This window comes from Cajanus cajan, chromosome 4, assembly GCF_000230855.2.
Source record: "Cajanus cajan strain Asha chromosome 4, NIPB_CcT2T_4, whole genome shotgun sequence".
Lineage (NCBI taxonomy): Eukaryota > Viridiplantae > Streptophyta > Magnoliopsida > Fabales > Fabaceae > Cajanus > Cajanus cajan.
The window spans coordinates 44,029,602-44,101,690 of NC_138520.1; the positions used below are offsets into that span (position 1 = coordinate 44,029,602).

The following is a 72,089-nucleotide window of genomic DNA, read 5'->3' on the forward strand; positions in this document are numbered from 1 at the left end:
AATTTTCATCTTTATTGACGAGGTTGATGAGTCAGAGAAGAAAGATGTAGTTTGGAGTGATTTGATAACGAATTGGAGGTGTAAGGGAGCTTATCATCAATTTTTTTTAAACTCCCTAGGTTCATGATTTCTCGTTCATCAGCGGAGCTTTCTTTAACTTCCCAAACTATGTTCTTTTGAAGCAAATTCTTTTTCTCTCTTTTTTTTTGTTTTTTTTTGCTCTAATTTCCTTTTTTGCGTGCCTTCTTTTTGAAATTTCAAATAATCTACTATTTGAGTTGAGGAATGACATCTTTCTAAATTGGAAGAAGTCTGAGAAGATGTAGACTTTGCCTTCTATTGAAAGGATGACGAGAGTCTAAAGTCTAGCAGGCCTCCTTAGTATAAGGGTACACGATTCTTGTACTTTAGAATGTTCTCCTTTCTCAAAAATATTTACATACTATGTGCCTTCCATTTTCTAATGAATGTATATGCTAAACTAAAAGATGCATGATATTTGTTTTCTGTCTAAATTTTATCATTCTTTTACTAAGGTTATGATGCATGATTTTTGCTATATATTTATTTATTTTTGTTGTTTTTTTTTTTTAAAAAAACCATCTTATATGATGCTTTGAGGTTTAGGTATATAGAACGGAGTTAAATTTTTTTATCATATTTTTTTATTAGTATCTATTTGTTTGTAATTCTTATCCATTTGAAATAAATAAACACAAACAAATGCAACACACATATGCTCAAACAAATGTATACTCGCGAACAGTCACGTTTAAATCCTTGGTCTGTGGTCCCTGCAAGAAAAATGCATTGTATAGGACAGTTCTAATCTCACAGGTCTTAAGGCCCCCAAGGTGCCTCCATTATAGGGACCCAGTATCTCTGTCGCAGTCACCTGACAAACTCTAAGGTCTGTCGCAGTATTTCAGGCTAGAGTAACCAGTTATCACCTTGAGTGTGATTTCCGACAAGGCTTGCAGGCTCCAAGGCCAAAATTGGGCCGGTCGTACGTCAACCACTCCCTATGTTTATTACCCTCATGCCCCCGGGTGTAGGGGGAACTGTTGTGTGCAAAGGATTGTGTACAGTTTTATTCAAATAGGTGCAGAATTTAAACAAACAAAGAGATATTAAAGCCAAACAAATAAACAAATAAAGTAAAGGGGAAAAATATTTAAATTATATTTCTTATTTTATTAACTTCATCATTTATATGTGCCTGACCCTCTTAAAATGTCCCCAACGGAGTCGCCATCTGTCGCAACCCAAAAATTTCTGATCTTGCGACCTATGGTTTAAACATCCTTTTGAAAATCTCATCAATTAAGGAATGCCCGGACACCAGACTAATCCTTAACTAATGGTTTTAAAAATAGGTTCATGGAGTCGCCACCAATTTTTTACTCAAAACATTAGAAAAAGAAAAGGTTTTTAAAAGTCCAATAATGGCCTTGATAACCAAAATTAGGTTCGGGGGTCGGTTACGTGTAGGGAAGTTATTAAGCACCACTACAACGCCCTAAATCGGTACCCTATGATGATGATAACGTAATAACAATTAATAGTTTAAATATTTAATCCCCTTTATTAATGATTATTTATATGAAAATTAAATTACATGGTGAACCCTAAGATATCTACATAATTGCGTTTTTTATAGCAATATATGAAATAAAATAAGAGAAAGATAGAACAAGAGTTTGATGAGTAATACCTCGTAGCAAGCTTTATTAGATCTTCAACTATGGAGATTTTAGGAGCTTTGCGGAAACCTTTCACACTACAATATACCTCACAAAACTCAAGAAATACAATAGAGAGAGAGAGAGAGAAATTTTGAGCTCTAAGGAGTCTTGGACGAAATTTTTGAGGCCTTCAAAACTGTGACCAAGCTGTCTATTATTGACATCAGAAAGTGGCCAGAACGGCCCGTTCCAAAACCGGAACGACCCGTTTTGGATCTGAACATTGTGTATTAATTTCGTGACTGGAACAACCCGTTTTGAAACTAGAACGACCCATTCTAGAAGTGAGATTAACACATAATTGCCTAGACTGGAAGGGACGTTCCACACAAGAGTTTGTAGGCCATTTTAATAACTTGGAATGGCCCGTTCCCGTTTAGGAACGGCCCGTTCCAGTTAAGGTTTTAGCCCTTTTTTGAGGAGTTTGAAACGACCTGTGCCAATGTTGGAATGACCCATTCCAATTTAGGAATAGCCCGTTCCAAACTAGGGTTTTAGGCCCTTTTAGGAACTTGGAATGGCCCATTCCAAATTGGGAACGACCCGTTCCAGTTTTGGAACAACCTGTTCTAGGTTACTGAAACCAGCTTGTTGGGAATTTCGGCCTTCTGATGTCGTGTCCTGTTATTTCCATGCTTGGGAGCTCCATTTCTTTGATGATAGACATCTATTTCATTGCTATTGTTGGTCCAGACGAAATTGGGTATCTACATGGATTTTATATTTGTTTGTTTGTTTAAATTCCGCACCTGTTTGAAATAACAATTGTACACTAACCCTTGCACACAACAATTCCCTCTATACCCGAGGGCATGAAAGTGTAAACAATTCTAGGAACACAGGGAGTGGTTGACGTACGACCAACCCATGAATGACCTTAGAGCCTGCAAGCCTTGTTGGAAATCACACTCAAGGTGATCATCGGTTACTCTAGCCCGAAATACTACGACAGACCTTAGAGTTTGCCTGGTGATGACGACAGAGGTACTGGGTCACTATAGTGGGGGCACCTTGGGAGCCTGTAAATACCAATGAGATTAGAACCATCCTATACAATGCACTTTTCTTGGCAGGAACCATAGACCAAGGATTTGGACGTCACTGTTCGTGGGTTACGTTGTATGAGCATATGTTTGTTGCATTTTGTTTATTCAAACTGTTCGCTTATTTTTTTATATAATTCTCCTAAGGTAAAGAAAAACACAAAAAATAAAAAATGCATTATATGAGGGAAAACATAGTGTGAAAGGCATCTGATGATGTACTACATGAAGATGGCTGCCCATAGAAGAAAAGAGAAGCTCCTGATACATTTCTTTAAGGAAATCTTATCGGACGCGACCCTCAACTGGTACATGCAGTTGGAGGAGGGAAAAATTTAGATGTGGAAGTAGCTCGCCGACACTTTCCCTCGGCGGTACAAATATAACATCGACCTCGTCCTCGACAGATCCGACTTGCAAGGTTTGAGCAAGAAAGGGGATGAGCCTTTGAAAGCTTATGTGTAGAGGTGGAGGGAGTTGGCCACACAAGTAGAGCCCTCGCTCTCCGATAAAGAGATGGTGACATTGTTCATCAACTCTTTAAGTGGACCCTACTATGATAAAATGATATGGAACACTTTGATCATGTTCACCGATATAGTCACCATAGGCAAAAGGATTGAATAGGCTTGAAGAGCGGGAGAATAGGAAAGGCCCCGATGAGCTACGACTCCAAGAAATCCTATGGGAAGAAAAAGAAAGAGGGGGTTAACGTTATCACCATAGCTACCAGTTTCCCAAAGAATCGGGGCACATCACAATCTGAGTCGTGGAAAGAGAAGGTGGTGGATAAGATCCCTACCACCTATGCGGAGCTTCTACCCCAACTCTTGGAAGCCTCGATGTTGGTACAACTTCCACCCTTGAAGAGATTCAACCCCCCATTCCCAGCATGGTACAACCCTGAGGAGCATTATGATTATCACTCTAGTTCCTCAGGACATTCTGGGGAATGGTTCAAGGCCTTGCAGCGTCGAGTGCAGGGGCTTATAGATGCCAGGTGGTTAAAATTTGACACTAACACACCTAGTATCGACAAGCAACCACTCCCCAAGCATGAGGAGTAAAGGCCATGAGATGGTGCTGTTGGAAAGCTGCCAGAATAGAGTTTTCCGTTAGGGATTCGTTTATGTTTTTGTTTGTTTTTTTAATTAGCTGTCTTTTCACCCACAACTCCCGCCCGAGGTTATGGGTTTCCATAATAAAAGGGCATGTAATGATTTTTTTTTATATAATAAAACACGTGGTTTCAATAAACCTTGTCTACCCTTTTTTCCTTTCTCCTCTTCATTCACTTTCCGTACATTAAAATTCTAAACCTTGTAGACCCCTAAAATTGTCCGGGTCGGAAATAAGACTCGAAGACTCTCGAAGACCAAAGGAAAGTCAGCCGGAAGGACTCCTGGAAGACCCTGGAAGACCCTAGGATGATTATCTGTAGGTTTAGAGGTCTTAGAGTAGCTTAAAATAAGGATGTGGGAGAATTGAAGCTCAATACGGCCTCCTGGAAGTTCAGTACGGCCGTACTGAACAATTTGAACTACAATACGGCCGTACTGAACCCAATACGGCCACACTGAAGTTTTTGAACTTCAGTACGGCCGTACTGAAACCAATACGGCCGTACTGAAGTTTTTGAAACTTCAGTACGGCCGTACTGAATTCAATACGGCCGTACTATAGTTCAAATCTTCAGTACGGGCCGTATTGATGTCAGAGGCCGTACTGCACCTCACTCCTATATATAGGACGTCATTTGGACGTCATTCTACACTTTTCCACACTTCTTGGACTCTCTTCTTGAGTATTCTGGGGTTTTTGAGCAGTGTTCTGCCCTAGAATTCTCTCCGAGAGCCGATCCGACGAAGTTCTTGAGTTCTGAGCATTTAGCTTGAGAATTCGAACTAGTCGAAGGGAAATCTTTTTGATTTCCATAGTAAAGATTAATTTTTAGGGAAGGAGCGAGCGAGCGTGTAGTGGGAGGGAGCGCCAAAAAGCCTCCTAACGTTTGAATATATAAAAGCACGCTTCAAAGGTTTCTTCTTCAAAATCCTTCCTTTTACTGCTTTCTGATTGTTGCATCGCATGTTTAATTTATTCATCATGTAGATATCTCGTTTATAATCGTTTCTAATAAATAGGGGTAATTTAGTAATTTTACACTGTTATTTATGAAATAATCCGTCATAGGGAACCCGAAAGGGGCGTTGTGGGGTGCTAACACCTTCCTCACACGTAACCGACTCCCTTACCCGACTCTGGTTGTAATGGCCAAAGTTGATTTGTGAAATCAATTGCCTTATCCCTTTTTCCAATGTTTTGAGTAAAAAATTGGTGGCGACTCCAAGAACCCTTCTTTTTACGAAAACCACTAATCCATGGAGGGTCCCGCTTGGGATTAACATGGATTGGTGAATCATTTAATAAAATTGTTAGTTCGATGAGGTCTCAGTTTGAGAATAAGTCGTTCTAACAATCCATCATTTTCCAAAACTTTAAAAAGAGTCCGACCATCGTCGCGAATGCCAAGGTCCGTTTCGGCGGGTGGCGACAGATGGCGACTCCACTGGGGAAGCCTCGAGAGTCAGTCCCATTTAGTGATGGATTATTTCTAAAATAATAGTTTAAAAAATTACTTTATTACCCCTCACTTGTATGATAACATGCTTTATCTATTTGGCTTTAATAACTGTTGTATTTTTAAATTCTCGCAATTGTTTGAAATACAAACTGCACACGAACCTTTGCACACAACAGTTCCCTCTATACCCGGGGGCATGAGTGGTAAGCCATAGGGAGTGGATGTTAGTACGGCCGGTTGTCGAATGGGCCTAGGTGGCCTAGGTGCCCGTAGACCGTTGTCGAAAAGCATCACTCAAGGTGATAACCATGAACTCGAGTCCGACAGTGCGTTGGAACTTTCCATCGACTTACGACGAGAGGGATTGGGTCCCTATAATGGGGGCACCTTGGGGGCCTCAGACCAGTGAGAACAGTTAGAACCACCTTGAATATGCACTTTTCTGCAGGATACCCCTACCTCGTGATTTGCTCGTGACTGTTCGTGGATGAGTGAATTGTTTGTGTATAGGTTTGTGTGATATTGTTTGTGCATTAAAAATAAACCTCGTGATAAGGTCTAAGAATAAACCTCATGCATAAAAATGTCATGACATGAGAGGAAAAAGACCATGTGTGAAAATATAATAAAAGTGAGGAGCATGTGCATCATTACCAATAAGACATCATGCATCCTCATAACCATTCATTTTAGGCTCACCAATACCCCTTGACATGAGTAAAAGAAACCCATGACTATTGAGATTCTCCGTTGAGGAGAGATCATAAGTCAAGGAGGGTGGTAAACCTCCGTCTTAAAAAGGCAGCGCCTTAAAGATGGAAGGTTACCAAGCTCATGTCAAGTGTGTATTCATTCCATAAATAAACTAATTAGATTAAGCATTCATTTTAGAAAGTGGCTGGTCATCTCTCTGTCCTCACGCGCGCGCAGAAACTCAAGAAGATGGACGCGTTAGAAGAACAAAATAAGAAGCTTACAGCCGAGCTCTCACAGCTCAAGGAACAGATGGCGCAAATGATGGAACTCATGCGTCACCAAAACATGCACGAGGCTCACCATAGTGACCATGAGTCCCATCATGAGGAGGATCATGAGGAAGAGCAAGATCCTCCACGAGCTGTACCCCTTGGGACGGGGATTATGATTAGAGAGCCCGAGGTTTCAAAAGAACAATTTCACGCTCTCGAGGATCGGCTGAGAGCCATGGAGGGGCATGATTTCGATATCAAAGATGCCGCCGACATGTGCTTGGTGAGGGACATTCAATTCCCTCCCAAATTCAAAGTGCCAGATTTCCCAAAGTATGTGGGATCGACTTGCCCCAAAAGTCATCTCACCATGTATTGCCGAAAGATGGCTGCATATGCCACTAACGAAAAGCTCTTAATTCATTGCTTCCAAGAGAGCTTGGCTGACACCGCACTCAACTGGTATATGCAGCTGGATGGAAATCAGGTGTGTACATGGAGGCAGTTGGCCGACGCCTTTCTCAAGCGCTATAAGTATAACATCGACCTAACACCCGATAGGTCCGATCTCCAAGCCTTGAGTAAGAAAAATGATGAATCCTTCAAGGCGTACGCCCAACGATGGAGGGAGTTGGCGGCACAGATAGAGCCCCCGCTGTCGGATAAGGAGACGGTGTCCTTATTCATAAATTCGTTGACCGGTCCCTATTATGACAAAATGATAGGGAACACGACAACGCTCTTCTCGGACATCATCACCATTGGAGAAAGAGTGGAACAAGGACTGAAAAGTGGGAAGCTAGCTGGGCCTTCCCAATCATTTGAAGCCAAGAAGACCTTTGGGAAGAAGAAAGAAGGAGGAGTCAACGCCGTAACTATCTCTTCATCTTCCTCCGCTTCAAAGTCAGGAAAGTCGCAGTACAACCCTGTGAAGAAGTTTGATAAACTTCCGACCACATATAGCGACCTCCTGCCGAAGCTAATACAAGCTCATCTTCTGGCTTACATTCCACCGAGGAAAATTGATCCACCTTACCCCGATTGGTACAATCCACAAGACAAATGTCTATACCATTCGGGGGAACCGGGGCATTCAACGGAGAACTGTAGAACTCTCAAATATAAGGTCCAAGACCTTATCGATGCTGGGTGGATCACTTTTGATTCGACAGCGCCCGACATGAGCAAGAACCCTCTGCCGAAGCAGGAGTAGAGAGAAGAGCAAGCCACTATAGGGCCCCTCCACATTTTTCTTTTTGGGACTCATGATCAGTACTCGAGATCATGAGATCCTTTTCATGTAAATAAAGGTTTTTTTTTGTACAGTTTTTATACATATCAATAAAGAGGCATTTTTCACGCATCATTCTTTCGTTTATTCTTTTCTCTTTTTCCCTCATTAACATTAATAATTCTAAACCTAAACAGAACCAATAAAATAATTATGTCTGTAATTGTTCGCTCTAACCGGGATCCGGAAGTTGAGGATGAATGGGTTGAGCTGGACAGTGATGAGGAGGCCATCTCTCCGGATCTGCAAAGACTGCTAGATGAAGAAGCTCGTCTACTCCAACCGTGTCAAGAGAAATTGGAGACTGTGAATTTGGGGGCAGGGCCGAGGGATAAAAAAAGGTCAACATTGGGACCCATATCAGTGATGAAATAAGGACACATGTTTCCGCTATGATTATAATAAAATCATTCTTTATTCTTTCTCATTGCTTCTTTTCTTGCTTATAATAAAATTCTAAACCACATTATTTTTAACCCTGTTTGAATAAACATGAATGAGGTTAAAATCATCTTAATAATAATAAACCCGCATCATTTTTATGTGGAAGTGTGTGTGACAACTTGGAGCACCTTCCCTTGGCCTCGACAAGTGCCATCATGGATAAAAAGAAATCCTTTAAAATAAAAGAAGCTCGGCAGGAAACCCAAAAAAGGGGCTGCGCAAAAATAAGAGCAAAAGACCCGCTAGGAATCCCACAAAAGGGTGACCTAGGCAAAAGTTAGGGTTGCAAAAATGAAAAAAAAAAAAAAAAACAAAATCCATGATGGTACCACGAGCCGAATTCAAGAAAGGTTCAAGAGAAGCTATCTAAGTTGTCAAATCACAACGTCAATAAACAAAGATTTTCTTAACTTCATAAGTGTTTAATCAAACAAGCCTAAACACATAAGCCTACCTTGGCCAACCATTCTTACAAAAACCATTTTTGAAAAATAAATCCCCTCTAAAACACAAACTTCAGAACAAAAATATCTTTCCTTTCTTTTCTCTCTTGTCCCAAACGATTTTAGAATAATCTGGTGGAAGCATGGAGAAATAAATCATCACTGAAAATGGATCTAATCTGAATAATAAAATGGTGGAAGAACTGTGCCAAGAATTCAAGATCCAACACCACAACTCTTCCCCATATCGGCCGAAGATGAATGGGGCAATCGAGGCAACCAATAAGAACATCAAGAAAATAGTGCAAAAGATGGTTGTCTCATTTAAAGACTGGCACGAGATGTTACCCTTCGCTCTTCATGGTTATAGGACTTCAGTACGCACATCTACAGGAGCTACTCCATTCTCCCTCGTCTATGGGATGGAGGCAGTTCTACCCGTCGAAGTCGAAATACCTTCTCTAAGGGTAATCATGGAAGCAAAACTTTCCGAGGCAGAATGGGTTCAAAGCCGATACGACCAGTTGAACCTTATCAAAGAGAAAACGGCTGAACGCCATATGCCATGGTCAAGCCTATCAGAGGAAGATCAAAAAAGGCTTTTGACAAGAAAGTCCACCCTCGAGTCTACCATGAGGGAGAGTTGGTAATGAAGAAGTTGCTACCAGTTCAAAAGGACAAAATCGGAAAGTGGGCCCCGAATTACGAAGGACCATACGTGGTGAAGCGAGCCTTCTCAGGAGGAGCATTGATCCTCACAGACATGGATGGAGAAGAACTTCGATACCCAGTCAACGCTGACGTGGTAAAGAAGTGCTACGCTTGAAGACGTTGCTTGCATAGGCCCGCTAGGATGAAAACCCGAAAAGGGCATCCTAGGCAAAAGTTAGGGCAAAATAAAAAGCCCGCCAGTACAAGGGTACTAGGCAAAACAAAGGCAAATTTATCCCCGCTAGAATACGTCCTAGGCAAAAATTAGGAGCAAAAGAATAAGACACAAAAACAAAGCAAGCAACGATCACTTGAATTGAAAACCGAAAGGCGGTTCAAGTGATTATCTTCTAGAAGCAAGCGTCTTGCAGTATCTACACTCCTGGCTCAGGCATCTCACCCGAAGCAATTAGGGGAACGTAAGAGCAACAATTACAGATATAATTGTTAAGCCTGATGTATATAGCCTACCCTGGCCACCCTTTCTTCAGAAATTCCTTTTGTATATCTTTCTGTAAAAACATTTGTGAATATCAATAAAATATCTATTCATTTCTCTTCTCTCTTGACCATGTGATTATGCCTCTAAATTGGTGTTTCTTAAAAATTGTATGAAATTCCTTTAATAATCGGTCAATAAAGAAAGTTGGAGGGGTTCCTATAAAATCCGTAATCTCCTGCGAAAAAGGCTCACAAAAATCTTCCCTCACATCGACGACAGAAATTCCTCCAAGAAAAAGAGGATAGGGAGAGCCATTCATTTTTCTAAAAACATTAACAAAATAATTAAACTTGCATTTTATGCATCACACACACATTAGTTGCACATTCAAAGACCTTATCATGAGGCAATCGCATAAAATAGAAAAATAGAAAAATTGCTTGTGTATGACAGCAGTCAACAGAAAAAGCCAAAAAACGACAAAAAAGGCAAAAATACAGAAAAAGCCAAAAAAACGACAAAAAAGGCAAAAATACAGAAAAAGTCAAAATTCGACAAAAAAAGGAAAAAGATTTAGAAAATCAACCGCATCGTACAGAATAATTGAGCCTGGAGAGGCTTGCCGAAATAATACTCTCTCATCACACAGAATAATTGAGCCTGGAGAGGCTTGTCGAAATAATACTCCCCAGAGACTTCTCAGCTCGCACTCTTGGGTCGAATCCCCAGTAAGAGCTATCAAAGCAAGATCAACAAAATTCCCCAATGGAAGCAATGATCATCCAAACTCAATATCCGAGTCAAAGGACTCAGACTTCCTCAGTGGAAGATAGCTTTCCAACTCAAGCGACGAGTGAAGCTAAGCCTGTAGAGGCTTTCTAAATAATACTCTGGGATACATAAAGTCCTCAAATCCCCATTCGCCTACTCAGAGGCATTCTTTCAGAGAAAATCCAAAAAGATCAATACCCATTCCCCAAGCGGAATTTGGTATTCAACCACATACCGAACGTCAAGATAATCCGCCTAACAGAAGAGGCCAGTCAAAACCAATACGACAGAATCCCTCAGCGGATAATAGCCTACACAGAAGCAACAAAAATCAGAAAATCAAAAAGAGTCACCCGAATAAGGATAACCGGGATACTCCACCACCGTCGAAAGGACGTCAGCCAACCATAAGGCACCGCTCACATCAGAAAGAGCATCTTTGTGTCTGCACCCCGAAGGAATCAGAAATTCCCCAGTGGGCACCAACTACGCAATGGAAAGTTGGGACACAAGAACCTATGAGTAACTGCACATCCCCTAGACGGATCCCTGCGTTATCTAGCCCTCAGTGGCACAAAAATCAAAAACAATCGTCGAAGCAGCATCGTGGACTATGGAGACAAAATCATCACAAATCCCTGGAGAGGGCAAACTCACGCTACCAAAGTGACTAGAAGTATGGAGGTACGCAACCCTGGGGAGGGCAAACCGCAGACCCTGGAGAGGGCAAACTCACGCTACCAAAGTGATCAGAAGCACGGAGGTATGCAACCCTAGGGAGGGCAAACCGCAGACCCTGGAGAGGGCAAACTCACGCTACCAAAGTGATCAGAAGCACGGAGGTATGCAACCCTGGGGAGGGCAAACCGCAGACCCTGGAGAGGGCAAACTCACGCTACCAAAGTGATCTGAAGCACGGAGGTATGCAACCCTGGGGAGGGCAAACCGCAGACCCTGGAGAGGGCAAACTCACGCTACCAAAGTGACCAGAAACACGGAGGTACGCAACCCTAGGGAGGGCAAACCGCAGACTCTGGAGAGGGCAAACTCACGCTACCAAAGTGATCAGAAGCACGGAGGTACGCAACCCTGGGGAGGGCAAACCGCAGACCCTGGAGAGGGAAAACTCACGCTACCAAAGTGATCAGAAGCACAGAGGTACGCAACCCTGGGGAGGGCAAACCGCAGACCCTGGAGAGGGCAAACTCACGCTACCCCATCGTCACAAATACGGAGGTATGCAGCTTCCGGCTCGGGTGTCGAGCGAAGCTAAGCCTGGAGAGGCGGTACTCACGCTACCCCGTCGTCACAAACACGGAGGTATGCAGCTTCCGGCTCGGGTGTTGAGCGAAGCTAAGCCTGGAGAGGCAGTACTCACGCTACCCCCGTCGTCACAAACACGGAGGTATGCATGAGCCTGGAGAGGCGACGACTAATACTCAACCTGGAGAGGCTACTCAACAATTTTCCACCGGAAGACACTACAAGTCAGAAGGATGGCCTACTCCCCGGACAATTGGGTCAACTCCTTTACTTGTCAACCGGTACACCAAAAAGCCGTTTGACTAAGTAAAGGGGGGGCAGCTGTAGACCCCTAAAATTGTCCGGGTCGGAAATAAGACTCGAAGACTCTCGAAGACCAAAGGAAAGTCAGCCGGAAGGACTCCTGGAAGACCCTGGAAGACCCTAGGATGATTATCTGTAGGTTTAGAGGTCTTAGAGTAGCTTAAAATAAGGATGTGGGAGAATTGAAGCTCAATACGACCTCCTGGAAGTTCAGTACGGCCGTACTGAACAATTTGAACTACAATACGGCCGTACTGAACGCAATACGGCCATACTGAAGTTTTTGAACTTCAGTACGGCCGTACTGAAACCAATACGGCCGTACTGAATTCAATACGGCCGTACTGTAGTTCAAATCTTCTGTACGGGCCGTATTGATGTCAGAGGCCGTACTACGCCTCACTCCTATATATAGGACGTCATTTGGACGTCATTCTACACTTTTCCACACTTCTTGGACTCTCTTCTTGAGTATTCTGGGGTTTTTGAGCAGTGTTCTGCCCTAGAATTCTCTCCGAGAGCCGATCCGACGAAGTTCTTGAGTTATGAGCATTTAGCTTGAGAATTCGAACTAGTCGAAGGGAAATCTTTTTGATTTCCATAGTAAAGATTAATTTTTAGGGAAGGAGCGAGCGAGCGTGTAGTGGGAGGGAGCGCCAAAAAGCCTCCTAACGTTTGAATATATAAAAGCACGCTTCAAAGGTTTCTTCTTCAAAATCCTTCCTTTTACTGCTTTCTAATTGTTGCATCGCATGTTTAATTTATTCATCATGTAGATATCTCGTTTATAATCGTTTCTAATAAATAGGGGTAATTTAGTAATTTTACACTGTTATTTATGAAATAATCCGTCATAGGGAACCCGAAAGGGGCGTTGTGGGGTGCTAACACCTTCCTCACACGTAACCGACTCCCTTACCCGACTCTGGTTGTAATGGCCAAAGTTGATTTGTGAAATCAATTGCCTTATCCCTTTTTCCAATGTTTTGAGTAAAACATTGGTGGCGACTCCAAGAACCCTTCTTTTTACGAAAACCACTAATCCATGGAGGGTCCCGCTTGGGATTAACATGGATTGGTGAATCATTTAATAAAATTGTTAGTTCGATGAGGTCTCAGTTTGAGAATAAGTCGTTCTAACAATCCATCATTTTCCAAAACTTTAAAAAGAGTCCGACCATCGTCGCGAATGCCAAGGTCCGTTTCGGCGGGTGGCGACAAACCTAAGTACAGAACTTAAAGGAAGCAAACATGGCTACGGGAAACAAAGTTGGACAAAATCCAAACTTGTGTGATACATCACTCGAACATGAGGATAATTTTCCTCCCGAGATGCAAAGACTAATGGACCAAGAGAATCGAATAATCCAACCTTACCAAGAGGAAAATGAGAGGATTAATTTGGGGCAAGGAGAGGACAAGAAGGAGATATCAATCAACACAAAGATCAAGGAGGAAGTTAGGGACCAACTAATTGGCCTACTGAAAGAATACGTCAACATTTTTTCTTGGTCCTACCACGACATGTCGGCATTGGACCGTGAAATCGTCAAACACAAACTACCCATAAAAGACGAGATTCCTCCTATAAAGCAAAAGCTTTGAAGAGTCAAGCCCGAATGGTCCCTCAAGATAAAGGAAGAAGTCCAAAAATAGTTAGACGCTAGATTTTTGATCGTGTCTCGATATCCTAAATGGCTTGCGAACATAGTGCCCGTGTTAAAGAAAAATGGGAAGGTGCGAGTCTGTGTGGACTATTGAGATCTAAATCGAGCCACTCCTAAAGACGACTTCCCATTGCCACACATTGACGTACTCATGGATAACACATCCACAAACACCATTTTCTCACTCATGGACGGATATTCTGGATATAACCAGATCAAAATGCCTATCAAGGATCGCGAGAAGACCTCTTTTATCACTCCTTGGGACACCTTCTACTATCAAGTGATACTGTTTGGTTTGAGAAATGTCAGAGCAACTTATCAAAGGCCTATGGTAACTCTATTCCATGACATGATCCATAAAGAAGTAGAAGTGTGTGTGGATGACATGATCGTTAGGTCAAAAAGCGAAAATGATCATCTTATTCACTTAAGGAAATTATTCAGTTGACTCCGCAAGTACAAATTGAAGTTGAACCCTACTAAATGTACTTTTGGAGTCCGATCAGGAAAGCTCCTTGGATTCATTGTTAGTGAAAAAGGGATAGAAGTGGATCCACATAAAGCCAGCGCCATCATTGAAAATGTCACCCCAAAGACAGAAAATGAGGTCAGAGGATTTCTTGGAAGGGTAAATTACATAGTTCGTTTCATATCTCAACTGACCGATACATGCACTCCCATCTTCAAGCTACTCCGAAAGAATCAACGAATGGAATGGAATGAGGAATTTCAAATCACTTTTGATAGGATCATGCAATGTCTCACAAATCCATCGATAGTGATGCCTCCTATCGAAAGGAAACCTCTCATTCTATATATCTCATGGTCTTGGAGAACTCCATGGGATGTATGTTGGGTTAGCGATGTGAACCTAGCAGTCAAGAAAGAAGTTTACTAACTACGAGGCTCGATACTCGCCTTTGGAAAATATATGTTGCGCTTTGGTATGGACCGCCCAACGGTTAAGACAGTAAATGTTGAGGCATACCACCCAATCGATATCCAAAATGGACCCTATCAAGTATCTACTTGAGAAGTCCGTACTCATTGGAAGGGTCGCCAAATGGAAAGTATTACTATTAGAGTACGACATTGTCTATGTCTCATAAAAGGTAATCAAAGGCAGTGTCTTGGCCGACTACCTAGCGAGTGGACCAACTAGGGAAAAGCACGTGATGAAGGATGATTTCCCTGACGAAGAAATCTTGGCCTTGGAAAATGATATAGGAAAACAAAGTAAAAAAGAATCCTGGTCCATGTTCTTCGACCGAGCCTCAAATCTAATGGGACATGGAATAGGCGCCATACTGATGTCATCCCAAGGAAAACATGTCCTAGTGACGACAAGATTAGACTTTGAATGCACCAATAACATGGCCGAATATGAAGCTTGCATACTGGGCTTATAGGCTGCCTATGATAACAGCATCACCAAACTAGAAGTCTACGGTGACTCAGCTATGGTAGTACACCAGTTAAAAAACGAGTGGGAAACAAGGGATCATAAATTAATCCCTTAACAGGCATATGTACAGGGCCCGATGACCCAATTTGAATCCATCAACTTCGAATATACCCCAAGAGAGGGAAATAAGTTGGCAGATGCCCTAGCCACATTATCCTCCATGTTTTCCATAAAAGAGGGATATGAAATGCCGATCATCAGGATTAGAAGACATGAGACACAAGCTCATTATTGTGCATTGGAAGAAAAGGACGATGACCACCCTTGGTATTTCGACATCCAACAATATATCAAAGAGGGGAAGTACCCGGTTAGAGCATCTAACAACGACAAGAAAATGATTAGACGAAGAGTTGTTGGATTCACACTACATGAGGGCATCTTGTATAAGAAAAGTTTTGATTCGGTCCTACTAAGATGTGTTTTTCAAGAGGAGTCTCAATCCTTGATGAAGGGAATCCACGAGGGAACTTTTGGCACCCATGTAACAGGACAAGTCATGGCCAGAAAGATTATGAGGGTAGGATATTTTTGGTCAACCATGGAGAAGGATTGTATCTCATATGCTAGGAAATGTCACAAATGTCAGATATACGCTGATAATATTCAGGTCCCACCAAGCGAGCTCAATGTAATGGCCTCACCCTAGCCTTTCTCAATATGGGGCATGGATGTCATTGGACCCATTGAACCCAAAGCCTCGAATGAACACAGATTCATTCTTGTAGCCATAGACTACTTCACCAAATGGGTTGAAGCCATGTCATATGCACATGTAACCTATAAGGTAGTAGTCAATTTTGTTAGGAAGAACATAATATGCCGATATGTAATACTTGACAAAATCATAACTGATAATGGATCCAATCTCAACAACAAAATAATGATCGAGTTGTGTGATTCCTTCAGGATTAAACATCACAACCCCTCTCCTTATAAACCAAAAATGAATGGGGTAGTTGAAGCAGCCAATAAAAATATTAAAAAGATCGTCCAAAAAATGGTCATCACATACAAAGATTGGCATGAGATGTTACCCTTCGTCCTGCATGGGTACAGAACATCTATTCACGTATTAACTGATGCCACACCTTTCTCCTTGGTGTACGGGATGGAAGCAGTCCTATCTATTGAAGTGGAAATTCCTTCTTTAAGGTTATTCATGGAGGCAAAGCTCTTTGAGGCCGAGTAGGTACAAGCCAGATTCGACCAGCTAAATATCATAGAACAGAAATGGTTGGATGCTATCTGCCACGGACAGACCTATAAAAGGAGGATCAAGAGAGCCTTTGATAAGAAGGTCCAGCCACAACCGTTTGAAGAGCGAGACCTAGTACTCAAGAAGCTTCTACCATCACAGAAGGATAAGATATGGAAATGGACACCAAATTATGAGGGTCCATATGTGGTCAAGCGAGCTTTTTCTAGAGGAGCATTGATCCTTACCAACATGGATGGTGAAGAACTTGCCTACCTAGTAAACTCCAACGTTGTAAAGAACTTCTATGCTTAAAAGCAATTGCAAAAAAAAAAGTAAAATAAAATAAAATAATATATATATATAACAATGAGTGTTTGAAGCAAAGATCGATGAACTATCTAGATACCCTATCAACCCTCTAGAGAAGTTGATCAATAAGCTGGAGCAGTGCAGATTAGACAATAAGGAGGATGCTTAGCTTTGCTTCTCAAAGTTTTGGTTGCTTAAGCCCAAACACCGGCCAACCTCAACCAACCTTTCTTTTGTAATCCTTCCTTGAAACTTTTTGATTTGCAATAAAGATACCATTTTTGTCAATTCCCTTGACCCGTGTGCTTAAATGACATGTTTTTTTTAATTAAAAAGAGAATCTAAATAACCTAATAAAAGGTAGTTAAATTAATAAAACGATCCCGTACGAGCTCCTAAAACAAGTGGAAATCAATACAAAATTCCATAGCAAAAAAACGGGGGGGGGGGGTGATGGAATCATGCCAAGGAGGTCAAGAGGTGACATCTTGAAGGAACCAAGAGGAATGGGCTAGACATGAAGATTTGGGCCATTCAAAGCCCAATGGCCCTGATGGACTTGGAAGGCCCAAGTTGATCCTCATATGGGCGACATGTTGAGATACTCATTTTCTTCTATTTTGTATATATTATATTAGCATAGGTTTCATATATTTTGGCCTTGTATTTTGGACCACATAGGGTAGCATTTTTGGGCCATAGGCTTATTGGGCCTAGTTTTGGGCTTCATAGGCCTTTGGGCTCATTTTGATTCTTGAAATTTTTCCTTTCCATTGTATTTGTTTGGCCATTGTATTTAGGCCATTAGAATAGGGAAATGGAAGGATTACTTAAATAGGCTAATTAGGCTAAACTAGGTTTAATTTAGAAGTCATTTAAGTTGCATTTAAGTCACATGTTTTTCACCTCTAGTGGCTGAACATGTGCCCACTTAAATAAACCCTAAATGACCTCTAAATTAAATGAAGATGCATGGCAGCCCCTAGTTTCACGGCCAAGCACATGTGGGCTGAATTTTGAATTCAAATTTCAATTTGAATTTAAATTTAGGCGCCAAATGTGGAGCCTTGGACCTTGGCGCCAAATGCTTCTAACCCGTGGCCTATATAGTGAATTCTCCTCCTTGTGTAATCACTTTTGAGCATAGAGAAATTTGAATATATTCTTCAGCCAATTTCTCTCCAAGAGTCACCTTAGGTTCTTAGTTTAGCTTTAGGAATCTTTCACTTCTAAAGCCAAACCGTGAGCCTTCCTTTGCACCCCTAGCTTGAGTGCTTCTATCTTAGGCTTGGTTCATCCGAACCTAGCTTCCTTCATCTACTTCCTTTCCATAATTTTGAACTAAAAGATCAAGATCAATTGCGGAACCAAGCAAGGAGGATTCAACACTTCACCTCACCTACTTAGCTCCATCAAGGTTGAAGTCTTTGAGGTTAGGTGATCCTTTTCACCGAATGATTTCTGGAAATTTGAGTGTCTAAATTGTCATTTGAAGTTTCATTTGATTGGATCTAAGTTTTGAAAATTATTTTTTGTGGATCCAATTGGTGTAGTTGGATTTTGATTCAATCCGCTACTATACTAGAGTCTAGGAATCTACTTGTGCCAATTTTTGTTTTGATTGAGTCTTGACTCATTTTATCTTCTTTGATTCAGTCATTTGAGTCAATTTGCATGCGTTTTTGAATTTTTGAATCTTTTAAGTTGTCTAGAGTCATGTGTCGTCCTTTAATTGTCTATAAATTTCAAGATATGCTTGGTTGAACTTGTTTGAATTTGATTTGCTTAATTTTTCAAGTTTGGCCGAGACTTGTTTAGTTTTGGTGCTTTGGTGCTTTTATTTTTTCTCATATTTGAGTTCATGTCCATTACTAAATCATTAATGGATTCTTAGAGTTAGGTTTCCATTGTGTCTTCATAAGTTTTCATGATCAAAATTTGCCTCCAAAATTTCATCAATTCTAGTGTTTGTGAACATGTGTAATTTCTAGTCCTAGTGCATTTTTTTAATTGGTTTTGAATTTGGACATTTTGGTTGATGGAAAACAGAGAAAAAAAATAGAAATCAAAGGATTTAAGATCAAGAAAAGAAATAGTACAAAAGAATTAAAACCAAGAACCAATACTAGTGCACTAGATTTTGAAATTTCACTCAAGGTGTTTACATTAATAGATCCAGTTCATACTTTCAAATTGCTGTGGAATTTTGGTGTAAAAGGCATATATCTTCTCTAAATTTGTTTCTCAAAATTATAAGAACAAAATTTAAAAAAAAGAAAGAAATCAAAGAAAGTGAAAAAAAAGCCGAGAAGGATTTAAAAGAAAAACAAGAACCAAATTTCATGAAGAATGGATCTAGCAACTTGTGTTAATCTTTGACTTTACTTCATAAATTTTTTTGGTTTTCTTAATCCACTCTAGAACCATTCTAAGACATTCCTTCTTGAGTGCTAGCTTTCATTTGGAGTCTTAATTTTTAGCTGTGTCTTTGTTGGTTTTCTTTGAGTTTTGTCAACTATTACATATTCTTTGTTGGTATAAGCTTCCTAATTCTTTTCTTGTGCTTGTCAAGTTTTCAATTCAAAATCTAGTGCTGAAAGTTGTGCTAAACTCTTGCAAGGAGTTCAAACATTTCTCACAAAAGCTAGAAGGAAAGGATTGCTAATACTAAGCCAAAGGACTTAAAATCAAAATTTGAACAAACTTTGTCCTAGGCTTCTCAAATTTCCTTCACAAGAGTGATCACACCTTTCCATCATTGCGAGAAGCCAATTTTCTATAATTTTTTTGTTCATTTGTGCAGGTCAAGAAAAATAAAAAAAAATCCAGATTAGAGATGGATTTAGAGACCAATTCTGGTTGCTGGAAAATCTGTCACAAGCAAATCCGTCTCTAATTCTGTTGCAATTTCTGTCTCTAAAAATCTATTTTAGGCTAGTTTATTTTTATTCCAATTTTATTTGATTTAAATCAATTGTAATAGCTTGGAGGGAGTATTAAGAAGCTGGTCAGGTATAGCTAAATCCCTATAGATCACTCACGTGTAGATCTGAAGGAAGTGGCTTGAAAATTTCATATGATTTCAAGCTTCCATTTAGGAAATCGACTAGCTCGTTAGTCTTTAATCTTTGCTATTGTTTAATTGTTTTAATTTTTGTAAATTCTGTTAGAAAAGAATGGCTCAATCCAAGAGGGGGGTGAATTGGATTCTATGACATTTAAATTTTTTTTCAGAGTTCTAAGGATCTTTATTTCAACTTAAATTTTTCTAATTTGAATTCTCAAAGAAGTTCCTTGAAAGACTTGCTAATGGGAATGAGTCCTATATGCTTTCTTGATTAATCTTGATTAAGTTCAATGTTAAGAACAATTAATATGCAATACTTTGATTCAGTTTAAAATAATGTTATGCATACAAACATATTAATCAAGACCAGCCAATTTAACACTCAACCAAGATTTTGCTCAATGTAAAAGATAAGAGTGAGAGAGAGGAATGCACAGGTATTTTATCCTAGTTTAGCCACTCCACATGTGACCTACATCCAGTCCTCAATCATAACCTGATCAAGATTTGTTCCACTATCTCAATGAAGAAGTTTTACAAGCATACCACACATGCATATACTCCTACATTCAAGATAACCACTTTCTTGCCCACAAGAAAGCACTTCTTGTAGAAATCTACTACAAGAATTCCTTACCACTTGAGACACCTACTCAAGATTTCCGTTACATTTTACACAAGGAATTAAAGGAACGAATTCACCTGGAAGCTGAACAAATCAGACTGTGAATTCCAAAAGCAAATATTAATCTTCCTCTCCCAAGAATGTAGTGATGATGATGATCTCTTTCAAAGCATTTCACAAAATGTTTTTCTTCTTGGTTTCACAAAGAAAACAATCCAAGAAGGTCACAAAGACTTCACAGTATAGTTTTTCTCTCGTTGATTCTCAATTCATTCTCTATTCTGAAGTTTCAAAGTGTGAAAGCTATTTATAAAAATTTTAGAACCAGAGAATCGATTATTTTAAAGGATAATCGATTATTTTGCTCTTCATGATTTCTGGAAATCACTTAAGAACAGAATAATGAATTATTTTGCAAGATAATCGATTATTCCAGAGAGTGCTTCCTAGGATAATCGATTATTTCACAGATAATCGATTATTACAGCAAGGCTCTTTTCACCTATTGCTGGAATAATCGATTACACTTAATGATAATCGATTATTTTGAGTTAGCTCTCAAAAACTCAATTTTATACTTCAAAAATCTTTCCAAGTATTTTAAATCATCATCATACTCACTCTTAGTCAATTCGGATCAAAATTAACTCATGCACAAAGCACACACATGCAAAATAAAATAAGCAACACAATACAACACATAAGAACTTATAAACTACTCCTATTACAAATCAGGATAGTCATATCTTCTTCTTGACTAGTTTGTATCCTTGGTCAGCTTAAACTCTCAGAATCCACCCTTTGTTATCATCAAAACTCTCATGTTCTCTCATACTTCAGATCTTAGTTGATTCACTACTCCATGAATCTCAACAATTCGACTTGTTTGTGTAACTTATACTTGCCATGTTTAGATAGAGTTCAAATTTTTTTTTTGGAAAATCATAAAGCATCAAAATTTTTGTAAAAAATTTTGTGAAATTGAAGCTACCATTAAGGGGTTTATTAATTTCCACTTGAAAATGCTTGGTTATTAAGTGGCTCTTAGTAGCTCACCTCTCTTGATAGTGTAATTTGTATACTTAGACCTCCAAGTGTTGGTTTTGTTCCTAAAAAATTAAAAGAAAAAACATTTTCTTTTTGCATTGCATATAAAAATATTCTTGAAACTTAACCATGAGTAGGCATTCTCAAAGTGGTAGTGATTTGGGCTCTCCAAAAAGATTTTCTCCTTTAGTCAAGGAGCTAAAATCACTAAAACTTTGGAGAAAGCAAGAGGTACTTGCCAAAGAAAAAGAAAGAATTGAAAGGGAAGTACAACTTGCTATCCTTGAAGAAGAAATACAAAAGGTTAAGCAACAAAAAGAAAAACTTTTAGCAAAGCTAAAACAAAAAAGAAAAGTAATAAAAGTTCCCACAGCTCCACAAGCCAAGAGGAGGCAGAAAGTTTAAATCTAGATGAATATTACCAACCTACCCCTAGGAGAATCATTAGAGAGCCAAAGGTTTGGGAATCACAAATTGATCTCCCTTCCTTTCATGGCAAAGTGGATGTGGATGCCTACTTGGATTGGAAAATGAAAGTGGAGCAAATCTTCACTTGTCACCAAGTAGGGGAAGAAAGGAAAGTTCCCTTGGCCACCTTAGCTTTCCAAGGACAAGCTATGTATTGGTGGTGGACAACCTTGGTTAGAGAAAGGCGACTCCATAATGACCCACCCATTGAGTATTGGAATGATTTAAGGAGTGTTAAGAGAAGAAGGAACATACCTTCTTATTATAGTAGGGAGCTTATGGATAAGCTCCAAAGACTCCAACAAAAGACAATGAGTGTGGAGGAATATAGACAAAAAATGGAGTTGTATTTAATGAGGGCTGGGATAAGGGAAGAGGAGAGATTGACTATAGCAAGATTCTTGAGTGGTCTTAACTTTGATATAAGAGATAGAGTTGAATTACTCCCTTATAGGGACCTTGATGACTTGGTCCAACTTTGTATAAGTGTAGAGCAACAACAACTTAGAAAATCTTCTAAAAATATCAACTCTAAATCTTATAGCAAGGAAAATCTCAAGAGGGAGGGAAGTTCATTCAAGAGTTACTCTAAAGAAAATCCCTTTAAAACTCAAGAAATTGAAAAAGATGTGGAAAAGAAAAAGATCACCTCACACACTAGTTCAAGGACAAGTGAGATCAAATGTTTCAAATGTCTAGGTAGAGGTCACATTGCGCCTCTCAATGCCCCATCAAAAAGACTATGATACTTAGGGGTAAATACATTTATAGTGAAAAGTCCTCATCCTCTTCATCTTTTTCTAGTGAAGAGGAAGCTAGTGATCATGAAGAGAAAATAGAAAAACTTTATCCTGTTGATGGTGATCTTCTAATGGTCAAAAGGCTTCTTGGAAGTCAACCTTGTCCTACTTCACTATCACAAAGAGAGAACATCTTTCATACAAGATGTTTAGTTTCCAAAAGATCTTGTTCTCTCGTTGTTGATAGTGGATCATGCTGTAATTGTTGTAGTACAAGGTTGGTTAACAAGCTAGCTCTCACCACCATTCCTCACCCTTAACCTTATAAACTTTATTGGCTCAATGAAGGTGAGGAATTGGAGGTCAATCAACTAGTGAAGGTCAAGTTTTCTATAGGGGATTATAAAGATAAAGTGTTATGTGATGTAATCCCTATGTAAGCTTGTCATATTTTGCTAGGAAGGTCATTTCAATTTGATAAACACACTATTCATGATGGCCTTACTAACAAAATATCCTTCACTCATAAAGATAGGAAAATTGTTTTTCATCCTTTAACACCACCCCAAGTGTTTGAGGATCAAAAACAAATGAAAAGAAAAAGAAAGAAAGAAAGAAAGAAAGAAAAGAGAAAATTTTATTTGTGACTAAAGAGAGTTACTTTATGACCACGCAACCATTGAAAAATACTCTCTTTATTCATAAAGGACTTAACTCTTACCCTAATGCTGCCATTGATCATGAAGTTGAGAATGAGAAACAAAACAATTTTCAAGAAAAGATTTCTCAACTTTAAGATATGGTGAAGAAGGAGTGGACTATTCCTAGTCCTACTTCTTTAGCTACCTCCTTGGAGGTGCCCAAGGAAGATAGTCTTTCTATTTTTAGGAGTCTTTTCTTCTTTAGTTGTTTTAATAAAGCACCCAATTTTTGGTTTATATTGTTTGGTATATACAACATGTAGTGTCCTATACTCTATATTTGATCTTATGGGAAGTTCCTCTTCATTTAAACTTAATTTGATTCCTTCCCTACAAGACAAATATAGTTTATATGAGCTTTCAAGACAGCATTGGGCACTATCTTCTCATGCCTATCTAACAAGCAATAAAATCCAAAATTGTTTAGGAAGTTTTCTAGTAATATTTTCTTTATTCTCTAGGAAATGTCTAGGTCATTATTTAGGGTATTTTAGAAAAGATGTTTTAGTTTTTAGGAATAACTCTTTCAATTGTTATAATCTTAGCATTATCACATTTTTGGGGTTTAGTCATACACATAGACTTTGCTTGAGTAAGGATCCTATCCCTAACCATGGAAAGTCTATCTTCCTTAGTGAAAATTTATTTGATAGGATTTATAAAAGGAGTTTTCTTAGGGTGCATCCTCCATTTGAATATGTCACCTCTTATGTACGGTATTTTACTATTGAAGGTGATGATTTCTATCATAGAGACCCTCGTGATTTGACGACAAATCCTTTTCAAGAGGGAGGGGATGATGGAATCATGCCAAGGAGGCCAAGAGGTGACATCTTGAAGGAACCAAGAGGAATGGGCTAGACATGAAAATTTGGGCCAGTCAAAGCCCAATGAGCCCGATGGGCTTGGAAGGCCCAAGTTGATCCTCATATGGGCCACACCATGAGATATGCATTTTCTTCTATTTTCTATATATTATATTAGCATAGGTTTCATATATTTTGGTCTTGTATTTTGGACCATATAGGCTAGCATTTTTGGGCCATAGGCTTATTGGACCATAGGCTTATTGGGCCTAGTTTTGGGCTTCATAGGCCTTTGGGCTTTTGGTACCCAATATTTGGCTCATTTTGATTCTTATAATTTTTACTTTCCATTGTATTTGTTTGGCCATTGTATTTAGGCCATTAGAATAGGGAAATGGAAGGATTACTTAAATAGGCTAATCAGGCTAAACTAGGTTTAATTTGAAAATCATTTAAGTTGCATTTGAGTCACATGTTTTTCACCTTTAGTGGCTGAACATGTGCCCACTTAAATTAACTCTAAATGACCTTTAAATTAAATGAAGATGCATGGCAGCCCCTAGTTTCATGGCCAAGCACATGTGGGCTAAAATTTGAATTCAAATTTCAATTTGAATTCAAATTTAGGCGCCAAATTTGTAGCCTTGGACCTTAGCGCCAAATTCTTCTAATCTGTGGCCTATATAAGCGAATTCTCCTCCTTGTGTAATCATTTTTGAGCATAGAGAAATCTGAATATATTCTTTAGCCAATTTCTCTCCAAGAGTCACCTTAGGTTCTTAGTTTAGCTTTACGAATCCTTCACTTCTAAAGCCAAACCGTGAGCCTTCCTTTGCACTCCTAGCTTGAGTGCTTCCATCTTAGGCTTGGTTCATCCGAACCTAGCTTCTTTCATCTACTTCCTTTCCAGAATTTTGAACTCAAAGATCACGATCAATTGTGGAACCAAGCAAGGAGGATTCAACACTTTATCTCACCTACTTGGCTCTATTAGGGGGCGTGATTAAAGGAGTAAAGGAAAGTCACTTGATAACAATAGACATCTAAAAGGCTTACCGCGCGTGCATTGCATATGAAAGGAACATATTTGAAAGAAATAATTTTTCACATCTAAGGGGAATTATCCAAAAAAGGGAATAAAATATGATTATTTTCCAAACCATGCATGCATCGATAATAAAATTCTTAAACCCGATAATGAGTCCACAAGCAAAGAGTAAGGTCCTCTCACAACAACGATCAGATAAGGTCAAGCAAGTTCATTGCGATGACCAGTCGTTAACAGAAAAACAGATGCAACACCCAAGCAGAAAACGCCTGGAGATGACATAAAGAATACTCACCACATCATTTCGCAACAAGGATGATCCATCGCCCACCAGCACAGGGGCACCACCTATCAGTAATCCTCGTCTTTATCAGACATTCTCACTAAGGAAAAGAGGAAATTAGACCATAAAAATTAGCAATCAACTTAGAGAGGCCGACACAACAATACTCACAAAATTAGCAGCCAGCCCGAAGAGACCAGACATAATAATAATCATCATCTCAGCATCCAGCTTGGGGAGGCCGACACAACAATACCCAACATCAAGATCAGTAAGGGTTGCTAGATTCCCAAAAACTAGTACAAGATCAGTAAGGGTTACTAGATCCCAAAACTAGTACAAGATCAGTAAGGGTTACTAGATCCCCAAAACTAGAACAAGATCGATAAGGGTTGCTAGATATCCAAAACTAGTGCAAGATTGGTAAGGGTTGCTAGATCTCCAAAACTAGTACAAGATCGGTAAGGGCTGCTAAACCCCAAACTAGCATTTGGGCCGACCGAAGCCCCAAATATCAGTCTAGCCTAGAGAGGCTGAGCTCAAAACATACTCCCTCGACAATGAGCCGCTAATAAAGATCACAATGCCATGGGGTAGAAGGAAAAAACGTGGTGGCGTCTACTACCAAAGCAAGAGAGAAGACCCGGACAAAATGTCTACATCTTTACTCGGCTTTGGAAAAGAAAACACCTAGCTATTCCAAATGACAAGTAAAGAGGGGCAGTTGTAGAAAACCGATTTCGTCTGGACTTGTGAACAAGGAAAATGACCTATGAAGGGAAAAACGTCCCAAAGCATGTTGACAACACGATATGACAACAAGGGGGCTTGAGGCCCAACAAATTTGGTTTAGTAGTCTAGAACGGGCTATTCCAAAACTGGAACGGGCCATTCCCAAGATGGAATGGGACGTTTCCAAACTGGAATAGGCCGTTCCAAATTACTAAAAAGACCCAAAAACCCTAGTTGAGAACGGGTCAAAATAGACCATTCCAGTATGGTTTATTTTGAGAGAAGTTCAAATCTAGAACCGGTTTTTCTGTCATCAGAACGGGTCGTTCTAGATTCAAATTTAACTCATAACTGAATGACCTAGAACGGGTCATTCCGAATCTGAAATGGGTCGTTCTGGTTAGGTCTGACATCTATAAATATTAGACTCAGGCACTACTCAAGGTTCGGAAAAATTCACTTAGAACTCCACATAGCTCAAAAATTCTCTCTCTCCCTCTCCTTTTATATTTCTCGAGATTTGTGAGGTATTTGTGTAGTGTGAAAGGCAGCCAAAAAGCGCCTCAAATCTCCTACATTTGAAAAACATTAATAAAGCTCGCTACGAGGTATTATTCATCAATTTTTCTCTCTCTCTTCCATTTCTTTTATAATAAAAGTAATCATGTAGACATTGTAGAGTCAAATTGTATGATTTAAATTTCATGTAAATAACCATTAATAAAGGGGATTTAATATTTAAACTATCCATTCTTATTACGCTAACTTCATTATAGGGTACCGATTAAGGGCATTATAGGGGTGCTTAATACCTTCTGTACACGTAATCGATCCCCGAACCCAATTTTGGTTATCAAAGCCACTATTGGATTTTCAAAAAACTTTTCTTTTCCCAATGTTTTGAGTAAAACATTGGTGGCGACTCCTACGAACCATTTTTTAAAACCATTAATTAGGGATTAGTCTAGTATCCTGACATTCCCTAATTGATGAGATTTTTAAAAGGTAGTCCAAACCATTGGTCGTAAGAGTGGAATTTTCTAAGTTATGACACAATGTAGTAGAAAAAATCCCCACCACATATGCAGAGTTGCTACCCCAACTCCTAGAGGCTTCGACGTTGGTCTGAATTCCTCCAACGAATAAGATGGACCCTCCTTACCCATTATGGTACATACCCGAGGAAAGGTGCGACTACAACTCTAACTCTTCAAGACACTTTGTGGAACAATGCAAGGCCCTACAATTTCGCGTGCAAGGACATATAGATGTTGGGTGGTTGAAATTTGACACCAAGACACCAAGCATCGACAAGCACCCGTTGCACAAGCATCAGGAGAAGTGACCTTGGAGTACGATGTTGAAATGCTACTAGAGTAAGGGCTTCATTAGGATTTGTTTTCTTTAATCAATAATAAACACGTCATTCTTGCAAAAATCCTCTTTTCTTATTCTTTTCTCGCTCTTCTCAGATATTAAAATTCTAAAATCCAAAAACAGAACCAAAAAAAAAGGCAAACATGACTGACGAGAAGGAAATTAAGCAAAATCCGAACATCCACAATGCATCACTCAAACTCGAGATGGATCTCTCCTTAGATATGCTAAAATTACTAGACCAGAAGGTCGAGTAATCCAACCTCATCAAGAGGAAAACCAAAATTAGCCGAGGCAAGGGGAGCATAAGAAAGAATTCCTCATTGACACCAAAATAAATAAAAAAAATCGTAAGCCAATTGGATAATCTCCTCAAGGAATATGTCAACGCTTTTTCTTAGTCTTATCATGATATGACCAGATTAAACCCCAAAATCGTTGAACATAAACTACCCATAAAAAAGAGACTCATCTTGTAAAATAGAAACTTCGAAGGGCCAAACTCGAATGCTGTGATGGCATCCTTACTTGCATGAACTTGAGATGATGAGCAAGGAGGAGGACGCCTTCTCCAAGGATCAAGTTCTTCAAAGGTGGACCAAGGTTTTAGGGTGGATGATGATGAAATGGACGAAAATGAAGGTTGGGTAGAAGGTGTTTGAGGAAATGCTTGAGAATGGTACTCTAGGGTTGGCTCACTTCATGATGATGAAGGCCACTTCTAGGGTTGTTTCTCTCAAGGTGGAGATGGTAGGGTTTGGCCGAAAATAGCCAAGGGTGACTAAGGAAAGATATAAAGGCACTAAAGGCTCTCTTCATATTCAATATCCAAAGTATTTACAAGGTGTGGGGTGTTGGGTATTTATAGGAGGGGAGGCATCTAGGGTTGCATTTGGAGTAGGCAAATGCATTCCAAATGAAATGCAAATGAACCCTAGATGCAACTTGGTGGCCAAGGATGGAATCTTTGGGTTTAGATTGGCTATATCTAGGTGCATGATAAGACCATGCAACCTTTGCCCTCCACTTGGGCCTAAGCCTTTCTAACACCAAAAATAGATCCAATGAACACCAAAAAAATGCGTCACCCTTCTAGTTAAAACCCTAGCCCAAAATTAAAAACCCTAATCATCTAGAGCACCCCATAATACAAGGGTAAAAAAGGAAATACAAGGGAAAATAAATTCTAAGTCCTAAACACCCAAAAATACAAGGGTAAAATTGGAAATACAAGTAAAATAAATTCTATGATTAAAAAGAACTTAGGAGATAAGGATCAAAAGTGGCCTCACTAACCCATTCCTCTTGCCTCCTTTAATATATCACCTCTTGGTCTTCTCGGCCTTAGTGTTATTCCATCATTCCCTCCCTCTTGAAAAGGATTTGACCTCAAATCAAGAGGTTCCTCATGGTGGGCATCATGACCAACAAAAACATAAAAATAAGCATTAGAGGTAATAGTATATGATAGAAATGGAAAGTGTATCCTAAGAGGAGTTCTACTAAAAATGCTAAAAAGATTGTCTAAATTAAAAGGACTAAACTTTCTAATGTTAAGGATAGGATCCTCCCCACGGTGAAGTCTAGGTGTATAACTAAAACCTAAAAAGGTAAAAAGACTAAAACTATCGCACACTAATGTATTAGTCCTAAAAACTAAAATATCTTGTTGGAAGTGCCCAATGTAATGACCTAGGTATGTATTGGAAAATAAAGAAAACTTAACTAAAAAATTACCTAAACAACTTTGTATTGCATAATTTGTTAGATACATATGAGAAAAAGGTGTTAAGAGGAGTCTAGGAAACTCATATAATCTAAGTTTGTCTTGTAGGAAAGTATTCAAGTTAAGTTGAAATAAGTTTGAACTTCCTTCAAGATCAAAAATAGAAGATACAACACCATGAGATGTATCCAACAAACCATACAAACCAAAAGTTGGGTGCTTTATGAAGAAAACTAAAGTAGAAAGAGTCTTAAAGAAAGAAGGCTTATCTTTCTTGGGCACCACCAAGGAAGTAGCACAAGAAGTGGGACTAAGTGAAGTCCACTTCTTCTTCACTAAATCTTGAAGTTCAGATTCTTTTTCTTTAAAAAGGATTTGTTTTTGAATCTCCACTTCATGACTAGTGGCAACGTGAGAGAAAGAGTTAAGGTCTTGATGAATGAAGAAAGTCTTTTTAAAATCATTTTCAATGGGAAAGTGTCTCTCTTCAAGCATAAGCCTTTTGAAAGAAACATTATCCTCCTTACTCTTCTCTAAGAGTGTTGGTTGTTGTTTTTCATTTTCTAGCCACTCTTTAACTTTCTCTATACTTTTCTTTATTTTTTCTTTCTTTTCTATTTTCTTTTCTTTTTCTTTCCTTCTAAGTTCCTCCTCTCTTGTTGTATTTTCTTGCTCATGCATACTCCTAGGAACTCTAACTTCTTTGCTTTTTTGAGATCTAGTTGGAACAATCCTAGGTTGGGATCCACTAGTTTCTCTCCTCTCAACTAATTTTGCAAGTAGTTGTTTTATTTCCTCATTATTTTTTTCAAACTCTTTTTCTTTTCTTCTCAATTCTTCCTCTCTTTTTATATTTTCCTCTTCTTTTTTTCTTAGGTACTCTTTGAGTTGCCTAATTTCTTCCCTAACACTAGACCTAGTACTACCAGAGTTATGACCATGGACACTAGAATGATCACTCATCTTTGATCCAAAAAGGTTTTCACAAAGTGTTTTCAAAAAGGTTTGAAAAAGTTTTCACAAAGAGTGAGTGATAAAAGGGTTTTCACAAAAAAGGATTTTCAAAGTGCAAGATAGGTATGAAAAGGCCTAAGTGTACAAAGTGAACTATCAAGGGAGGTGGACTACTAAGAATCACTTAAAAACCAAGCTTTTTCAAGTAAAAATCACTAAGCCTTTTCACACTTTTCTCACAAAAACAATTTTCACAATACTAAGGTGTGTGATGTGCACGCCCTCCTAGTAGGCAAATGAAGCCTTCTAAACGAAACAAATAAACAATGTAAAGTCCTAGGCAAATATACTACCAAAGCTTTAAAGCATGCAAAAGAAAACACTTAAAGCATATGCTAGTCGGTTTCCTAGGTGAAGGTTTTCAAATCACCTTCAAACTACACGAAACTACCACCAAATTGAAAAGGTTTAAAAATGGCCAATTACAAACCAAAAATGAATGAAACCAAGGCCAAAAACACAAGAGGCCGAAAATTAACAAGAAAGAAATAAGTAGAAAAAAAAAAGGAAGTCTCCAAGTCTTCAATTCTCCACCCCTTCATAATGAACACCCAATGTTAGTCTTGAAATGGTGTTTGCACTTTTTGAATTGGTGTGATCCTCCAAAGTTCCTTGAACTCCAATCGGACAACCCCTCCACTCAATCCACCAAGAAAGTGTGTAGTGTTTTAGAAGTTTTCCCCACCTAGATCAAGAAGAAAACACAACCCAAGAGTACAAGAGGCCAAGAAAGAAAAACTAGAAAGGCACAATTAAGAAAAGGCTAAACTCAAATGGAATTTATGAGACAAACTTAAGAGTAGAAGAAAGACTCAAAAACTGAAATTAAGGCACATTTAATAAAAGGAAAGCACACAAAAGAGTAATTCCTAGAATGGCACTAGAATAGAATTTAGCAAGTAGGCTTAAAAGAAAAATTATGCACTTAACATGTTTGATTTATTGTCTCATTCGGCCATTAAGTATTGTCCAATGGTCCAAGAATTAACTCCAAGTGCTATGGTATGAAAGTTGGTCCAAAACTCCACAAGTCTAGCAAAGGTTCCCTTTTTCTTGTTTTTGGTTTCTTTGTTCTTTTTGGGCTTGTCCAAGTCTTGGCTTTTTTTTTTGTTCAAAGTCCAGCCACTTTTCTCTTTTTTCTTTTGAATTTTATACTATTCCTTTGCTTGGGTTTTACACTTGTTTTTGGTGGTTTTGTTAGCAACTTTTTGGAGTATTCTTTTAGCAACTTACACTAGCTCAATGAGACAAAATTTGAGTGTTTTTCTTAAGTTTTTAATAGCCCACGTCCAGCAGCAAAGATATGCATATTGAAATCAATTTCACACTCAAATTATCAAACATCATGTAGGCATACAAGTTCACCAAGGAATACACAAAAAATTGGCCGAAAATTTGAAGTAAGTATGTGTAAAGGAATTAATCACACATGATATTTTAAGTGATGTAGAACATGCTAGAACTAATTAGCATGCATGATTGACTCTCTAAAGCACATCAAGGACTCACGGCCATTTTATCAAACAAGTGGCATGCATGTCATTTTTTGTTCATTTCAAAGGCTAAGCATAAAAAACTTGGAATTTCTTTCAAGGTAGTTCAAAGAGACAAGCTTATGACAAAACCGGATGGATTAAAAAAATAAAAACATTAATGTATAACATGCAGCCCAAAATTTCCAACAACTAAAAAATTTAAAGAAAAAAGCAAGAACCTAAATAAGAAAGCCTAAAATGCCAAGATGATTCACAAAGAACATATGGTATGAATCAACACATGAGAAGAGATTTATGGATCATCAAAATATGGCAATTAAGATGATTCATTTAGGCACACTTAGGAGACATGTAAGGAAGACATGACATGACCGAATATTTTTAGAGATAAAGAGATTGTTACCCTTGAAGAACCAAGGCTCTAGATACCACTTGATGGCATCCTTACTTGCATGAACTTGAGATGATGAGCAAGAAGGAGGACGCCTTCTCCAAGGATCAAGTTCTTCAAAGGTGGACCAAGGTTTTAGGGTGGATGATGATGAAATGGACGAAAATGAAGGTTGGGTAGAAGGTGTTTGAGGAAATGCTTGAGAATGGTACTCTAGGGTTGGCTCACTTCATGATGATGAAGGCCACTTCTATGGTTGTTTCTCTCAAGGTGGAGATGGTAGGGTTTGGCTGAAAATAGCCAAGGGTGACTAAGGAAAGATATAAAGGCACTAAAGGCTCTCTTTATATTCAATATCCAAAGTATTTACAAGGTGTGGGGTGTTGGGTATTTATAGGAGGGGAGGCATCTAGGGTTGCATTTGGAGTAGGCAAATGCATTCCAAATGAAATGCAAATGAACCCTAGATGCAACTTGGTGGCCAAGGATGGAATCTTTGGGTTTAGATTGGCTATATCTAGGTGCATGATAAGACCATGCAACCTTTGCCCTCCACTTGGGCCTAAGCCTTTCTAACACCAAAAATAGATCCAATGAACACCAAAAAAATGCGTCACCCTTCTAGTTAACACCCTAGCCCAAAATTAAAAACCCTAATCATTTAGAGCACCCCATAATACAAGGGTAAAAAAGGAAATACAAGGGAAAATAAATTCTAAGTCCTAAACACCCCAAAATACAAGGGTAAAATTGGAAATACAAGTAAAATAAATTCTATGATTAAAAAGAACTTTGGAGCTAAGGTCCAAAAGTGGCCTCACTAACCCATTCCTCTTGCCTCCTTTAATATATCAGCTCTTGGTCTTCTCGGCCTTAGTGTTATTCCATCATGCTACCTCAAAACAGAAGAAGAAGTGCAAAAATAGTTAGACGTGGGGTTCTTAGTTACCTCCCATTAACCTGAATGGCCCAAAAACATAGTGTCGGTAATGAAGAAAAACGAGAAGTATGAATCTGTGTAGACTATCGAGACTTAAGTCGAGCTAGTCCTAGGGATGACTTTCTGCTACCGCTCATTGATATGCTCATGGATAATATCGTCACGCACACCATCTTTTTGTTTATGGAAGGATATTCGAGATACAACCAGATCAAAATTTCCGTCAAAGATCGTGAGAAAGCTTCTTTCACAATACCATATGGTGTGAAAACTTGGCAAAAAGATAAAAAAGATTCATCAAAGGCATCTTGGTTAAAAAAAAAGTAATCAATTCTGTTAGGATACGTCTTAAGCAAAATTAGGGATAATACAAAAAGGCAAGCGATGAATACCCAGATTGAAAATCAAAAGGCGATTTGGATACCCTATCAAAGAACCTAAGCCCTCTGAGGAATCCATCTAGAGAAAAGTCTGTAATCTGGGACAACTAGGAGAATGATTACTTTTGTTTTCCAAGGGATATGTTTGCTTAAGCCTAGACACCGAGCTACCTCAACTAGCCCTTCTTAATAAATCCCTTTTATAACCTTTTTCTTTAAAGCTTTTGATTCTAATAAAGATATTCTTTATTTTCATTTCTCTTGACCTTGCTAAAATGACGTGTTTAATTAAAGATTGAATGAAAATCAAACGAGTTCGAATAAAGAAAAAAAGAAATAAACAAGAAATCAGTCCCGTGTGAGCCCCCGACAGGAATAAATGATATAAAACGCATTATGGCGCCCGAGCGTTCAAAAAAGAGAGAGAGAGAGAGAGAAAGGAAAAAGGAAAATCACTCCACATGGAGGATGAAGGAAAAATGGAAAGTCACCTTCCAGAAACGACAGATAATGAAATGTATATCTGGGAGTGCATACTACATATGCATAACATACATGTCATACAAAAAAAAAATTACCTAGGGGGAATTATCTAAATAAACGAACGAAAATTTAAATTTCCTAGCAAAGCATGCATTTATTACATGCACAACAAACAAAGAAAAGACAAAACAAGTCAGAAAATGGCAAACAGAGAAAAAAAGGCAAAACTTATACACAATGAAAAAGCTGAAGCTAAGAATAAAAAATTAGGTTAAAACTTAGGAGATTTTTAGCCTAGGGATCCAACTACAAGCAAGGGGTAAAGTATCCCCACAGCAACGATCCCATTGACCCAATCAAATGTCCCAACTTGACAACATCAAGACTGGTAAAAGAATCCAAGTCAATCACATCACCACCATAATGAGCACTGTTGAGCTCAGCACATCGCTTCACAGAGAAATAACCAGGCATCAACAAAAGAAAAACTCAAACACAACATCCATCTGGATTCACCACGACAGTCAACACCTATCTACAAAAAGCTCATCATCAACACCACTCTTGGAGGGGCATCATAATACTCAAGTAGTAAGCATATAATGAAATTCCTACTATTCCATTTAATGGGTAATAGAAAGTTCGAGACGGGGGCACACCAAACACCTTCTACCCAACATTCTTGGGGAAACATCTATCACAAATCAAGCAAACCAATGAGGGAATTGAAAGATTTCTCAAACTACAACAGAAGGTGGCCTGGAAAGGTTGGCACAATAATACTCACTTCCCGATTTGGTACACGACAAAGCCGTAAGGGAAAATTATGGAGAGACGATACTCACCTCCTAATCCGATACACGACAAATCTGTAAGGGAAAAGTCTGGAGGGACGGTACTTACCTCCTAATCTGGTATACGATAAAGTCGTAAGGGAAAAGTCTAGAGAGACGGTACTCACTTCCCAATCCGATACACGACAAAGCCGTAAGGGAAAAGTATGGAGAGACGATACTCATCTCCCAATTCGATACATGACAAAGCCGTAAGGGAAAAGTCTAGAGAAACGGTACTCAATATAGACACCTAAGTTCATCCTGGGCACAATAACAAGGAAATGAACATCAAGCATGAAGAAAAGGAGTCCTCGAAAGCCCAAAAATGATACGACAAGACATCAAGAGGCCCAAAGCCCAATAAGGTTGAATTAGGAGCCCAGAATGGGTCGTTCCCAAGCCAGATTAGGCTATTCCAACCTTCTCAAAAGGGCTAGAAACCCTAGGTCAGAACAGGTCATTTCCAATCCAAAATGGGTCATTCTGATCAGTTTTGATGTCTATAAGTAGTCGCGTCAGGCACTGTTCAAGGGATTTGGAAAATTATCGAAGAAAGTTACCAAGAGCTCTGAAATTCTCTCTCTCTCCCTCCTATTTTATTTCTTGAGATTTTGTGAGACATTTGTAGTGTGAAGGGCAGCCAAAAAGCACCTAAAGTCTCCATATTTGAAGATCCAATAAAGCTCAAGCAAGTGGTATTTTAGTTAATATCTTTCTCTTTTCCTTACTTCATCATTCTTAATACACATTTGGTGGAGGAGGCCCATGGGCCAAAGGCCCAACTACTAGGGCTATGGCCAAGAGGATACATGAAGAATGGACCAATGCTCAAGAGAAGCCCATAGTACTCTTTAATTCGGCTTTGACTCAAGCCCAAGTAGATTAGGTTGTAGTATAGGTTTGGGCCTTTGGGCTTGTATTGTATTTTTAGGGCCTTGTATTTCAGCCACCTAGGTTAGGAATTTCATTTCATTGCCATGTGAATTTAGGGTTAATCTAGGCTAGCATGTGCATGTTCATTTGCATGTAATTAGTATTCCATTTAGTATGCATTTCGGCCATGTGCACACATGCACACCGAAATGATGCTTAAATGAATACCAAATTACATACAAATGTGAGGCGCACATGGTGGTGACCGGATTTGGCACCAAAATTTGAATTTAAACATTCAAATTTTGGCGCCTAAGGTTAGTTAAACCATGGTATGGTTTAACTTAACCTTGGGTCAAGCTAAACTTGTTCACTACACTACTCTCCTTATAAATTCACCTTGGCCGGATTTTGTCATCACTTTTGGAAATATATGAGAATTCTTCTTTGCAAATTCTCTCCACCGAAAGTCACTTCTATAAGCTTTTATCCTTCTCTACTTGAGCTTCTCTGTTTGTAGAGCTAGGATCACCTTGCTTCTAGTGGAAATTGGGAGCTCACTCTCGGCCACACTTGCTTCTCCTTTTTGGTGTTCTAGTCCTTGCATCAACCACAAGGATCCGAGGAGAAGACTTTGAAGCATCCATGGAACTTTCACACTTGAAGGCTCCATCATGTGGTATCTAGAGCTAGTTCATCAAGAGATAAGTCTTTCATCTTTTGGTGATTGGTTGTGTTTTGATCCGTTTACATTTTTGTGTCATTCTTGTCTTGATTGAGTTTCCTTTTCCTAGATCTAATTTCTTGTGATATAAATTGAGAAATCTAGTTTCGGTTGCTTCAATGATTCATAAAATGCTTTTTGATCTTGTTGCTATCCTATGAATCATGCTCTAAAATGTGCTTTAGGAATTCAGCTTATGTGCCTTTTTTATTTCTTTGAGTCTTGATTAAAAATTTTCGGTCATATGCTTGTTTGAGTCTTTTAATTTTTGAATCCATATGTCTAGTGTCATGTTTAGTCCTTTGTATGTTCTAATTTCCTAGCTATGCTTGTTTTACTATTTTGTGTCAATTGATTTGAGTTTGTGGACTTGGCCGAATCCATTTGAGTTGGTTGTGCTTCATATTTTTGTGATTTTCAATTGAGTTCATGAATTACTATTAGTTCATTAGTAGTTCTCTTAGATTTAAGTTTCCTATGAGTCAACTTGTCTCCTAAATTTTCTTGTGAACAATCCGTGATTGAATCTTTGAAAATATAAACTAGTTGCTAGAAATTGGCTGGACAAATTTGAATTCTAACTTTGAGAGGGAAAACCGTGACATGTGAAGTGAGAAAAAAAAATGAGAAAATCATGTGCTAGTGCATTACATTTGAACCTAATCTACATCTCATTTGTTTTCAAATTTTAAAACCGGTTTTGGTGCAATTTTGAAATTGACCAAGAGCTATTTGATTTCAAAATTCAAAAGAGAAAAGGCATCTCCTATAAAAAAAATTAAATCAAATCAAAAATCAAAAGAAAATTCAAAAAAAGAACTTTGATTAAAAAAAAAATATATGCATACCTAACTTCAAGTAAAAGCCAAAAGGACATTGAATTGTATGCTTATGCTTCTCGGTTTATATGTGTGGCATGAAGTATATGAGATGATTTTCAGCCTTACTCCTTGAGTTCATTTTTGATTTGTCATTCTAAATCTAGAACCTATCTAGGAGAATTCTTTCTTGAGCTAGCCTTATTGTCTTCATTGTTCGTCTAACTCTTCAACTCTACTCTTTGTCTTTGAGTTCACTAAAGTGTCTTGACTGTTTGTGCTTGAAATTGGAATCTAAGTGTGGCCTAGTGTTGATCTAACACATTTCTTTAGAAGCTAGTTCTACAAGGGTCATCAAAAGAGAACTAAGAGAGAGTTATGGAAAAGTGACAAGGGAGGAGACTTTCGGTTGGATACTAAACAAGATTATCAAACACTTCAAACACCTGGATTTTTTTGGCTGCTGCACCTCCTTCAAAGCTGTGGAGTTCAACTTGGAAGAGTCCTTCAAATTGTGTTGTTTTAAAAAAAAAAAACAGAGCATTAGAGACGGAATTTCCGTCACAAAATTGTTTTTCCTTGCAAAATTGGTCTCTAATTCCATCACTAGTTTCGGTGGCTGTTTTGTTTTAATTGATAAGCCACTTTGATTAATTTTATGTTTTAGCATTTGTTCTTTAATTGTAATTGGCCATTTGGAGTGTCTTGGAAGTGTCTTTGGTACACAACCATCTCTCCATAGAACCCTAATTTGCGTTAGACTTGGTGGAAGTGGTCCTTGAAGGTCTTTGGTACCTCTCAAGCTTTCACCTTAGGAATCCGTTTAGATAGTTTTAAAATTCTGCAGTTTAATTTGTTCTTAATTACTTGTTCGTCTAGATAAATCATCACATCAAAATCAAAAAAATATTTTCATTAAAAATGGTTTTAGGTGAGGATTAACTACAAAGGGGATTAGTAATTTTTACTTGAAGAGGCTTGGTTATTAAGTGGCTCTTAGTAGCTCACCTCCCTCCAAAGTTCAATTTGTATACTTAGTCCTCTAAGTACTTAGTCTAAACCTTCAAAAATTTCTTTCAAAAAGTCTTTCATTAAATAAAAACTTTCACCTATAATGGAAGAATTTTCTACTCCTCAAAGTGATAGTGATTCAAGTGCCTACAAAGATATTTCAAAGGTGGTACATGAATTAAGATCACTAAAAGTTTGGAGAGAGCAAGAGGCCAAACAAAGACTTAAAGAAAAACTTGAAAGAGAGGCTCAACTTGCACTCTTAGAGGAGGAAATTCGGATATTAAAGGAAAAAAAGCAAAATCTACACAACAAGCACCGAAGTAGGCATGGTAGTTCTCAATTCCATAGTTCAGCCCTAGGAGAGTTCATGCATGATGATAGCCTAGCTTTAGGAGATCATTATCAACCACCTCCTAGAAGAACCCATAGGACCCCCAAAGTTAGGGAATCCAAAGTGGATCTCCCTTATTTTCATGGAAAAGATGATGTGGAGGGGTACCTTGATTAGGAAATGAAGGTTGAACAAATCTTCACTTGCCATCAAGTGAGTGAAGAAAGAAAAGTGTCTCTTGTCACTCTAAGTTTTCAAGGCCACGCCATGTATTGGTGGACATCCCTTGTTAGGGATAGGCGCTTTCATAATGACCCTCCAATTCAATATTGGAATGAGTTAAAGAGTGCCTTGAGAAGGAGACACATACCCTCATATTACACTAGGGAGCTTATGAATAAGCTCCAAAGACTCCATCAAAGAAACATGATTGTTGAAGAATATAGACAAACAATGGAGTTATACTTGATGAGGGCTGGAATTAGAGAAGAGGAAGACATTACCATTGCTAGGTTTTTGAGTGGTCTTAACTTGGAAATAAGAGATAAAGTTTAGCTTTTACCATATCGAGATTTGAATGATTTGGTTCAACTTTGTATCAAGGTTGAAAAACAAGTTTTGAGAAAAAGTTTCAAGAAAGAAATCTCATATTCATCTTCTTATTCCAAGAAAGACTACAAGAGGGAGGGTAAAAATTTTGAAAAGAAAAACACTTTTGACTCCTCCAAAAACCTAGATAAAGGTAAAGAAAAAGAAAGAAAAGAAATACACCTCACACACTAACACCAAGTCTAGTGAGATAAAGTGCTTTAAATGTCTTGGGAGAGGCCACATTGCTTCTCAATTCCCTAACAAGAAGGTCATGATATTGAGGGGCCAAGACATTTATAGTAGCCAAGATGAAGCTACTACTTCTTCATCTTCAAGTGAAGATGAAGAGGAAGCAAGTGAGGAAGAATCATGTGAGGTCACTTACCCTTATAATGGCGAACTTCTTATGATGAGAAGGGTCCTCAATAACCAACCTAGTGATACACAATCCCAAAGAGAGAACATTTTCCACACAAGGTGTAATATTTCAAATAAAGCTTGTTCTCTAATTGTGGATAGTGGATCTTGGTGCAATTGTTGTAGCACTAGGATGGTTGAAAAGTTGGGATTAACTACCACACCCCATCCAAAACCTTATCAACTTCATTGGCTCAATGATGATGGGGATATGGTGGTTAACCAACAAGTGGAAGTAGAGTTTTCCATTGGGAACTATCAAGATAAGGTTAAATGTGATGTAGTTCCCATGGAAGCTTGCCATATTTTGTTGGGAAGGCCATGGCAATTTGATAAACAAACACATCATGATGGCTTTTCTAACAAAATAAATTTCACTCATAAGGGTAAAAAGTTTGTACTTCACCCTCTAACACCATCACAAGTAGTAGAGGATCAAGTACTAATGAAGACCAAACGTGTCCAAGAAAAACGAGAGGAAAACAAAAAAAAGGAAAGTAAAAAAAAAAACCTCTAAAAATTAGGACCCAAGAGGATTCTAGAGAGACTAGTGTTCCCTCTCTAGAGATAGTTCAAGAAGAGAAACTTGAAACAAAAACTTTGCAATAAACATCTCTCTTCCCTGAACCATCTTCTTATATCCTCATGTGTAGAGGAACACTCACATGCACTACCACAAAATCTTTGGAACTTTCTCTACCTCTTGAGATTCAAAATCTTTTGATTGAATTTGATGATGTATTTCCGAGTGAAGGCCCTATGGGACTTCCACCTTTTAGGGGAATAGAGCATCAAATAGATTTTGTGCCTAGAGCTAGTCTACATAATAGACCAGCTTATAGGACAAACCCTCAAGAAACAAAAGAGATAGAGAAATAAGTACAAGATTTGTTGGATAAGGGTTGGATTCAAAAGAGTCTAAGCCCTTGTGATGTGCCTTTATTATTGGTGCCCAAAAAGGATGGAAAATGGAGGATGTGTTGTGACTGTAGAGCCATCAACAACATCACCATTAAATATAGGCACCTAATTCCTAGGCTTGATGACATGCTTGATGAATTGCATGGGTCATCTATATTTTCCAAAATAGATCTTAAAAGTGGATATCACCAAATTCAGATTAAGGAAGGTGATAAGTGGAAAACTGCTTTTAAGACTAAGTTTGGATTATATGAATGGTTAGTAATGCCATTTGGGCTTACTAATGCACCTAGCACATTCATGAGGCTAATGAATCATGTCCTTAGGGATTGCATTGGTAGGTTTGTAGTTGTTTATTTTGTTGATATTTTAATCTATAGCAAAAGTCTAAGTGATCATGCGGATCACCTAAGATAAGTGTTGCTTGTGCTTAGAGACAACCACTTGTTTGCCAATGTAGACAAGTGCACCTTTTGTGTTGATAATGTTATATTCTTGGGTTTTGTGGTGAGCAAACAAGGGGTTCATGTGGACCCCGAGAAAATCAAAGCCATTCAAGAATGGCCTATTCTTACTAATGTAAGTGAAGTTAGGAGCTTCCATGGATTGGCAAGCTTTTATAGACATTTTGCTCCTAACTTCTCTACATTAGCTTCACCTCTCAATGAGTTGGTGAAGAAGGATGTGGTCTTTCTTTGGCAAGAAAAACATAATTTAGCCTTTCAAGACCTTAAGCAAAAACTCACTCAAGCACCTGTTCTAGCTCTACCTGATTTTAGCAAAACTTTTGAGCTAGAATGTGATGCATCGAGTCTTGGCATAGGAGCTGTGTTGTTACAAGGTGGTCATCCCATAGCTTATTTTAGTGAAAAACTTCATGGGGCTGCCTTGAACTACCCAACCTATGACAAAGATTTGTATGCTTTAGTTTGAGCCCTTCAAACTTGGGAACATCATCTTGTGACCAAGGAATTTGTTATTCATAGTGATCATGAATCACTTAAATACTTGAAGGGTCAAGGTAAGTTAAATAAAAGGCATGCAAAATGGGTTGAGTATCTAGAACAATTTCCTTATGTCATCAAGTACAAGAAGGGCTCTACAAATGTAGTAGCTGATGCTTTATCAAGGAGACATGTTTTGTTAAACATCCTAGGATCTCAAATACTAGGGTTTGCTGACATAAAGGAGTTGTATGAGAAAGATCCCAATTTTGCTAACTTTTATATCTTATATTCAAAAACCTTATCAAGGTTACTATATTTCTGAGGGGTTTCTTTTTAAAGAAAATAAACTTTGTATTCCCTAAGGATCTATTAGGAAACTCTTGGTAAAGGAGAGCCATGAGGGTGGGCTCATGGGGCATTTTGGAATTGAGAAGACTCTTTTACTTTTAAAAGAAATTCTTTTGGCCTCATATGAAAAGAGATGTTCAAAGGTTTTATACTAGATGCATAGCTTTTCTTCAAGCTAAATCTACAACAAAACCTCATGGACTATACACCCCCTTGCCAATATCCAATGCTCCTTGGGTAGACATTTTCATGGATTTTATCCTTGGTTTGCCTAGAACCCAAAGAGGAAAGGATTCCATCTTTGTAGTAGTGGACCGTTTTAGTAAGATGGCACACTTTATTCCATGCCACAAAGTGGATGATGCAAGCAATATTGCTAAGTTATTCTTTCAAGAAGTAGTGAGACTTCATGGGATACTGATGTTGTGAATTTTACTCGTATTTTAGCACTTTAATTCACAAGAATTCATAGCATAATCATGCATATCTTTCATGTTTTTAATAAATTTTTATATCATTTTCCTATTTTATGCTTTCTTGGTATGTGTTGTGTTTTCTCTGAGCAGGATCAAGATTTAAGAATTAAAGAGGAAATGCTGAGCTACAGGGAAAATCACGGCCGTGATTCTAAATCACACCCGTGATTCACCAGAGAAAATCACGGCCGTGACTCCCAATCACACCCGTGAACGCCACTGACCCTTCATAGATGTGCTCCAGAGAAGATCACGGTCGTGATTCTCAGTCACGGCCGTGATTCACTTCGCGTCCCAGCTTTTTAAGTTTTATGTTTTATTTTTATTTTATCTTTGTAATTTTTTATCTTGGTAGTTTTACCTTTTTACCCTTTTAGGTTATAAATTAGATGAGGTTAGCCTAGAACGGGGATTTTTGTTTCGGAGACAGTTTTTTTTAGTTCTTGACACTTGGAGAAGTTTTTGGCGCCGTTGCCGGGGACTACGTCTCTTGATTTAAATTACAATTATTTTAATTCGAATTTTTTTTATTAAAAAAAAAAAAATTATAAATAAATATTTTTTTTTTTAGTGTTTACTTCTCCAATTCAGATTTCACGGGTCACTTTCTTTTTTTTTTTGCAGTGCCTTAGGGTTAATGCAAAAGAGATCTCTACGTCTTGGGAAACCAACACCACTTGATCTTGAGATTGAAAGAACTCTCCTGAGAAGGAAAAGAAACCTTTCTAGAGAATTTGACATGGCTGCACAACGAGATAATTTACCGCTTCGGGATTACTCTGCACCCGTAGCTCGTGGGATACCTGGAGGGGAGATGCAAACTGGAGCTACTGTACCAGCTTCTCTGGTGAATATGCTCAAACAGAACACCTTTGGAGGACTACCATCAGAAGATCCTAATGACCACTTAGAGGGGTTCTTGGAAATCTGTGAGACCCAGCAATTTGATGATGAAGTTTCTGATGGAATGCGACTCCGCTTATTCTCACTCACCTTGAGAGATAAGGCAAAGGTGTGGCTAAGAACAGTGCCTAGAGAAAAGATAGCAACTTGGGAATTATGTGAAAGAGCTTTTCTAGAGAAATTCTTTCCTCCTTCTAAAACTAAAGAATTGAGGAAGAAAATCACTAATTTCCAACAAGGCACTGGAGAGACTATTTATGAAGCATGGGAGCGGTTCAAAGGATATCTTCAAGCATGCCCACAACATGGCTTCAACCGTTGGCTTACCATCCAATTTTTCTTTGAAGGATTGGACCAACAAAGCACCATGATATTAGACTCAGCAGCTGGAGGATCTTTCATGGGGAAACCTATTAATGACTGCATGATTATTTTGGAAAATGTAGCCTCAAATCACAGCCAATACAGTGAAAGAGAAGTCACAGCAAGGAAAGGAACTCCGGGGCGATATGAAGTGAACAATATTGAGTTACTCTTAGCAAAATTTGATACTCTTAATCAAAGATTAGACAAGATGGAAAAAGCTAAGGTTAATTCAGTGGCTACAAATCAAGTATGTGACCTTTGTAGGGAACAAGGGCACACTGCAGTAGATTGTACCTCAATTTTTACTGGAGAAAAAGAAGATACTACTGAACAGGTGGCAGCTTCTCATAATTTCTATGACACTCCTCGAAGAGAGAAGAGTAATCCATATTCCAACACATACAACCCTGGTTGGAAGAATCATCCTAACTTTTCTTGGAAGAATAACCCAGTTCAAGGAACTAGCAATCAGCAACCTAATTTCCGTCCGTCCAATCACTTCATTAATGGGGAAGGAAATCCAGTACAGACACCCTCAATTCAACAAAGTGTTTCAAGATTAGAAAACCTTATGGAGAATTTTGTCACTAATCAAAAACAGACCAATGATTCAATGGCAAATTCTATTCAAAACCTTGCTGTCAAGGTTGAGAATATTACTCTCCACAACAAGATGCTGGAAAATCAAATTGCACAGTTGATGCCTAGTTCAAACAATTCTCCAGGTAAGTTCCCAGGTAAAACAGTTGCAAACCCAGCTGAAAATGTTAATGCTGTTACTTTAAGGAGTGGGAAGAAATTAGACAGACCTGTGTCTAATCAAAATGATAATATTGAGATTGATGAAGACGCTTCTCCTATGGTTGAAAAACCTGAAAAAGAGAGATTAGAAAAAGAAAAAGTATCTTCATCAAAGCCTCAAACTGTTTATCACCCTCCAATTCCTTTTCCTCAAAGGTTAGCAAGGACTAAACTTGATAGACAATTTGAAAATTTTTTAAATATGATCAAACAAGTGTATGTAAACATTCCATTTGTAGAAGCTCTACAACAGATGCCTACATATGCTAAATTTCTTAAGGATCTTTTAGCTAACCGAAGGAAATTGGATGATAGAGAGACTGTTACATTGATCCATCATAATTTGCCCAAAAAAACTTAAGGATCCTGGTAGTTTCTCTATACCTTGTCTCATTGGAAATCTAAGGTTTGAAAAAGCCTTATGTGACCTTGGGGCAAGTATCAGTTTAATGCCTTTATCAATTTGCAAGAAATTAGATATGGGAGAATTAAAGCCTACAGCAATGTCAATCCAGTTAGTAGATAGATCTATAAAATATCCCATAGGAATTTTAGAAGATGTTCCAGTTAAGATAGGTAAATTTTTAATTCCGGGAGATTTTGTTGTTTTAGAAATGGAAGAGGACAAACAAATACCAATCATACTAGGTAGACCATTTTTGGCTACAGCAGGCGTGATAGTAGATGTCAAACATGGAAAATTGTCCTTATCCATTAATGATGAAACAATGGAATTTAATATTGCTAAATCTGTTAGACAACCTTCTCTTGAAAATATTTGCTGCAGGGTTGATATATTGCCTAAAGACATGGAGGAAGAAGTCATGAGATCTATTTTGAGGGATCCCTTGGAGAATTTTCTAGTTGGAGGAAAGCACATAGATCTTGAGGGGATTCAACCTAATTATGCTTGCTTGATCGATTCAAGTCCCCCGTGTAAAGAAAAAGATCCTCTAGTAGAAAGTCTTCTTGAGTCTTCAACAGATTGGCAAGAAGAAAACTCTCCAAAGTTAGAACTTAAACCACTTCCTTCATCTTTAAGGTATGAGTTTTTGGGGGCTAATTCCACTTATCCAGTCATAGTAAATTCAGCTTTAAATGAAAAAGAAACTGAAAAACTTCTCAATGAGTTGAGAAAATTTAGAAAAGTTATTGGATATACTATGGCTGATATAAAGGGAATTAGTTCTTCATTTTGTATGCATCGCATCTTCTTGGATGAAGGATCCAAACCTTCTGTTGAAGCTCAAAGAAGACTAAATCCCAAGATGAAAGAAGAGGTAAAGAAAGAAATTTTGAAATTATTGGATGCTAAGGTAATTTATGCTATATCTGATAGTCCTTGGGTAAGTCCAGTTCATGTGGTTCCTAAGAAAGGTGGGATGACAGTAGTTAAAAATGATAATAATGAATTAATTCCCACAAGAACTGTGACTGGGTGGCGTATGTGTGTTGATTATAGAAAATTAAATAATGCCACTAGAAAGGATCACTTTCCCTTACCTTTTATTGATCAAATGCTTGAAAGGTTACCAATGCATTCATACTTTTGTTATTTGGACGGATACTCCGGTTTTCATCAAATCCCTATTCATCCATTAGACCAAGAGAAAACTACTTTTACATGTCCCTATGGTACTTTTGCTTATAGGAGAATGCCTTTTGGCCTATGTAATGCACCTGCTACCTTTCAAAGATGTATGACTGCAATCTCTAGTGATTTATTAGAAAAAGAGATGGAAGTTTTCATGGATGACTTTTCAGTTTATGGTATTTCCTTTGATGACTGTCTATTAAATCTAACTAAAGTATTGCAGCGTTGCTCTGAAGTGAATTTAGTCTTAAATTGGGAAAAATGTCATTTTATGGTACAAGAAGGAAATGTCTTAGGACACCTAATATCTGGGAGAGGAATTGAGGTAGATAGAGCAAAAATAGAAGTAATTGATAAATTGCCTCTTCCAATTGATGTTAAAGGTGTTAGAAGTTTCTTAGGGCATGCCGGTTTCTACCGAAGGTTTATTAAAGATTTTTCAAAAATCTCTAAACCATTATCTAATCTACTTGTGAAAGAGGTACCTTTTAACTTTGATGTTTCTTGTAAGAATGCATTCTACAGGTTGAAAGAAGCTCTCACTACAGCTCCTATTCTGCAAACTCCTGACTGGAACCTTCCTTTTGAAATCATGTGTGATGCAAGTGACTATGCTATAGGAGCTGTATTGGGACAAAGAAAGGACAAGAAGGTTCATGCTATATACTATGCCAGCAAGACTCTTGATGAAGCCCAAGCCAATTATGCAACAACAGAAAAAGAATTGTTAGCAGTCGTCTATGCTTTTGAAAAGTTCAGATCTTATCTTGTGGGGTCTAAGGTTATTGTTTACACAGATCACTCTGCCCTAAAGTATCTTTTTAATAAAAAGGATGCTAAACCTAGGCTCCTCAGATGGATTCTCCTTTTACAAGAATTTGATTTAGAGATTGTGGACAGAAAGGGAGTAGAAAATGTAGTAGCTGATCATCTCTCTCGACTTCCACAAGACCAAGCAACAAAGGAGGAACTCCCTATTAATGACAGCTTCCCAGACGAAAAGCTTTTAGCAGTTGTTGTGAAAAACAGTCCCTGGTATGCAGATTATGTGAATTACTTAGCATGTGGAGTCCTTCCTGAAGACTTTAATTATCAACAAAAGAAGAAATTCTTTAGTGACCTTAACAGCTTTATTTGGGATGAACCTTACCTATATAAGAGGTGTAGAGATGGTATCTACAGAAGGTGTATCTCAGAAGAAGCAGCTCCTCACATCATTCACTCATGTCATTCTTCCGCATATGGAGGGCATGCTAGTACGTCAAAAACTGCAGCTAAAATTCTACAATCTGGTTTTTACTGGCCAAACTTATTTAAGGATACTTGGAAGATGGTAAATTCTTGTGACCAATGCCAAAGATCAGGGAATATATCCAGGAAACATGAAATGCCATTAAATGGGATTTTAGAAGTAGAAATTTTTGATGTATGGGGAGTAGATTACATGGGACCATTCCCAAGTTCTAAAGGTTACAAGTTCATATTAGTTGCAGTTGATTATGTGTCCAAGTGGGTAGAAGCGATTCCCGCTCAAACGAGTGATTCAAATACTGTCATTAAACTCTTCAAAAGAATTATATTTCCAAGATTTGGGGTCCCAAGAGCTGTGATCAGTGATGGAGGCTCACATTTTATTGAAAGAAAGTTTGAATCTCTCTTAAAAAAAGTATGGAGTCACTCACAAGGTTGGTACACCTTATCACCCTCAAACAAGTGGACAGGTAGAAATATCCAACAGAGAAATCAAAAAGATTCTTGAGAAGACTGTATCTACAACAAGAAAGGACTGGTCTTTAAGATTAGATGAAGCTCTTTGGGCCTACAGGACTGCTTACAAAACACCTATTGGCATGTCTCCATTTAGGCTGATTTATGGCAAATCTTGCCATCTTCCTGTAGAGCTAGAACACAAGGCTTTGTGGGCAATAAAATACTTCAACTATGACCTAAAGGATGCTGGAGAAAAAAGGAAATTGGAACTCAATGAGCTTGATGAAATCAGATTAGACTCATATGAAAATGCTAAGATTTACAAAGAAAGAACAAAGAGGTGGCATGACAAGCATATACATAGAAGAGAATTCAAGCAAGGGGACTCGGTGCTATTATTTAATTCCAGACTCAGATTGTTTCCTGGAAAATTGAAGTCAAGATGGTCAGGGCCTTTTACAGTTCAAAAAGTATATCCCTATGGAGCTGTAGAAATCAGAAACGATAAAGGCGACATATTCAAGGTCAATGCACAGAGATTGAAGTTATATTTCCATGGGGAACACTTAGAAAAATTATACTCTATGGTTCTTCAGGAACCTACTCAAGCATCATGAAAAATAAAATAAAATAAAATAAAATAAAATAAAATAAAATAAAATAAAATAATAATAATAATAATAAAATAATAAAATAAAATTTCAGAGTTCCAGAGAGAATCACGACCGTGATTCTAAATCACGGGCGTGATCTTCTCTGGAAAATTTTTGGAAAACCCCAGAGAGAATCACGACCGTGATTATAAATCACGGGCGTGATCTCCTCTGTTTGAATTTTTGAAAACTCACAAAGAGAATCACGGCCGTGATTTCCAATCACGCCCGTGATTCCCTGCTGACGCTCAACAGATACAACCCGTGATTTTTGAAATTCCCCTTTCCCTTATATATTTTTCCCCCTCCTTTTACATTCTCACTTCTCTCAAACTTACGAACTCTGCCCATTCTCTCTTTTCTTCTCTCCCAAACCCTAGCTTCTCACTTCTTCTTCCTCTTCTTCCCTCTTCCCCCCACATTCACTCCTTCCGTTCATCCATGGCTCCCAAGCGCACCCGTACCGTTGGTTCGTCCTCCACCGCTTCCGATACCCACAGTTACGAGGAAGAAGCAAGTGAAATTCCGCACCTTCCTCCGAGGTTCTATCGGAACGATGAACAGTGTGAGCGGAACGAGGTATTACGCTTCCGCACTATCCATCCTACCAGGTATCTCGACTTCCCATTTATTCGTAAGTTGGGTTTACGTGCTGATATCAATTTCATGTTAACTAACATTGGGTGGACAACCTTTGCTACCATGCATAATGATGTTGTTTATCCTCGACTAGTTCTTGAGTTCTTGAGCTCTCTCCACACGGAAATATTATCTGGGCCAAATTGTTCTGAAGGTTTGATTTCTTTCTGTATGTTTAACCAAGAACACGAATTAACCCTGGCTCAGTTCAATAATATTTTTGGATTTCCCACTGGAAGGAGCACGAGAACCCCAAGTTCTTTCAACCCTGGTTCTTTTTGGTATAGTTTGACAGGTACAAGTAATTGGGTCGCTGGAAAATGTAATTCCTCTGCTTTCCGCCATCCCGCCATCCGTATTATGCACCGCTTTATTGCCTCTACTGTTTTGGCCCGAGGTGATTCTGAAGGAAAGGTTCGTTTGAGCGACCTTTTACTTTTATGGGCTATGATGGAAAACAGAGAGGAGCCTATTGATTCTGGCAGTCATTTGGCACGACAGTTCCAGAGTATTTCCAATACCAGCCACGGTGCGATTGTGAATGGCGGCCTCATTACCACTATAGCCAAACACCTTGGCTATCACGCTTGGCTGGACCAGTTAGAACCACTCCCTGGAAGCCGTACTATTAATTTTGCTACCTGCTCTTCTATGAACTGCATTGCGAAAGATGAAGATGATAAATACTACTTTGTAGTAACCCAGTCGGGAGTGCACCACCAGTTACCAAATCCAACATACACCGTGAAGAACCGGGCTACACGGCAGTTTCCACTGGAGCCATTAGAGGACCTACCTCCAGCAGCTGAGGAAGCGGCTCCTGCAGATGAGGAAGCAGCTCCTGAACAACCCCCTCTACATCCTGGACCTGAGGTGGACAATGCTGCTATCCTAGCAGCTATTCAATCAATGGATAACCGGCTGAAACAAATGGATGAACGCCAGCAGCATTATAATTACATGGTTGATCAAATGTATCAATGGCACATTCAACGGTATCCAGATGATTTTCCACCACAGTGAGATCTTTCTTATTCCTTATTTTACTCTGATGCTTAGGGACAAGCATTCCTTTCTGTTGTGGGTTGGTTGCATATTCATGCATTTTATAATTTTGTCAAAATAATCTATCATGCATTCATTAGCTCTTTGCTTCGGGACAAGCAAATCTTTAAGTTTCGGGTTAGGAGGATGTACGCATTTCATTCATTCATGCAAAAAAAAAAATAATAAAAAAATCATGCATATATACATATTCAGTTAATCACAGCTTGAATTTGTGTTTGAAAAGTAAATATTTTTAATGAAATTGTTCGTCTTTGAAAACACTGAATGTGATGAATTGAATCTTGAAGTCTCAGAACAAAAGGTTGAAAAATTAGCTGGTTTTGTGGCTAGCACTTGGTTCTTAGTATTGAGGCTTGAAATGATCGAGAATTATAAAAATAGTCTCTTGAAGATAAATTCTTTTTAATTCGTGCTTAAAAGCTTTTGGGGGGTAAAAAAAAAAAAAATCACCTAGCACCCCTTTGAGGTCATAGGTTAGAGGGAGAATATTCTTAACCTTAGAAAACTAAGGGAACTAATTAGCTACTGGGGAATTGTTTAGTAAAATAGCTAGCCCCCCTTTGAGGCTACGTGTTCTTGAAATTATCATCCTCTCTACACTGATTGGCTACTGGGAAAATGTTTTAGGTGAGACAAAAACAAAAATAAAAATATTACCCCTATTTGTGTCACAAGCATTGAAAAATTATTTCTGTTAAATTATCTTCGTTCGACTAATGAGCTTTACAAGATTTGACATCATGAAACTCTTAGAAACTAAGAGTTGGCGCTAGTAATGAAAGATTAAGATTCTAATTGGACCTTGTGAGACTAAGAGTGAAGATTTTAAATGCTCAGTTAATTCTTGATGAATTTTTTTTCAAAGTGCTAATTATTGTTTGAGGACAAACAAAAGTTCAAGTTTGGGGTTATTTGATGTTGTGAATTTTACTCGTATTTTAGCACTTTAATTCACAAGAATTCATAGCATAATCATGCATATCTTTCATGTTTTTAATAAATTTTTATATCATTTTCCTATTTTATGCTTTTCTTGGTATGTGTTGTGTTTTCTCTGAGCAGGATCAAGATTTAAGAATTAAAGAGGAAATGCTGAGCTACAGGGAAAATCACGGCCGTGATTCTAAATCACGCCCGTGATTCACCAGAGAAAATCACAGCCGTGACTCCCAATCACACCCGTGAACGCCACTGACCCTTCATAGATGTGCTCCAGAGAAGATCACGGTCGTGATTCTCAGTCACGGCCGTGATTCACTTCGCGTCCCAGCTTTTTAAGTTTTATGTTTTATTTTTATTTTATCTTTGTAATTTTTTATCTTGGTAGTTTTACCTTTTTACCCTTTTAGGTTATAAATTAGATGAGGTTAGCCTAGAACGGGGATTTTTGTTTCGGAGACAGTTTTTTTTAGTTTTTGACACTTGGAGAAGGTTGGGCGCCTGTGCCATCGACTCTAAGGTTTGCTTTTCTTTTATTCTTTTTTTCTTGGAGAACTACTATGAACTCCTGTGAGTAGTTTCCCTTTTTCTGGGATCAGGGCTTAGCCTCTGAGAACCTCTTTATTAATGCATTATTCAGTTTCTTAATTTTATTCCAATTCTTGATCTGTTCTTTTATATTTTATATATGAACTTTAATATTATTGTTTTCATAATAACATTAATTAAGGATGAACTGAGAGGAGAACTTGATTATAATTATGATAAACAATTAATCTTAATTTTCATAATCATAGATAATTAGGGATGAACTGAGAGGAGAACCTAATTATCGGAACCTAAAGGAACAGACTTGAGTGTTAAATCACGAGAGTTGATTTAAGCTTTTGAGGAGCAATAGATTAACAAAGATCTTAATGGGTTTAATTGAACGTAATTACCACGAGAGTAGAGATTAATTTTAATTAAACACGTCCTCGTAGCCTGAGAAGGTGCAAGGATTAAATTAGGTTAAGACTACCTTCAAGATGGAATAGAATTAATTAATGAAAATAATAATTCAATAATGTTGGAACTCTTTGTGCGAACCCTAGATTCCCGGAAATCTCCTTATCTTATCTTAAAGTTTTATCTTATTCATTAATTGCATTACTATCTCTTTTACCATCGAATCTGATCTTATCATCTCAAAACAAAAATTCCATCTGTTTTAAAATTCAAATTAAAATACTAGTAATTCTAGGTCAAACACGTAGTCCCTGTGATTCGATATTTATTACTTGACGACAACCGTACACTTGCGGTTTTCCACACATCAGATACCTAAAACTATAGTTTCGGATAGAGATGTTAAGTTCCATAGCCACTTTTGGAAAATTTTGTGGACAAGGCTAGGAACTAAACTTCTATTTTCTACTACATGTCACCCACAAACTAATGGGCAAACTGAGGTAGTCAATAGGTCTCTTGGAGCTATGTTGAGGGCAATTCTCAAGGGCAATAAAAAGTCGTGGGATGACTATCTCCCTCATGTGGAGTTTGCCTACAACAGAGTGGTTCATAAAACCACTAAGATGTATCCTTTTGAGATTGTTTATGGTTTCAATCCTCTTACCCCTACCTGATGTTGCTTCTTTTATTCATAAAGAAGGAACATCTAGGGCTGAATTTGTTAAGAACTTGCATGAGAGGGTTAGAAATCATACACAATCCCAAACTGAAAAATACATTAAATACAATAATAAGGGTAGAAAGGAAGTTGTCTTCAATGAAGGTGACTGGGTTTGGCTCCACCTTAGGAAGGATAGATTTCCTTCCAAAAGAAAGTCTAAACTTAGTCCTAGAGGGGATCAACCCTTTCAAGTCCTTAAGCGTATCAACAATAATGCCTATGTCCTCGATCTTCCCTCTGAATATGGGGTTAGTCCTAGTTTCAATATATCTAATTTATCTCTTTTTACAGGACTTGCTGACCAAGAGGAGGATTCATTGGATTTGAGGTCAAATCCTCTTCAAGAGGGAGAGGATGATGGAGGAGGCCCATGGGCCAAAGGGCCAACTACTAGGGCTATGGCCAAGAGGATACATGAAGAATGGGCCAATGCTCAAGAGAAGCCTATAATACTCTTTAGTTGGGCTTTGACTCAAGCCCAAGTAGATTAGGTTGTAGTATAGGTTTGGGCCTTTGAGCTTATATTGTATTTTTTGGGCCTTGTATTTCGGCCACCTAGGTTAGGAATTTCATTCCATTTCCATGAGAATTTAGGGTTACTCTAGGTTAGCATGTGCATATTCATTTGCATGTAATTAGTATTCCATTTAGTATGCATTTCGGCCATGTGCAAACATGCACATAGTGTGACTGAAATGATGCTTAAATGAATACCAAATTACATACAAATGTGAGGCGCACATGGTGGTGACCGGATTTGGCACCAAAATTTGAATTTAAACATTCAAATTTTGGCGCCTAAGGTTAGTTAAACCATGGTATGGTTTAACTTAACCTTGGGTCAAGCCAAACTTGTTCACTACAATACTCTTCCTATAAATTCACCTTGGCCGGATTTTGTCATTACTTTTGGAAATATATAAGAATTCTTCTTTGCAAATTCTCTCCACCGAAAGTCACTTCTATAAGATTTTCTCCTTCTCTACTTGAGCTTCTCTCTTTGTAGAGCTAGGATCACCTTGCTTCTAGTGGAAATTGGGAGCTCACTCTCGGCAACATTTGCTTCTCCTTTTTGGTGTTCTAGTCCTTGCATCGACCACAAGGATCCGAGGAGAAGTCTTTGAAGCATCCATGGAACTTTCACACTTGAAGGCTCCATCAACATTGTTCTAAATCAAAGAAGTAATCATGTAGACCTCTTAGTGTAAGTCATGTAATATATTATTCACTATGTAAATAATCGTCAATAAAGGGGAATTAATATTTAAATTGTTAATCTTTATTACGCTAACTTCATCATAGGATACTGATTTAGGGCGTTGTGGGAGTGCTTAATATCTTCCTTACACGTAACTGACCCTCGAACTCAATTTTGGTTATCAAGGCCAATATTGGATTTTTATAAACCTTTTCTTTTTCCAATGTTTTGAGTAAAATATTGGTGGTGACTCCAAGAACTCATTTTTAGAACTATTATTTGAGGATTAATTTAGCATCCGGGAACTCCTTAATTAATGAGATTTTTTTTAAAAAGTAGTCCAAACCATTGTTTGTAAGATCGAGATTTTTCAGATTGCGACACTCACCTCCCAATCCAGTATACGACAAAGCCATAAGGGAAAAGTCTATAGAGACGATACTCACCTCCCAATCTGATACACGAAAAAGAAAAAAGTCTGGAGAGACGGTACTCACCTCCCAATCCGGTACACGACAAAGCCGTAAGGGCCAAGCTAGAAGCCTAGATGGTACAATTTTCCATCCTTATCACCCAACGAAACACGTAACCCAACACTCAGTTACTCCAAAGGTAGAGGACACAGGTAAACACCATCTACCCAAGGGAAATGATGTGGAGGCATCTACACTATTGAAGCAAAAGGGAAGATTCAGACATAGCAGCAAAAGAAGCAACATGGAACATTCACACGGAGCCCAAAGCCTAGATGGTACAGTTTACCATCCTTAACACCCAACAGAGCACGCAACTCAACACTCAGTTGCTCCAAAGGGTAAGGATACAGGTAAACGCCATCTATCAGGGGGAAATAACATGGAGGAAACTATTTTCAAAGCGAGCGTAAAGTGGCAGATCTTCACCTCACCAGCAACAAAAGGAGAAACTAGAGCAAATGGCATAGAGCATCTGCTCGAAGAGAAAAGATCAGGTGTACAATTTTCCATCCTTGTTACCCAATGGAGTATGCAACCCAACACTCAGCTATTCCAAAAGGCAAGATACAAGTAAACCCATCTATTCGAAGGAAACGACATGGAATTGCCAGCACAAAGAGATAGAGAGAAGGCCTGGATGAAATGCCTACATCTTTACTTGCCTTTGGAAAACCAACACCTAGCCAGTCAAAGGACAAGTAAAGAGGGACAACTATAGACATCCAATTTTGTCCGAGGTACCCAAACCAAGGACAAAGGTCTACTAAAGCCAGACAAATGGTCCTTGAGGGGCCTAATGTGTTGGGCAGCATTTTTTTCATGATAATATCTCTCATTACAGACTTAATTTTGATGACTCGACCGGTGAAGTTAAAGATCAATGTATTGAGAAAATATCATCAAAATTTTAGCATGATCCAACGATTAACGAATTCTCTAGAAGCCTCGCACTACGACTAGAAAAAAGCTGCATAGCTTCCCCCCTCTCTATATAAACCTTTGAGTGATAGTGAGATTTTTGTAGAGCCAAGGGCTACCAAAACGTGCCTTGCACGCATTTGGGAAGATTCCCATATAAAAGGCTTGTTTCAGAGGTTCTAAATTCTTCTCTTTTATTTATTATTTTTATTTATTTTATTTATTATTTTATTTATTGTTTTATTTATTATTTCATTTATTATTATATTTATTATTTTATTTATTTATTTATCATTTTATTTATTTTATAATTCTTATATGCCAATAAATAATCATGCAGATAATAAGTATTTTTGTCATGTAAATAATATTAAATAATAAAAGGGGATAAGATATTTAAAATATTATTTATTATTATGGTAATTTCATCATAGGGTACTAATTTAGGGCATTGTAGGGGTGCCTAATACCTTCCCTACACGTAATCGACCCCCGAACCCAATTTTGGCTATAAAGAACTTTATTTTAATTTCAAAATCTTTTCTTTTTCCAATATTTTGAGTAAAACACTGATGGAGACTCCATGAACCTATTTTCAAAACCATTATTTGAGGATTAGTCTGGTGTTCGGGCATTCCTTAATTAATGAGATTTTCCAAAAAGGTAGTCCTAACCATTGGTCGTAAGATCGGAATTTTTCAGGTTGCGACAACTCTCTAGCCAAGGGATGAGGACACCTCAAGCTGCATAGCTTCCCCTGTCGCCACCCGCCGAAACGGACCTTGGCATTCGCGAGATGGTCGGACTCTTTTTAAGTTTTGAAAAATGATGGATTGTTAGAACGACTTATTCTCAAACTGAGACCTCATCGAACTAACAATTTTATTAAATGATTCACCAATCCATGTTAATCCCAAGCGGGACCCTCCATGGATTAGTGGTTTTCGCAAAAAGAAGGGTTCTTGGAGTCGCCACCAATGTTTTACTCAAAACATTGGAAAAAGGGATAAGGCAATTGATTTTCGCAAATCAACCTTGGCCATTACAACCAGAGTTGGGTAAGGGAGTCGGTTACGTGCGGGGAAGGTGTTAGCACCCCACAACGCCCCTTTCGGGTTCCCTATGACGGATTATTTCATAAATAACAGTGTAAAATTACTAAATTACCCCTATTTATTAGAAACGATTATAAGCGGAATATTTACATGATGAAAATTCTAAATATGCAATGCAACAATCAGAAAGCAGTAAAAGAAGGGATTTGGAAAAGAAACCTTTGAAGCGTGCTTTTATATATTTAAACAGACGTTAAGAGGCTTTTTGGCGCTCCTTCCCACTACACGCTCGCTCGTTCCTTCCCTAAAAATAATTTTTACTCCGGAAATCAAAGAGATTTCCCTTCGACTAGTTCGAATCCTCAAGCTAAATGCTCAGAACTCAAGAACTTCGTCGGATTGGCTCTTGGAGAGATTTCTAGGGCAGAACACTGCTCAAAAACCCCAGAATACTCAGCCAGAGGGTCCAGAAGTCTGGAAAAAGTGTGTGAGGACGTGCAAATGACGTCCTATTTATAGGATTGGGGCGCAATACGGCCTGGGAGGTCAATACGGCCCGTACTGGGTTTTTGAACTACAGTACGGCCGTATTGAATTTGGTACGGCCGTACTGAAGTTCAAAAACTTCAGTACGGCCGTATTGAGTTCACTACGGCCGTATTGCAATTCAAATGGCTCAGTACGGCCGTACTGAACCTCTGGGAAGGTGTATTGAGCTCCAATCCTCGCACACCCTTATTCTAAGCTACTCTAAGACTTCTAGACCTACAAAGAATCATCCTAGGGTCTTCCAGGAGTCCTTCCGGCTGACTTTCCTTCGGTCTTCGAGAGTCTTTGAGCCTTATTTCCGACCCGGACAATTTTAGGGGTCTACAGCTGCCCCCCTTTTACTTAGTCGAACGGCTTTTTGGTGTACCGGTTGACAAGTAAAGGAGTTGACCCAATTGTCCGGGGAGTAAGCCATCCTTCCGACTTGTAGTGTCTTTCGGTGGGAAAATGGTTGAGTGGCCTCTCCAGGTTGAGTATTAGTCGTCGCCTCTCCAGGCTCGTGCATACCTCCGTGTTTCTGACGACGGGGTAGCTGAGTACCGCCTCTCCAGGCTCGTGCATACCTCGGTGTTTCTGACAACCTCGGTAGCTGCATACCTCCGTGTTTCTCACGACGGGGTAGCTGAGTATTAGTCGTCGCCTCTCCAGGCTCGTGCATACCTCGGTGTTTCTGACAACCTCGGTAGCTGCATACCTCCGTGTTTCTGACGACGGGGTAGCTGAGTACCGCCTCTCCAGGCTTGTGCATACCTCGGTGTTTCTGACAACCTCGGTAGCTGCATACCTCCGTGTTTCTGACGACGGGATAGCTGAGTACCGCCTCTCTAGGCTCGTGCATACCTCGGTGTTTCTGACAACCTCGGTAGCTGCATACCTCCGTGTTTCTAACGACGGGGTAGCTGAGTATTAGTCGTCGCCTCTCTAGGCTCGTGCATACCTCGGTGTTTCTGACAACCTCGGTAGCGTGAGTTTGCCCTCTCAAGGGTCTGCGGTTTGCCCTCCCCAGGGTTGCATACCTCCGTGCTTCTGGTCACTTTGGTAGCGTGAGTTTTCCCTCTCCAGGGATTTGTGATGATTTTGTCTCCACAGTCCACGATGCTGCTTCGACGGTTGTTTTTGATTTTGGTGCCGCTGAGGGCTGGATAGCGCAGGGATCCGTTTAGGGGATGTGCAGTTACTCATAGGTTCTTGTGTCCCAACTTTCCATTGCGTAGTTGGTGCCCACTGGGGAAATTCTGATTCCTTGGGGATGTAGACACAAAGATGCTCTTCCTGAGGTGAGCGATGCCTTATGATTGGCTGACGTCCTTTCGACGTTGGTGGAGTATCCCGGTTATCCTTATTCGGGTGACTCTTTTGATTTTCTGATTTTGTTGCCTCTGTGTAGGCTGTTATCCGCTAGGGGACTCTGTCGTGTTGATCTTGATTGGCCTCTTCTGTTAGGCGGATTATCTTGACATTCGGTTTTTTGGTTGAATACCGAATTCCGCTTGGGGAATGGGTATTGATCTTTTTGGATTTTCCTTTTTTGGAGGAGTGCCTCTGAGTAGGCGAATGGGGATTGAGGATCTTGTGTATCCCAGAGTATTATTTAGAAAGCCTCTTCAGGCTTAGCTTCACTCGTCGCTTGAGTTGGAAAGCTACCTTCCACTGAGGAAGTCTAAGTCCTTTGACTCGGATATTTTGTTTGGATGATCATGCTTCCATTGGGGAATCTTTCTGATCTTGCTCTGATAGCTTTCACTGGGAATTCGGCCCAAGAGTGCAAGCTGAGATGTCTTTGGGGAGTATTATTTCGGCAAGCCTCTCCAAGCTCAGTTATTCTGTACAATTTGTTGGATTTTCTGAATTTTTGCCTTTTTTGTCGATTTTTTCGGCTTTTTCTGTTGGCTGCTGTCATACACAACAAATTTTTCCTATTTTTTTCTATTTTATGCGACTGCCTCATGATAAGGTCTTTGAATGTGCAACTAATGTGTGTGTGATGCACAAAATGCAAGTTTAATTATTTTGTTAATGTTTTTAGAAAAATGAATGGCTCTCCCTATCCTCCTCTTCTTGGAGGAATTTCTGTCGTCGATGTGAGGGAGGATTTTTGTGAGCCTTTTACGCAGGAGATTACGGATTTTATAAGAACCCCTCCAACTTTCTTTATTGACCGATTATTAAAGGAATTTCGTACAATTTTTTAGAAACACCAATTTAGAGGCATAATCACATGGTCAAGAGAGAAGAGAAATGAATAGATATTTTATTGATATTCACAAATGGTTTTACAGAAAGATATACAAAAGGAATTTCTGAAGAATGGCTGGCCAGGGTAGTCTATATACATCAGGCTTAACAATTATATCTGTAATTGTTGCTCTTACGTTCCCCTAATTGCTTCGGGTGAGATGCCTGAGCCAGGAGTGTAGATACTGCAAGACACTTGCTTCTAGAAGATAATCACTTGAACCGCCTTTCGGTTTTCGATTCAAGTGATCGTTGCTTGCTTTGTTTTTGTGTCTTATTCTTTTGCCCCTAATTTTTTCCTAGGACGTATCCTAGCGGGGATAAATTCGCCTTTATTTTGCCTAGTACCCTTGTACTGGCGGGCTTTTATTTTGCCCTAACTTTTGCCTAGGACGCCCTTTTCGGGTTTTCATCCTAGCGGGCCTATGCAAGCAACGTCTTCAAGCATAGTACTTCTTTACCACGTCAGCGTTGACTGGGTATCGAAGTTCTTCTCCATCCATGTCCGTGAGGATCAATGCTCCTCCTGAGAAGGCTCGCTTTACCACGTATGGTCCTTCGTAATTCGGGGCCCACTTTCCGATTTTGTCCTTTTGAGCTGGTAGCAATTTCTTCATTACCAGCTCTCCCTCATGGTTGTAGACCCCTAAAATTGTCCGGGTCGGAAATAAAGCTCAAAGACTCTCAAAGACCGAAGGAAAGTCAGCCGGAAGGACTCTTGGAAGACCCTAGGATGATTCTTTGTAGGTCTAGAAGTCTTAGAGTAGCTTAGAATAAGGGTGTGCGAGGATTGGAGCTCAATACACCTTCCCAGAGGTTCAGTACGGCCGTACTGAGCCATTTGAACTGCAATACGGCCGTAGTGAACTCAATACGGCCGTACTGAAGTTTTTGAACTTCAGTACGGCCGTACCAAATTCAATACGGCCGTACTGTAGTTCAAAAACCCAGTACGGGCCGTATTGACCTCCCAGGCCGTATTGCGCCCCAATCCTATAAATAGGACGTCATTTGCACGTCCTCACACACTTTTTCCAGACTTCTGGACCCTCTGGCTGAGTATTCTGGGGTTTTTGAGCAGTGTTCTGCCCTAGAAATCTCTCCAAGAGCCAATCCGACGAAGTTCTTGAGTTCTGAGCATTTAGCTTGAGGATTCGAACTAGTCGAAGGGAAATCTCTTTGATTTCCGGAGTAAAAATTATTTTTAGGGAAGGAACGAGCGAGCGTGTAGTGGGAAGGAGCGCCAAAAAGCCTCTTAACGTCTGTTTAAATATATAAAAGCACGCTTCAAAGGTTTCTTTTCCAAATCCCTTCTTTTACTGCTTTCTGATTGTTGCATTGCATATTTAGAATTTTCATCATGTAAATATTCCGCTTATAATCGTTTCTAATAAATAGGGGTAATTTAGTAATTTTACACTGTTATTTATGAAATAATCCGTCATAGGGAACCCGAAAGGGGCGTTGTGGGGTGCTAACACCTTCCCCGCACGTAACCGACTCCCTTACCCAACTCTGGTTGTAATGGCCAAGGTTGATTTGCGAAAATCAATTGCCTTATCCCTTTTTCCAATGTTTTGAGTAAAACATTGGTGGCGACTCCAAGAACCCTTCTTTTTGCGAAAACCACTAATCCATGGAGGGTCCCGCTTGGGATTAACATGGATTGGTGAATCATTTAATAAAATTGTTAGTTCGATGAGGTCTCAGTTTGAGAATAAGTCGTTCTAACAATCCATCATTTTTCAAAACTTAAAAAGAGTCCGACCATCTCGCGAATGCCAAGGTCCGTTTCGGCGGGTGGCGACAGATGGCGACTCTGCTGGGGAAGCCTCGAGAGTCAGTCCCATTTAGTGATGGATTATTTCTAAAATGATAGGTTAAAATTACTTCATTACCCCTCGCTTGTATGATAAAATGTTTTACCTAGTTGGCTTTAATAACTGTTGGATGTTTAAATTTCCGCAATCGTTTGAAATATAAACTGCACACGAACCTTTGCACACAACAGTTCCCTCTATACCCGGGGGCATGAGTGGAAAGCCATAGGGAGTGGATGTTAGTACGGCCGATTGTCGAATGGGTCTATAGGTGCCCGTAGACCGTTGTCGGAAAACATCACTCAAGGTGAAAACCATGAACTCGAGTCCGACAGTGCGTTGGAGCTTTCCATCGACTTACGACGAGAGGAATTGGGTCCCTATAATGTGGGCACCTTGGGGGCCTTGGACCGGTGAGAACAGTTAGAACCTCCTTGAATATGCACTTTTCTGCAGGATACCCCTACCTCGTGATTCGCTCGTGACTGTTCGTGGATGAGTGAATTGTTTGTGCATCGTTTATGTGACATTGTTTGAGCATACATTGCATTCTTTAAACATACAACATTCCTTTTTTTTAGAATAAAATAAATAGGAATAAGAATCTTCCATTACATGGTGTTAACATCTACCTTCATCACATTCATATAGGTAGTTTCCATTTTCACCCAAAAAAAATATATACAAAAAAAAAACAAAATACCCAAAAAAAAGAAAAAAGTTATTCATCCAAACCAAGCAATTATCATGCATCATCTTAGGGACATCCTGAAAACATGATAATGCTTAGTTGAATAAACACAATGCATGCATATTCAACGCCATCATCTCATATCATGCATTCTTATCGAAGATCATGGAGGGATCTAGGGGAGTGCATTGCATACATCCCTCCCAGTAATTCATTAATAAACATTAATAAAAAGAAAGGATTAATCGATGCGTATGTTCAGAATGGATCGCACGCCATTTGTTATTAAGTGTAAGCCAACAACCGCGCCAAGTGAGCGCACATCAACTCCGTTGTTGGTAATCAAGACGAATAAAGGGGAAGGTCCGACACCGTTAAGGATCACTGCTCCAAGACCTTTTCCCTACAAATCAAATAAGGCTGTGCCATGGATATACGACATCCATTCTTCTGCCGACAGCGATATCTCTAACATCGCTGGACTTGGGGGCATGACTAGGAGTGGCAGGATCTACACTCCCGAAGATCTTCATGACAAAGCTCCCAAGAATAAAGGGAAAGAAAAAGAAGAGAAAACCGAGGAAAATAAAGAATCTGAGGAGGAGACTGATGAGCTGTTAAAATATATCCGACAGAGCGAGTACTCCATCATGGATCAACTTCATAAGACGCCAGCAAAGATTACTCTGTTGTCGTTGATCCTATGCTCCGAACCGCATCGGCAAGCTCTGTTGAAAGTCTTGAACGAGGCATACGTGTCGTACACTATCTCCCAAGACAAATTTGAGGGGATTGTTAGTCACATCACGGCTAATGATCACCTCACTTTCACCGATGAAGAAATCCCCGCTGAGGGACCGAATCACAACAAGCCCTTGCACATCTCTGTAAAGTGCAAGGAATATCACATCGCTAAAGTCTTGGTGGATAATGGATCTTCCTTGAATGTGATGCCAAAAAGAACATTTGATCAAGTGGCAATCAAGGGAATCCAAATGCGCCCGAGCAACATGATCGTCCGAGCTTTCGACGGTTCTAAAAGAGAAGTGGTGGGAGAAATTAATCTTCCAATCCAAATTGGACCCACCATCTTTAATGTCGAATTTCAAGTGATGGACATTACTCCCGCATACAGCTGTCTCCTCGGCCGACCTTGGATTCATGATGCGAAAGCTGTTCCCTCTACGCTCCACCAGAAAGTCAAATTCATAGTGGGTGACAAGCTGGTGACAGTACAAGCTGAAGATGACATACTCATCAGCAAGCCATCCACCATACCTTACGTGGATGCAGCAGAGGAAGCTCTAGAAACCGCCTTCCAAGCATTGGAGATTGCCAATGTTGAAACGTTTCCCCGAGAAATGAAGAAGGTAGCCTACATGCTCACCAAGAACGGATACTTGCCCGGACAAGGACTTGGCAAGGATTCCCAAGGAATTCCCGAGCTACCCACTATCAAGAATAATCCGGGGAAACAAGGGTTAGGATACAACCCTATTAAAGATCAAAGGATGAAGAGGAACCAAGATCCTTCTCGACGTTCTTTAAGCCAGATCTTTAGGAAGGCCGGTTCACAAGCGTCAAGGCCGGTCGTCGTCATCAAGTGCTCTTCTCCTTCCGATAGGGATGTATAGACCTGATGACTGTTAGAGATCACTCCTCGGGGACAGCCCGACCCCCGAGCCTCGATAGGGCACATGTTTCCACTATAATTATAATAAAATCATTCTTCATTAATTCTTACTGCTTCTTTTCTTGCTTATAATAAAATTCTAAACCACATTATTTTTAACCCTGTTTGAATAAACATAAATGAGGTTAAAATCGTCTTAATAACAATAAACCCGCATCATTTTTATGTGGAAGTGTGTGTGACAACTTGGAGCACCTTTCCTTGGCCTCGACAAGTGCCATCATGGATAAAAAGAAATCCTTTAAAGACAAAATCATAAAAACAAAAAAAAGGCTCAGCAGGAAACCCAAAAAGGGGGCTGCGCAAAAATAAGAGCAAAAGACCCGCTAGGAATCCCACGAAAGGGTGACCTAGGCAAAAGTTAGAGGCCGTATTGCGCCCCAATCCTATAAATAGGACGTCATTTGCACGTCCTCACACACTTTTTCCAGACTTCTGGACCCTCTGGCTGAGTATTCTGGGGTTTTTGAGCAGTGTTCTGCCCTAGAAATCTCTCCAAGAGCCAATCCGACGAAGTTCTTGAGTTCTGAGCATTTAGCTTGAGGATTCGAACTAGTCGAAGGGAAATCTCTTTGATTTCCGGAGTAAAAATTATTTTTAGGGAAGGAACGAGCGAGCGTGTAGTGGGAAGGTGCGCCAAAAAGCCTCTTAACGTCTGTTTAAATATATAAAAGCACGCTTCAAAGGTTTCTTTTCCAAATCCCTTCTTTTACTGCTTTCTGATTGTTGCATTGCATATTTAGAATTTTCATCATGTAAATATTCCGCTTATAATCGTTTCTAATAAATAGGGGTAATTTAGTAATTTTACACTGTTATTTATGAAATAATCCGTCATAGGGAACCCGAAAGGAGCGTTGTGGGGTGCTAACACCTTCCCCGCACGTAACCGACTCCCTTACCCAACTCTGGTTGTAATGGCCAAGGTTGATTTGCGAAAATCAATTGCCTTATCCCTTTTTCCAATGTTTTGAGTAAAACATTGGTGGCGACTCCAAGAACCCTTCTTTTTGCGAAAACCACTAATCCATGGAGGGTCCCGCTTGGGATTAACATGGATTGGTGAATCATTTAATAAAATTGTTAGTTCGATGAGGTCTCAGTTTGAGAATAAGTCGTTCTAACAATCCATCATTTTTCAAAACTTAAAAAGAGTCCGACCATCTCGCGAATGCCAAGGTCCGTTTCGGCGGGTGGCGACAGATGGCGACTCTGCTGGGGAAGCCTCGAGAGTCAGTCCCATTTAGTGATGGATTATTTCTAAAATGATAGGTTAAAATTACTTCATTACCCCTCGCTTGTATGATAAAATGTTTTACCTAGTTGGCTTTAATAACTGTTGGATGTTTAAATTTCCGCAATCGTTTGAAATATAAACTGCACACGAACCTTTGCACACAACAGTTCCCTCTATACCCGGGGGCATGAGTGGAAAGCCATAGGGAGTGGATGTTAGTACGGCCGATTGTCGAATGGGTCTATAGGTGCCCGTAGACCGTTGTCGGAAAACATCACTCAAGGTGAAAACCATGAACTCGAGTCCGACAGTGCGTTGGAGCTTTCCATCGACTTACGACGAGAGGAATTGGGTCCCTATAATGTGGGCACCTTGGGGGCCTTGGACCGGTGAGAACAGTTAGAACCTCCTTGAATATGCACTTTTCTGCAGGATACCCCTACCTCGTGATTCGCTCGTGACTGTTCGTGGATGAGTGAATTGTTTGTGCATCGTTTATGTGACATTGTTTGAGCATACATTGCATTCTTTAAACATACAACATTCCTTTTTTTTAGAATAAAATAAATAGGAATAAGAATCTTCCATTACATGGTGTTAACATCTACCTTCATCACATTCATATAGGTAGTTTCCATTTTCACCCAAAAAAAATATATACAAAAAAAAACAAAATACCCAAAAAAAAGAAAAAAGTTATTCATCCAAACCAAGCAATTATCATGCATCATCTTAGGGACATCCTGAAAACATGATAATGCTTAGTTGAATAAACACAATGCATGCATATTCAACGCCATCATCTCATATCATGCATTCTTATCGAAGATCATGGAGGGATCTAGGGGAGTGCATTGCATACATCCCTCCCAGTAATTCATTAATAAACATTAATAAAAAGAAAGGATTAATCGATGCGTATGTTCAGAATGGATCGCACGCCATTTGTTATTAAGTGTAAGCCAACAACCGCGCCAAGTGAGCGCACATCAACTCCGTTGTTGGTAATCAAGACGAATAAAGGGGAAGGTCCGACACCGTTAAGGATCACTGCTCCAAGACCTTTTCCCTACAAATCAAATAAGGCTGTGCCATGGATATACGACATCCATTCTTCTGCCGACAGCGATATCTCTAACATCGCTGGACTTGGGGGCATGACTAGGAGTGGCAGGATCTACACTCCCGAAGATCTTCATGACAAAGCTCCCAAGAATAAAGGGAAAGAAAAAGAAGAGAAAACCGAGGAAAATAAAGAATCTGAGGAGGAGACTGATGAGCTGTTAAAATATATCCGACAGAGCGAGTACTCCATCATGGATCAACTTCATAAGACGCCAGCAAAGATTACTCTGTTGTCGTTGATCCTATGCTCCGAACCGCATCGGCAAGCTCTGTTGAAAGTCTTGAACGAGGCATACGTGTCGTACACTATCTCCCAAGACAAATTTGAGGGGATTGTTAGTCACATCACGGCTAATGATCACCTCACTTTCACCGATGAAGAAATCCCCGCTGAGGGACCGAATCACAACAAGCCCTTGCACATCTCTGTAAAGTGCAAGGAATATCACATCGCTAAAGTCTTGGTGGATAATGGATCTTCCTTGAATGTGATGCCAAAAAGAACATTTGATCAAGTGGCAATCAAGGGAATCCAAATGCGCCCGAGCAACATGATCGTCCGAGCTTTCGACGGTTCTAAAAGAGAAGTGGTGGGAGAAATTAATCTTCCAATCCAAATTGGACCCACCATCTTTAATGTCGAATTTCAAGTGATGGACATTACTCCCGCATACAGCTGTCTCCTCGGCCGACCTTGGATTCATGATGCGAAAGCTGTTCCCTCTACGCTCCACCAGAAAGTCAAATTCATAGTGGGTGACAAGCTGGTGACAGTACAAGCTGAAGATGACATACTCATCAGCAAGCCATCCACCATACCTTACGTGGATGCAGCAGAGGAAGCTCTAGAAACCGCCTTCCAAGCATTGGAGATTGCCAATGTTGAAACGTTTCCCCGAGAAATGAAGAAGGTAGCCTACATGCTCACCAAGAACGGATACTTGCCCGGACAAGGACTTGGCAAGGATTCCCAAGGAATTCCCGAGCTACCCACTATCAAGAATAATCCGGGGAAACAAGGGTTAGGATACAACCCTATTAAAGATCAACGGACGAAGAGGAACCAAGATCCTTCTCGACGTTCTTTAAGCCAGATCTTTAGGAAGGCCGGTTCACAAGCGTCAAGGCCGGTCGTCGTCATCAAGTGCTCTTCTCCTTCCGATAGGGATGTATAGACCTGATGACTGTTAGAGATCACTCCTCGGGGACAGCCCGACCCCCGAGCCTCGATAGGGCACATGTTTCCACTATAATTATAATAAAATCATTCTTCATTAATTCTTACTGCTTCTTTTCTTGCTTATAATAAAATTCTAAACCACATTTTTTTTAACCCTGTTTGAATAAACATAAATGAGGTTAAAATCGTCTTAATAACAATAAACCCGCATCATTTTTATGTGGAAGTGTGTGTGACAACTTGGAGCACCTTTCCTTGGCCTCGACAAGTGCCATCATGGATAAAAAGAAATCCTTTAAAGACAAAATCATAAAAACAAAAAAAAGGCTCAGCAGGAAACCCAAAAAGGGGGCTGCGCAAAAATAAGAGCAAAAGACCCGCTAGGAATCCCACGAAAGGGTGACCTAGGCAAAAGTTAGGGTTGCAAAAAAGAACAAAAACAAAGGTCCGCTGAGACGCCACAAAAGGGTGTTTTAGGCAAAAAATAAGGACAATCAAAAAAGAAAAAGAAATCCATGATGGTACCATGAGCCGAATTCAAAAAGAAAGGTTCAAGGGAAGCTATCTAAGTTGTCAAATCACAACGTCAATAACAAGACTTCCTTAACTTCATAAGTGTTTAATCAAACAAGCCTAAACACATAAGCCTACCTTGGCCAGCCATTCTTACAAAAACCATTTTCGAAAAAATAATCCCCTCTAAAACACAAACTTCTGAACAAAAAATATCTTTCCTTTCTTTTCTCTCTTGTCCCAAACGATTTTAGAATAATCTAGTGGAAACATGGAGATATAGTGGTCAATAGGAAGGTTAATACATCTTCTAAAGGAAGGGAATGATCACTGGGTCGATGACACCAATCTCGATATAACACGCATCATTCCTCGGTTACATAAATCGGCAGCGCACAGCCCGTCTAGAGGAATGGCAAAATCCAAGCAAAGAAACGCATCGGTTAATTCTTTTGAAAAATAAATCAAATAGAATTAGGTGCATCATACCGCATACATGCATACAGATGATAGGTGTAATGGAAGATCACTTATTCTCTGTTTATTTCAACAAAAAAAAAAAAAAAAAAAAACTCAATACGCCCGTATTGAGACTAGGGTTATGGGCAACCCTTCAGTTCAATACGGGCATACTGAACTGAATACGCCCGTATTGACCCCAACGGACACACCAATACGGGCGTATTGAATCCAATACGGCCCGTATTGGTCCCCCATTTTGTACAATAACGGCCAAGTCCGTACGGCCGTATTGAATTCAATACGGGCCGTACTGACCTATTTTTCCCTATAAATACACCCCTTTTTCCCCCTCATTTTGCACAGCTTTCTTCTCCCTCCGCATACTTTGTCTGTGAGTGTGTCTGAGATTTCCAAATTCTGAGAAATGGCCGAGTCATCAAGAAAGAGGCAGAGGGTCCCCGCGCAACTCGAGATGACCGCGCGACATCAAGAGAGGCTGGAATTCCTAGAGTCGTTCGCATTCCAGTCGTCAAGGGTGCTCGACCTCAACGTCCTTCGAGCGATGGAATGGGAGGATGAGGTCGTAGGCTACATCAACGCTATAGGATGGGGATTCCTCCTTGATCCCCACCCTAAGATCTATCCGACGGCGACGAAGGAGTTTCTAGCTACCGTCAGCATGACAGAGTCGACGAACAGTTTCGGCACGACGGTCTACTCGGTGGACTTCTGGATGAAGGGAGGATACCGCTCCCTGACACTGGACGAATTCAACGTCCAGGCTGGCTTCTTTCATCGAGCTGATCAGCTGGAGTATCGGGACGCCATCTGCGAGTGCCCCGATAATCTGACCCCGAACGAGATGTGGAGAGAACTCACGGGGCAGATGGACTATCACGCTGGAGTGAAGGGAACTCGGCTCCCGACCGCACTCCGGATCTGCCACAAGCTGATCACCGGCTCCATCCATGCCAGACCCAAGAGCCCAGAGTCAGTGACACGGCAGGATCTGCTGGCTCTTTACTGCATGGTCACCGGACAGAGGGCCAACCCCGGATTCTTTTTCCTCGAGCACATAAAGAATCTGGGGGCACGAGAGGGTAGCGACGCTCGGCGAGGATACATCATGGTCTCCACGCTCCTTTCACGACTCGCCGAGAACTGGGGGTGCCCCGATGGCATAGATGCGGGGGAGTTGGCGCCCAAGCCCATCAATGCTGCCACCCTGCTCAACATGAGGATTATTGCCAGGGCAGGGAGGCAATATGTACGGGCGACCACACACGACACCTTCAGCGAGCTCTTCGAGAACATCGAGCTCCCGGGTGATGTGGACCCGCAGCCAGAGGCCGACACCTCACAGCAGGACAGGGCCTACTTCGATGCTCGTTTCGACGCATTGCAGCAGAGCATCGACGCTCGATTCGACACTGCGCAGCACGGTATCGACGCCCTACGACAGGATTTTGACAGCCTGTCAGTCTGGCTGCATCGTCGCTTCCCAGACCCTCCACAGGATCCGCCGGCAGAGGAGTGAAGACCGGCTATCTTTCTTGCTTTTTATGTATTGGATTGATCGGGCTATGCCCCACTTCTCTTCATTTCCATTGTACAAATTTCATTCTATTTAATAAATGAAATTTTCCACTTTTGAATCCAAATTCTTTAGCACTTCAATTTGTGTACAGAAAAAGCCAAAATCAACAAAAAAGGCAAAAATACAGAAAAAGCCGAAATCAACAAAAAAAGGCAAAAATACAGAAAAAGCCGAAATCAACAGAAAAAGGCAAAAAAATCAGAAAATCAACCGCATCGTACAGAATAACTGAGCCTGGAGAGGCTTGCCGAAATAATACTCCCCAAGAGACATCTCAGCTTGCACTCTTGGGCTGAACAGAAAATCAATAAATCGTACAGAATAACTGAGCCTGGAGAGGCTTGCTGAAATAATACTCCCCAAAGACTTCTCAGCTCACACTCTTGGACCAAATCCCCAGTAAGAGCTATCAAAGCAAGATCAGTAAGATCCCCCAATGGAAGCAATGATCATCCAAACGAAATATCCGAGTCAAAGGACTCAGACTTCCTCAGTGGAAGATAGCTTTCCAACTCGAGCGACGAGTGAAGCTAAGCCTGAAGAGGCTTTCTAAATAATACTCTGGGATACATAAGATCCTCAATCCCCATTCGCCTACTCAGAGGCACCCCTTCAAAAAGAGAAAAATCAAAAACATCAACAACCATTCCCCAAGCGGAATTCGGCACTCAGCCGAACACCAAACATCAAGATAATTTGCCTACTCAGAGGCACTCCTTCAAAAAGAGAAAAATCAAAAAGATCAATAACCATTCCCCAAGCGGAATCCGGCACTCAGCCGAACACCGAACATCAAGATCATTCGCCTACTCAGAGGCACTCCTTCAAAAAGAGAAAAATCAAAAACATCAATAACCATTCCCCAAACGGAATTCGGCATTCAGCCAAACACCGAACGTCAAGATAATCCGCCTAACAGAAGAGGCCAATCAAGATCAAAACGACAGAATCCCCCAGCGGATAACAGCCTACGCAGAGGCAACAAAACCAGAAAATCAAAAAAGAGTCACCCGAATAAGGATAACCGGGATACTCCACCAACGTCGAAAGGACGTCAGCCAATCATAAGGCATCGCTCACCTCAGGAAGAGCATCTTTGTGTCTGCATCCCTAAGGAATCAGAAATTCCCCAGTGGGTACCAACTACGCAATGGAAAGTTGGGACACAAGAACCTATGAGTAACTGCACATCCCCTAGACGGATCCCTGCGCTATCCAGCCCTCAGCGGCACCAAAATCAAAAACAACCGTCGAAGCAGCATCGTGGACTGTGGAGACAAAATCATCACAAATCCCTGGAGAGGGCAAACTCACGCTACCAAAGTGACCAGAAGCACGGAGGTATGCAACCCTGGGGAGGGCAAACCGCAGACCCTAGAGAGGGCAAACTCACGCTACCGAGGTTGTCAGAAACACCGAGGTATGCACGAGCCTGGAGAGGCGACGACTAATACTCAGCTACCCCGTCGTCAGAAACACGGAGGTATGCAGCTACCGAGGTTGTCAGAAACACCGAGGTATGCACGAGCCTGGAGAGGCAGTACTCAGCTACCCCGTCGTCAGAAACACGGAGGTATGCACGAGCCTGGAGAGGCGACGACTAATACTCAACCTGGAGAGGCCACTCAACAATTTTCCCACCGGAAGACACTACAAGTCGGAAGGATGGCTTACTCCCCGGACAATTGGGTCAACTCCTTTACTTGTCAACCGGTACACTAAAAAGCCGTTCGACTAAGTAAAGGGGGGGCAGCTGTAGACCCCTAAAATTGTCCGGGTCGGAAATAAAGCTCAAAGACTCTCGAAGACCGAAGGAAAGTCAGCCGGAAGGACTCCTGGAAGACCCTAGGATGATTCTTTGTAGGTCTAGAAGTCTTAGAGTAGCTTAGAATAAGGGTGTGCGAGGATTGGAGCTCAATACACCCTCCCAGAGGTTCAGTACGGCCGTACTGAGCCATTTGAACTGCAATACGGCCGTAGTGAACTCAATACGGCCGTACTGAAGTTTTTGAACTTCAGTACGGCCGTACCAAATTCAATACGGCCGTACTGTAGTTCAAAAAAACTTCAGTACGGGTCGTAGTGAAATCAATACGGCCGTACTGAAGTTTTTGAACTTCAGTACGGCCGTACCAAATTCAATACGGCTCGTACTGGGTTTTTGAAATAGGACGTCATTTGCACGTCCTCACACACTTTTTCCAGACTTCTGGACCCTCTGGCTGAGTATTCTGGGGTTTTTGAGCAGTGTTCTGCCCTAGAAATCTCTCCAAGAGCCGATCCGACGAAGTTCTTGAGTTCTGAGCATTTAGCTTGAGGATTCGAACTAGTCGAAGGGAAATCTCTTTGATTTCCGGAGTAAAAATTATTTTTAGGGAAGGAACGAGCGAGCGTGTAGTGGGAAGGAGCGCCAAAAAGCCTCCTAACGTCTGTTTAAATATATAAAAGCACGCTTCAAAGGTTTCTTTTCCAAATCCTTTCTTTTACCGCTTTCTGATTGTTGCATTGCATATTTAGAATTTTCATCATGTAAATATTCCGCTTATAATCGTTTCTAATAAATAGGGGTAATTTAGTAATTTTACACTGTTATTTATGAAATAATCCGTCATAGGGAACCCGAAAGGGGCGTTGTGGGGTGCTAACACCTTCCCCGCACGTAACCGACTCCCTTACCCAACTCTGGTTGTAATGGCCAAGGTTGATTTGCGAAAATCAATTGCCT

The 72,089-nt window shown here is 39.7% G+C and overlaps 1 protein-coding gene and 1 non-coding gene across 2 annotated transcripts; one reads left to right on the top strand and one right to left on the bottom strand.

The window, feature by feature from the left end:
- Nucleotides 1-15,216: 15,216 nt before the first annotated feature.
- Nucleotides 15,217-15,789, top strand: LOC145957311 (uncharacterized). Its single transcript, XM_083073544.1, has one exon. The coding sequence runs from the start codon at nucleotides 15,217-15,219 to the stop codon at nucleotides 15,787-15,789; it is 573 nt and encodes a 190-aa protein (XP_082929670.1).
- A 27,589-nt stretch (nucleotides 15,790-43,378) lies between these two features.
- On the bottom strand, nucleotides 43,379-43,485 carry LOC145957639 (small nucleolar RNA R71). Its single transcript, XR_014433682.1, has one exon. It is a non-coding gene; the product is annotated as a small nucleolar RNA R71 (small nucleolar RNA).
- Between the last annotated feature and the right edge of the window lie 28,604 nt (nucleotides 43,486-72,089).

What these genes read in the sequence shown, in the direction of transcription:
- LOC145957311 (XM_083073544.1), top strand. Translation starts at nt 15,217, where the DNA reads ATGACCCAATTTGAATCCATCAACTTCGAATATACCCCAAGAGAGGGA.